Source organism: Equus caballus, unplaced genomic scaffold (genome assembly GCF_041296265.1).
Source record: "Equus caballus isolate H_3958 breed thoroughbred unplaced genomic scaffold, TB-T2T haplotype2-0000562, whole genome shotgun sequence".
Classification (NCBI taxonomy): domain Eukaryota; kingdom Metazoa; phylum Chordata; class Mammalia; order Perissodactyla; family Equidae; genus Equus; species Equus caballus.
Window position 1 is genome coordinate 10,713 of NW_027221925.1, and position 71,477 is coordinate 82,189.

A 71,477-nucleotide genomic window follows, 5' to 3' on the forward strand; every position below is an offset into this window, starting at 1 on the left:
CTTGCTGAGTTCTCCATAATACCCTATGGGAACTTATAATTTGGGGGAAAACTACATCCTCATAACATCAAAGCTTCATGTCAGGGCTCGCCCCGTGGCTGAGTGGTTAAGTTCACGTGCTGCACTTCAGCAGCCCAGGGTTTGCCACTTCAGATCCTGGGCGTGGACCTACACACTGCTCATCAGGCTGTGCTGTGGCAGCATCCCATATAGAAGAACTAGAATGACCTACAACTAGCATATACAACTATGTACTGGGGCTTTGGGAGGAAAAGAAAGACAAACATTGTCAACGGATGTTAGCTCAGGGCCAATCTTCCTCACCAAAAAACTTTTAAAAAAGCTTCATGTCATGAATATGGTCATTTCTTTATTTATATGTTTCCTTTAATGTTACTCAATGAGTTTTAAATAATTTCCTCTCTAAAATTCTTGCACATCTTTGTAAGATACATTTCGAGGTATCCTAAGTACCTGATAGATTTGTTGTTATTCTGAGTGGGTCACGATCTATTTTAGATTTTAACTTTTAAAAATAGAAAATTTTAGGTTTATGCGGAGGGAGACAGACTGGAATAATGAACACGCGTGTCTATTACTCAGCTTCTACAAGTTCCAGCTCCCAGCCATTCTTGTTTTATCTGTGGAATTGTATCTTTTTTAAAAGTTCTAGTTGGTGTTATCTTTTCAGTAATAAATGAGTGCTATTGATTTCTGTATTTTGATTTTGACTGCAGCAACCTTGCTCCATTTTTGTTAGTTCTAACAGTTTGAGGATTGGCTTCATAGAGCTTCTAAGAGAACAATCACCTGAAAATGACAGTGAATCTTGTTTTTCCCTTTACAGTTCTTATGCGTTCTACTTCTTCTATTTTTCTTCGTTTGTTGGCTAGCACCTCCACTACAATGATGAGCAAAAGTGGTGATTCCAAGTGTCCTTGGGGCTTCTTTTAACTTTAAGGAGAATAACTTTTGCTTTCACCACTGATCAAGAAGTTTACGGCAACATTTTGTTTGATGCGTTTTATCATTTTACCATTTCCCTGTACTGCAAGTTTGGTAAAATGTTTGCTGGTTAAGTTTTCGCACTTTTCCTCCCCATCTGTAGGTGTGAGCACTTGTTCATTTGGTGCTGATTCCCTACCCGCCCGGGTTCCTAGTGTAATGCGCTTATGTTAGTGGATTTCATGTCGTTAAGCCATCCTGAATAGTTAAGGTAAATCCTCCATGACTTGGATGCTTTGTTAAAATACAATGTTGGATCCCATTTACTAAGATTTCGTTTCAGATTTTAGCCCAATTATAGGGCCATGTTCATAACAACGTTGGTCTCTAATTTTCCGTTCTCCAACTGTCTTTGTTTAGTTTTCATTTCAAAGCTATACTGTTAGCCTCATAAAGTGAGTTAGGGAGGTTCCTTCTTGGTCTGTTCCTAGGACAGCTTATGGATAAGAGGTGATTGTTTTCCCAACAGTGGTTGGAACTTGTCTAACTATCATTGGAGTGTGGTGCTCTTTCATCAGAAACCTGACACTTGATTCACTCTCCTCCATGGTTACAGTGCTATTCATATTTTCTCTTTCTTTATGAAAGAATTTTGTTGCATTTTTCTTTTGTAGATCTCTTTTATCTTTGTTTTCTATGTCATTAAGTGTGTCCCTTTTTTCTGCTTTCCTAGAGCTTATACTATTGTTCTGTTTCCAGTTCTCCTTTCTTCTTTTGAAAGGTTATCTCTGTCATTTTCAATCATCCTTCTCTTCTGTTATATCCACACAGGGGGACATTTTCCCTCCAATTCCTGCTGTCACTGGTGCACACATTTTGTTTTCAGTTTTGTGTTATCCATTCCAAAATAGTCTATAAACTGTATATGATTTTATGATATAAAATTATTTAGACACGTTTTGGTTTTGTTCTGTTTTGTTTTTCAGACTGGCACCTGGGCTAACAACTGTTGCCAATCTTTTTTTTTTTTTCTGCTTTATCTCCCCAACCCCGCCCCCCTGTACACAGTTGTAGATCTTAGTTGCAGGTCGTTCTAGTTGTGGGATGTGGGACGCCGCCTCAACGTGGCCTGACGAGCGGTGCCATGTCCGCAACCAGGATCCGAACCCTGGGCCGCCGCAGCAGAGCGCGTGAACTTAACCTCTCAGCCACGGAGCCGGCCCCTAGACACGTTTTGATTGGTGTATATGTATGTGTTTCACTTTCCAAATACTTGGAATAAGGTCAATTATCTTTGTTATTGATCTCTGGTTTTGGTGCACTGCTGTCAAAGAAAGTGATCTGTGTCCTATTGACTCTCGTATGTTTGAAGTTTTCTTTATGAGCTAATGCATGGTTAATTTTTGTAGAAATTACATGTGTGTTTGAAAATAATGTATATGCACTAAGTATTGAGTCTAGAGTTCTACATATGTCAATTAGATTAAGCTTGTTACCTGATGTCAAATCTTCTATCATGATGAATATTTTTCATTCAATATTTCTGTTTCTAAGAGAGGCTTTAAAAATCTAATGTAATCATGGATTTTCCATTTCTCCTTGTAATCTGTCTGCTTTTTCATTATACATTTTGAGGCTGGCTTGTTGACTCCATTCAACTATATACAGCTTCAGATTTGCCTAAGACAAATATTGCTGTGTCGCTTTTATTTGATTAGTACTTCTCTGGTCTATCTTTTCCTATATCTTTACTTCCAAATTTTCCATGGTGTTATATTTCACATGTGTCTGTTATAAACAAAATAGGCCTGGAGTTTTTAATCTTTATAATTACTGCCTTTTAACTAACTAGTTTTATCCATTCACATTTATTGTGACCTTTAATATTTTTGAATTCTTCTTCCATTTTATTCTCTATTTACCATTGCTCTTTTTAAATAACTTTTCTTTTTTCTATCTCCTATTATATTACTGAAGGACTACTTATGCCTACTTCTCTCCGGCTGTATTAGCTTAGAGGTTAACTATTCTGTCTCCACATTTTCAGTAGCACTGTTAAAGTTTTAACATTTGCACTTCAGGTAACAGATCTAAAGGTAATCAATAATTCTGGCCTCCCCCCAAACCATTCTACAGGCTGAGCATGCTGGAGTGCCTTTATTGCTCCTGCCATTTATCATTATTGTTGGCTACCATTTTAGTTCTACCATTTTGAAACGTATCTCATCAAAAACCACACTGGACTGGTGGTGCTCTCTGTTTTTGTTTCTCATGGTCCAGGCCTGTTTTGATTTATCCCGTGTAGCAAGCTCCTCTTCTCCACCATGGCTTCTGGGAAACCTCTTCTGCCTTCTGGATTCAGTTTGCCTCTCACCTAAGTAGTGTTGCATTGAGGTCTATGAGTAGCAAATTCTGTGTATTTGTCTGCTGGGAGAATGTTTGTTCGCTCTTTCTCGTGAGTGTATACAGAACTCCAGGGGACGGTTATGTTCCTTTGGCGGATATGACCTGCGGGATCCCGGGCTCTGCTGTGACTGCTGAGAAGACTTTAGTTTAAGGATGGTTCTTTCACACTAAACCTGCTTTATTCGCTGATTGCTTTTAAGGTTGTTCTTTGTTTTTTTGTGGTTGTGTAGTTTTATTGTTATTTGATGTGGATGAATTTTTAATTTATGTATATCTGGCTTTGTGGGGCTTCTTAAATACAACCAATTATGGAAAGTTCTTAGCCATTATCTCTTCAATTGCTGTCTTGTGCTTATTTTCTCTCAGCCTCCTTTGGACTTTTATTATACAAAATTGGACCTTATCATTTAGTCATCCTGTTTTTAACGTCTCTTTGTCTCTTTATCACGTTGCTCTATATTCCAGGTGATGTGTCCAAGTCTAAATGCCATTTCACAGTTCTTTCTTGAGCTGTGACTAAATTGCTGTTTAAACTCTGTATAGACTTACTTTGCATTTTTGAATACCTTTAATTTTTCATTTATAGAATTTTTATTTTTTCTTTTTCAATTTTGCTAGATATTTTAAAAATAACATCTTTTCATGATCTTCCTTTATGGTTTCTATGTATTCTTCTTGGTCTTTAAAACTTTGGACATACATGATGGGAAGAGAAAATCTATGATAATACAGAAACAATGACCAACCCATCACTAGTGAAAGCTTCTAGTGACGAGACTGTGGACTCCAAGCACCATTTCTCATTAACTGCAACCAGGGCTCCTTGGAGAAATGGATGACTCTAGGTCTGGGACAAGCAATGTAGCAGGTGAGCCTGAAAATCTTGTCGTATCCAAAGATAGGAAGCCATCAACCATAACTCGAGTCTTGTGAAAAGGTCTTAGGATCTAACCTGACTAGGCTCCCATTAGTCAAAGATGGAGCAATTTGAGCATCAAAAGTAATAACAGTGACTTGAAAGACACCAAAATATTTGTACAGTCATGCATCACTTAACGACGGGATACGTTCTGAGAAATCCATCCTTAGCCAGTGTTGCCCTTGTGTGAACATCACTGAGTGTACTTACACTAACTTAGGTGGGATAGCCTCCTTCACACCTAGGCTCTACGGTACGAATCTTTTGGGACCACTGATGTATATGTGGTCTGTCATTGATCCAAACGTCATTATGCCAGGTGTGACTGTATTCAGGAATTGACTAGCATGGATTCAAAAAGGCAAACAGAAAACATCCCTTTGGTGGCTCAGGATGCCAGAGAACCAACATCGTCTGTGGAAAATGGGTTAATGAAAAGAGAGATTCAAGCATTTATCCTGACTTCTGTAAGAACCCTACCTTAGGGTATTCAAACAGTTGACGAGAGAAAGTCTCCTTATAGAAATGGGCCAGGTAATGAATGAAGAAGGATCCAATTCTTTCTACTCCTCTGTTTTTTAATACTCAGCCTTTCCATAATAAGATGGATTTTAAAAGAGTCTAATTCAGACAAATAATGTGCCAAATATAACAAAATGTTAATTATTAAATAGGTTGATGGATGTATTAGGGTAGTTATTGCCCTTTTCTCTCTACTTCTCCATGTGCTTGAAAATGTTTCTACTTAAAACTAAAAAGACTTTCACTGGGAAAAACTGAAGTAGGTGCTCACGCTTCAAAACATGGGAGTCACTGTAGAAAAGACTGACGTACTTGCTGTAACAATTATTGATGAAAGTGTATGTGCAGACACAATATTAGACAAATTCAGATGTAATTACCTTGTTGTTAACACCAGTGTTAATCAGCAGGAAGTGAGGTCCAGGGAGCTGTCGCCCAGAGTCACAGGCTGTGCCTGCGGTCAGTCCCAAGCCGATCTCTACCTGTCCTGTGATCTTCCTGGTTCTGGAACATTTATATTTCAGAATCACATCATTTTTCCGGTTTATTGTTGATCATTCCTATGACTTGGGGATGCTTTCTGTGTTCTAGGATATCAAGTGATAACGTTCTGTGCTGTGTGTTTGTTACTTGATTTTTGACTTTAAAATGTGTCATTGGGTTATAACATACATTCAGAGAATTGCGTGAATATGAAGTATGCAGCTGCACAAGTGTCACTTATGTCTTGTGGACAGGTTTCTGGACCCCTTCTCCCTGGCCCAGTGGGTGAATCTCGCCCGCAAACTGCATAGGCGTTAAGTCAGTCCGATAACACCCACGCTGTGCTGCGCAGGAGCCGTGCAGGCCGTCTTCAGCCTGTGTCACACGACCTTGCGTCCCCACGTCTCATGACTGAAGACGCCTGTTGAACCTCTGCAGAGCAGGAAGAGGTGAAGGGCAGCTCGCTCTCACCCTCCCCCGCTGCATTGCTTAGAGATTGTGGGAATAGTTAACGACCCTGGTCCTCGTCTCCCTCCACACGCAGATAACGTCAGCATCTCTGAACTTGTTTGATGTGTGACTGAAGATGCTTGTTTATGTCACCCAGATGCACCGTATCCTTTTTTGACATAGATGAAACTTGGTCACAAATTTTTTCCCTCTTCTCCTCTTCCCTGCACAGTACACTGACTGCTCACACCCTCGGAGCAGTCCCCTCAGAGCACCCTGTGGAACTGGTTCTCGGGGTCCCACTCCTCACCCCGAGTATTGAATGAACTCCATCACTAATGTCACCAGGACCTTTCACTCAGTCAGCAGCATACAACCTGTGTACCACCGCCCAGGGCAGGATGTAGAATATTTCCCATGCCTCCACCCCTTGTGCCCCTCCCTTGTCACAACCCTTCTCCTGGGAAATGGCTATGCTGAGGTCTACCACCAGAGATAGAAGTAGGATCCTAGTGGGTGGTCTTTTCTGTCCTGCTCTTTCACTCATCATGATGTCTGGGAGAGTCACACTGTTGCTGCAGGTGGCAGGAGCTTATTGCTTTTTGTTGCTGTGTAGTATTCCATTGTGTAAATATACTCAAGTTACCTATCTATCCTATTTGATGGAAAGTTGAGGTTGTTTCCATTTCTCCACTATGGTGAGTAGAATGGTGATGAACATTCCCAGGATCTAGAAAGGTACAGGGAGTGTGATGCTGGGGTAAGAATGTGCCAGGAGATAAATGGAAAAGAATACAGAGTCCACAGATAGACTCACAAACATGGGCAACTGATCTTTGTCAAAAGATCAGAGGCAATTTGATGGAGAAAAGTTAGTCTTTTAAACAAATGGTGATGGCACAATCGGGTGACCATATGGAAAAAACTTAGCAAAGATGCCAACTTTTCACATGACACAAATATTCAGAAAAATTGTTCATGGATGTAAACATAAACTGCGAAACTATCAAAATTCTAGAACTAGCAAAGGAGAAGATACGACCTGAGTTTTCATAATGACCTTTTATCTTCAACATTGAAAGAACGAGTCTTCAAAGAAAAATCCAGTTAAGGTGGACTTTGTTATAATTAAAATTTTCTACTCTGTGACAATCACTGTTAAGAGAAGAAAAAGACCAACCCTAGACTGTGCGAAATCTTTGGAAGAAGCCTATCTAAGAAAGGGCTTGTATTAAAATGTACAAAGCATCATAAATTCAACAATAAGAAAACAAACATTCCAATGAAAAATGGGTCAAGATCTGAACAGACACCTCGCTAATGAAGGTATAAGCATACAATAAGCATGCAAGAAGATGCTCAAAATCACTTATCATTAGAGAGAAGCAAGTTGAAACAAAGTGAGACGCCTCGACACACAAATAGACGAGATCAATTCATGGCTGGGGGGTAGGACGGCACAGACTCTCTGTCGTCACTGCTGCCCATGCCGAGTGGTGCAGCCACTGTGGAAGACACTTGGGCACTTTCTTACAGAGCTAAACATCATCTTAACACGTGATCCCTCAACCATCTTCCTAGGTATTTACACAATGTTTTCAAATAGAACGTCAACAAAAAAGCCAGCACACATATATAGACTGCACCTCATTTATACAGGCAGGGAACTTGAATGAACAAAGATAACCTTCCATAAATGAAAGGACACCCAAATGAGGTACATCCATGCAATGTAATGCTATCAGGTGCCAACACTGAAAGAGCTATCAAGATGAAAACACATGGAGGAATCTCAAATTCACCTTTCTAACAGAAAGAAGCATCTGCGAAGGCTGGGTAGAGTACGCTCTCATTGATATGGCATTCTGCAAACACAAAGCTATCAATTTGATACACAGATCAGCTTCCCAGAGCTGTGCAGGGCTGGGGTCGGGGGAGAGGGATGAAGAGTTCAGGAAATCCGTGTGATGCTTTAATGGCGGATACTTGCCTCTCTGCCTTTGACGAAATCCCCAGATTTTTACAGTGGAAAGAGCAAATCTTGACTTACACAAATTAGTAAAATGATTTAGGTGGGTGGATCCTTGGATGGAATGCAGATGAGACTAGAGAGTCTAACCGTATTGAGAATGGAAGAAACAAACTCACTGCAAGTGGTGGGGGAAGTGGTGCTGACCTAAGGACCTTTGGAAATGACTGGAATCTGTACAACTACAGGAAAAGACACCGAGCAAGCAGAAAGCCCCAATTGATAAAGTTCTTTCTCAACAGTTACTGGTTAATAACTGTGAGGCCCCTATGCATCTAGACCGGGATTGGAGAAAGGACTGAGTGGTCGTCAGATGGCAGGAGCCAGGGTTCCACTACTGCAGGGGCAGGCTTCGGGGAGGGCAGGGCGCGGGCTGGAGGGCTCCATGTGGCCATGCGTTCGACTGGGAAGCCGTGCTCTGAACTGACGTTGACCTTAATCTAAACATGGCTGTTTCCATATAGACACATATACAGCAGACAGTGTACACACGGTAAGGATCAGCACACCAGCCTAACTTAAGCATCCTGCCACCGAGAGGGCCAAGAAGCAAGGACACCCCGGAGCAACCAGCACACTGAGCTCACAGATGCACGTTTTTAATGCCATGGTCTCATACAAGGAGCCAGTGCTCCTTGAGGAAAAGGCTGATTCCAGGCTGAGGCTGAGAAGGCGCAAGACAATGCTGCAGAATCCTGTAGAAAAGTAAGGAGGCGTTATATCCCCAACTAAAATACACAGGCGCCATAGTTTTCCATCACATTGATGTCGTAAGAATATTTAAGCATTAAAACCTACCCGGCGGTGTAGTGGCTGAGTCAAATGTTTCATTTCGGCTGCCCAGGATTCACAGGTTCAAATCCTAGGCGCAGACTTATGCCCTGTTCATCAAGCCATGCTGTGGTAGGTGTCCCACAGACAAAAGAGAGGAAGATTGCCACACATGTGAGGGACGCTGGAGGCAGAAAGAGGCAGCGGAGCTCCGTCGGGACAAGGAGCGGTCTCATGCCCGCCAGCGTGGCTCTGAGAGTTTGAGAAAGAGGCCCCTTCAGAATCAGTGGGGGCATCAGTTGGACATTTGTTTAGTTAAGAAAATGGTCTGTTCAGCTGAAACACTTCAAAATCAGAGCGATGTGCATGGAGCAAAGGTAGTTGGTGTTGGTTTCTGGCCCGTGTGCGCTCACGCCCCCATCCATTCGCTGAGTGACTGAGCTTCTCCACATGAGCCACAGCGGCTCCTGGGCCCTTTGCACTTCAGGTTCCCCATACAATGCACAGGTTAGCATGGGATCTCTGTGCCTCCTTCCAGCTCCGTCTGCCTCATTGCTACATTCACATGAGGACACATTCCACTAGGGAACTATTGTTGCCGTCGTTAGGACACGAAAAACGCATCCTGGGCCCTCCTGAGAGGTGCTGCCGGGCCTCACATGCCTCCTGGATGCAGGGTTCAGTGTGGTTGGCATGCCCTCTGTGGGCCATGGTCACACCAAGCCCGTGCTCAGCAGCTTTTCTCACATCCCAGTCCCAGGCCACAGGGCGAGGAAGGGGCAGCAGGCCAGCAGGCCCTGGGGCCTGAACCACTCAGCAGGTCAGCACTCCCGTTTGAATCCACGCTTGGGTTGGACACCAGGGAACAAGCACCCTAGGCTCCCCTGGGCTCCTGAGGTGTTTCGGGTGCCCCTTCCCTGCCCCCTTGCTCCATACCCCATGCCCTGGGAGCCCTTCCTCCCAGGACATCAGGAGGCTTAGCCCCTCCAGCCTGGCTATGGGACCCCCGAAGCCTCGTGGTCGTGTCCTCCTGGCAGGGAGCCTCTCTATTTTCTGGAAATGAACTCCAGTCGTGCTGGCTGAGGGCTCCAGCCCTGTTTGTCTGAGGCTCCATCCGTCGCCCAGGCTGCATGCCTGCTGCTCTCTGAGATGGGGCCCCGTTTTCCTTAACGTGCCCTGTTGTTCACCACAAGCTCTCTGGGCCTCCAACTCCTGCCCGCTCCAAGCTGTGTACTGTCTGCTCCCACCCCTCACACCCCTGTTACTGGGCTCTACCTTCTGCTGGGAAGCCCACCAGTTGGCTTTGACTGGTCTGTGGACACTCAGCACTGCCCTGGCCTCTGTTCACCTCTGTTTCCATCACGGTGGACACCCAGCTCTGTGTGACAACCTCACATCCTTCCAGCCATCCTCAGCTCCCCACGAGTCCTGGTCCAGCTCCTTCTTTCACACCTCCTACCATCCAGGATGCTTTTAAACAGCCTCTGAGTACCACAGACAAGCTGCCGCTCCCCCAGGCCACCTGCTCTGATGCTAGCCTAGGTCCCTGCATCTCGGCTGCTTCCAGGAGGAGGTGCCTCCTGGGCAAGGCCCTGAGTGACCACCTTAGTGTAGTCATGCTCAGAAACTCAAAACCAGGTCCTGCTTCCTGTGAGCTCATGAAGATTCTGGAGACATGGTCGGAGAGCTGACGCTGACTTCCCAAATCTGCTTCCAGGCCATTCCAAAATGTCTGCCCGAGAGAAGGCCCGACTACCCAGCAGTTGTCCCCTGCAATGGGGTGGGATGGCACTCATGGCACGAGAACTGCGGGGAGCAGGGATGTCTCCCTTGGTCTGTTTCACTCTCTTGGCAAGAAGACCACAGACCAGTGAAGAGTTCTGATGATGAAACTTTGCCCAGTTCTGACTCCCACTCTCTGTGGTCAGGAGCAGCCTTGGGGGGATGCTTGTTAAGAAACAGCTAGTGAGACTACACGGCAGAACTTTGTGTCACTGAAGAACGTCGTAAAGTCTCACACCAGGACCCTTTAACTGTGTGACGCTATTCTTCTCTGGCACAAAATGTGCCCCCAATCCAACAAGATTCCAGTTGCTCCTTCGTTTCTGGGCCTGATGGTGGGTGGGATAGAAGGAAATTCATGACTTCAGCCTCTAATCTGGTAGGACAATCAGGCACACACTGAGCTCTCTCTGTCTCTCACGGCCAAGGGAGGGGGACCAACTCAGAACTGACCTGGGCCCTGGTCGCATCGAGGACAACAGGTTCCCTGCGTCAAGATGGAGTCCCTGGCTAAGCCATCTGTCTGAGGGGGCAGAGATGCGGTGGGCAGGCATTCTAGGTGCGGGCAAGAAGAGCGGAGGTGAGGGAGCAAGAGAGCCCAGGCATGTTTGAGGAGGACAGGCCAGATGGTGTGGGTTACAACGGCCAATTACTCCTCCTTTCTGTGCTTCCTCTACGTTATTAAAAACCTGGGATATTACCCACAACACTCCAAATTATTCTGAGGGCAAAATGAGTGGATACGCACAAAGACTCTTAACCTAGACCTCTTGCCTTCCCCGGCCCTGCTCAGCCCTGGGTCCTGGCGCTTCTCTTGCTCTTGGAGGTAAAGGATGGTCTGCCGTGTAGCCAGTCACGTTCTTGGATGGCTGTGCCCTGTCAGGGAGGCCGTGGGCAACCAGGATGTGTGCTCCGTCCTTGCCGCAGCCTGAAGGCCACGCTGGCAGAGGCCAGGCCCCCTGTGTGTCTGAGGGCCACTGGCAGCCTCCATCCAGAGGGGAGAGCTCTGAACCGCTAAACAAGTCATCTGGGTCTTGCTGTGACTGGGTGTTTCCGTGGGAGCACGTTCACAATACTCGGCGGTGACCCCTGAGCTCCTGATCACCGGGTGGGGACTCTGGGTGAACTCAGCGCAGTGGCTCTTGTCCACCCATACTGCCAGCCCTTCAGGATTTAAACAGGCAAGGCTTGTCCATGGATGCCCAGAGATCATAGTTGGGTGGCATTCCCCTGGAGGACATCCCTACACCTGCCCCTCTCAGCCTCAGCTTTCAAAGCCCCCAACAGAAATGGCTCACACAGCCCAGGAGGTAACCACAGCACAAGACTGCGGATGAGAGCACAGCCATGCCAGGGGCAAAGGTCTATGGGCTCGGGCCCAGCCAGAACGTAGGACAAGTCAGGAATAACATGACTCAGGGTGTGACGGACGGATCTCCTAGACCAAGGACGTCAGCACCACACAGACCCGGAAGTCACCTTGGTCAGCAAGGGACCGAGTGGGGGTTTCGTCTGGCCAGGTACATGGACCCTTATCCCGCCTGTCAGAACCCATCCTGGTCCATCAGGCCAGCCAGGGAGGAGTGGCTGTGAGGCACCTGAGGGAGGGTGGGGCCTTGAGGGGACTTCTGACTTGACAAGAGTGAAGAAGGAAGTGCAGGGGCTGGGGTCCTGGGTCACAGGGAGCAGGAGGGTGTCGGGAACGGGGCCCAGCTGGAGCCTGGACGGCTGCACCACAAGTGTTCCCCTGGAGAGGAGACGAGCAGGGAGAGGACTTCGGAGCTGGGGACAAGTTCCCAGCAGGATTCCAGCCCAGGGAAAGGGTGAGCATGGAGCCCCAGGGGGACACTGAGGATGGGAGGTCCTGCCTGCTCAAAGTCCCTGCACAAATGACCTTCCCCTGGCCTTGTCCTCTCCACACGCACGGTTTGATCTCCTTACGTGTTTTCCCCACTTAGAGCTGATGCGTTTCCAGTGGCTGAACTAGAAAACTACAAGTTCCCAACATGGGGTCCAGAGACACGTCCACAAGAGACGCAGGAAATGTTTCCTCTCCCTCCAGAGTGTGGACGGGCAGCCCCTCTCCTGGGGCACAGAGTGGGCCTGGCAAGTGGTGGCTTTAGGGCCCCCCACATTTCCGTGGTGGATGCTCGGCCTGAGAAAACACCTCGTCCTCCCATCTCAGGGGTCTGAGGGGCTGTCTCTGCTCCTGGCCCAGCTTCACGATGCTGACACGGACCTGTCCTCTGAGGAGGGGCACTTGGGGGTCTCCTTCAGCAGCCAGGGAGGGGCTGCACCTTCCCCCCTCTCCCACACACAATAATCGGATGACTGCAAAATTTCTTACTCCAGTGAGGGATCTGAGAGTCTGGACAGCGTTTAAATTAGCACAGAATGTGAAAGAACCACCACTCCCAGGCTCTAAGAGAAACAGGACTTTAATACAACAGTCTGCAAATCTGGCATGAACTATTTACAAGCAGTGATTCTCACCCCTACAGAGATGGAAATTGGCCTCAGGAAGGGGTGGCAGGCCGTGGGGCCCTTGCACCCTGAGTGCCCCAGCTGGGCCCCTGCTGCTAAGGAAGAGGTCATACGACAACGGGACACTCACTCTCTCCTCAGCTTCATGATGGCCATGCTCTCTGGGCCTGGAGTGATTTGCTGGCCAACTAGCACCGGGGCTCCAGCTGGCAGGACAGGCTGTAGCTACAGGACAGAGTGGCACCTGTCAGCCTCCCACAATCCACAACCCTGGTGTCCTTCCCGGCATCTGCCCAGCAGCTGGAGCCCAACTTCCCCAGCCATCGCCATGCGACAGGTCAGGGCTGACAAGGGAGTCATGGACTCAGGCTCTCCGGACTGGCCAGCAGGGAGAGTGCACCTGTTCCTCCCCATGTCCTGTCCAGCCTCACCTCTCGTCCTCACTGAGCTGCTCCATGTCCCAGAACCAGGCCCTGAATCGCTCCTGGGGCTCTAGGTTGTAATTCTCTGCAGCCTCCTGGAGCTGCACGATCTCCATCATCACTTTGTGCTCCTGGCACCAGAGGGAGGAGAGGATGCAGACAGAGCCTGCTGGGGATGCTGCAGGGTCTTCAGGGGGTGAGGAGTGGGGCAAGGGGCTGGTCCTGGGTCCTTGCTCACATGGGACCCTCCTTCCCTCCAATTCCACGCAGGACCTACCTGTTCTCAGAGATGGGTAGAAGCCCCTCCCGCAGGAAGTTTTGCTTGATGCCCACCGCTGCCCCCACCCCCCCCACTGGATGGGTCTCCTGATTCTCTGTCATCCAACACTCTCAATAAATGTAAGATGCAGCGGGTGGTGCCCAGGAGAGTTCCGCCCAGGGGCGTCTCTGGTTTCCACGCCCCTCTCCTCCCTGACATGGAAGGCCACAGCTGCTCACCTTTTTCTTTTTCTCGTGGTTGATCTCATTGCCCTGGAAGGCAGACAGCAAAAGTCCATCAGAACGAGCCCCCTAGCTATGACCAGCCCCCGTGCACACCCCTTCTCATGGTGCCCAGCTCCAGGTCTAGGAGGGGGCTGAGCCTGACAGAAAACAGGACTTGGACCCAGGCCAGGCTCTGGGCTCCAGAGAAGGGAGGACATGGGGGCCGACACTCAAAGACCCTGTAGCCCAAGCCCCTCTGATGACGGACAGGGAGGCTGAGTCCTCAGGCAGGCAGGGACAGCTCCATCAGTGTGCTGCCTGACTTGGAGGCTGACTTCTCTCTCGCCTCCAACAAAGCCCATGCGGCTCTGCAGGCGGGCAGCTCTGCTGCTTCGCCAGCCTGGGGACCCGGGACGGGCTCCAGGTGGAGCCTTCGTTCCCTCATCCCTAAGAGGGGCACACTGTCCCAGCCCACAGGGGAGCCTGGGAGGCTGTCATGACAGGAAGTTACCACATTCTGACCACTCAGGTCTTGGTACTGGGACTGTGTCTTCCCAAGTCCCAACCTGGTCATCCCCTTCTGGCCCCCGGCCTCACTCACATTTACGTAATCCTCCCTGGCAGTGTCCAACATGATCAGGTCAGTTAGCATGGTGCCCAGGAAGGGGACGATGCCCTGTGCCATTGGGATTAGATGGGATGAGGCCCTGGTCTCAGGTGTCCCCATGACCCTCCCCTGAAAACTCCTCATGCTCAGCCTCCTGGCCCAGCCCAGGGTCCCCACACGGAGCAGCCTCAAATCCTTTATAGCCGGCCCTCAATCCCCACCCCTCACCCTCCAAGAACACCAGACTCCTCCTGGTCACCTCCCAGGGCCTGCTTTTGGCTGGTCACAGGGCCTTTAATCCTTGGCCCCGCCACTCTCCCGACCCACCCTGCTGCAGCTCCCCAGGCCCTCCTCCTGGTCACTTCTAAGGGCGGGTGTCAGGCTCTGCGGCAACAGGAGGAGGGCTGCAGGAGGAAGGCCCCCTCTCTGGATTGGAGCCCCCAGCTGGGAGGGCAGAGTCCCCTCCTCTGACCTTGGAGCCCCTCCCCACAGGCGCACTCACCTTCTGCTGCTGCCTCTTCCGGCCTCTCTGCAGGGTCCTCAGCAGGGTGGCAAACTTGGAGGGCTGCTTCTGCCAGGACTGAGGACAGGGTCAAGGAGGCCATCCTCCCCTCACCCCACTTCTCCTCAGCCCCTCTGACCTCAGCCCTGGACGTCTGAACCAAGTCAGCTGGTACCCATGCTACTCCATCCTCCAGCACACTCTGATTCTAGAACAGTCCTAGCTCCAACACTCTCGCTGTGTGACCTTGGGCCGAAGGCCTGTCCTCCTTGAGTCAGCCTCCTCATCTGGAAAGTGTGACAACTCCCCCTACCTCGCAGGGTCTCCTGAGGACTCAGCGTCAGTGACGGTCTACATGGTTCTGGCTCTCACCCCACCCGGCGTGAAAGGGTGGGGCGGGGCTGAGAGGACACTTCGGTTTCTCTTTCATGTGAAGCCTATGAGGTCCACTCAGGAAAGATCCACCGAGCACCACCAGTTTCCTGGACACTTCCCATAAGCCACCTGGGCACCAGTTACTGCTGACTAGGACCCAGGTGAGTGTTCCTGACAGGGACAGACTAGCAGGGACCGTGGTAGGGCCAGTGGGGAGTCACACATGCACAAACATCTGTCATGCTCCAGCCATTCAGACTCAAGGCTGGGCAGCCCATTTGTCCACCTGGCCTGGGGGAATGCCTGGCAGTGCCCATCCCGAGGGCAGGCAGGGTGCCCTCCTCGTGGAGAAGTGGTGAAGACAGAAGGAGCAGTGGGGGCCTGGCTTCCTAAGGACACACTGAGCTGGTTCAGGGAAGAAACATACGCCCGTCCACCCCATGCACGCAACAGCCTGGAAGAATCTAAGTGCTGACAGCGTGGACCAAAATGGAAGGCAGCCCCTGCTCCACCGGCCAGCTCAGCATCCCCTCCGGGATCAGTCCAGACACCCCCACTTCCTGCCATGACCGGGGCTTCCCACCCCACAAACACCTCCCCCACCTGCCCATGGACCAAACATACCCCATCTTCCTGTTCATCCAGGGAAGACTGGAATTGTACACAGAAACTCCAAGTGAGAAATGACCGTCCACATCCTGCCCCGTCCCCCTTCCACACACCCCGCCTCTGCCTCCACTCTACCTTGATGAGCAGCTCCCAGCTAAGGGAGTTGTCCTCATCACAGAGCTTTTTAAATTTTCGGCAGCTCTTCCTGAGGGGGGAAAGGAGGAAGGAGAAACTCAGGAACAATGGGGCAGGGGGCATAAGTGCAAGTCCCTTCTCTATGAGAATCTGGAAAATCCAAACTGCCCGAATGAGGATTTTCGTGGGGGTCCTCTGAGCACTGACGTCACCATGGGACTGCAGAGGGGGCTCTCATGTTGGTCACCTGGGGCTGCCACTCCCTTTTCTATGCAGCAGCTGTATTTTGACCAGTTTGGTTTTCCACTGGGCACAGAGTTCTGTTGCTGTATGGCAAACACTTGAAAATCTCCACTTGGGTTCAACCTACTATGTGACATCGAGGGAACCTGATTCCTGAAGCAGAACTGGGGGCCTAAGTTGCCAGTGAGGATCAGGGACACTGCACACCCACCCAGGCCCTGTGCCAAGGGCTTACTGCCACCCAGGAAGCTCCAGCCGACGAGAGGGCAATGGCAGACACGTGGGAGCTCCCTCCTCCCCCTGGTCCTCCTGCGGAGAGGCCTCCCCACCTGGACACCTTCCCCCAGGTCTTCTTCAGTCTGTGTATGGGCACGCTCTGCAGAGCCGAGAGGACTGCGTGCAGGGAGGAGATGTTCCTCAAGGCTCGGCACTCCTGAGGAGGGAGAGGAGGAGCTGGGAGGGGGAGCAGGAGCCCTGTCTGCTCTGGCTTCAGTCCCCCTCCCTTCCACTCTCCCCTCCTGAGTGGGACAGATGGCCAGGGTGCCAGGGTGGGCACAGGTGGACCAAAGAGTAACACTTCCAGGAGGAGGAATTTCGTTCAAAGTAGGAAGGAGCCAGGGAGGAAGTGAGCATCCCACCACTGGGACATGCGAGTCAAGGTCACTGTGCCCTTGACAGGAAGGACCTAGCGACTGTGCAGGGGCTTAGAGTGCAGCCTTCAGTCCTGAGAGCTGATCAAGGAGAAGGGGCAGTTCCACGGCTCTGGAGAGGGTCTCCCCCCGCATACCCTGGCCACCTCGATCCACCGCTCCAGAACCTTGGCCCTGCCCCGGGCCGTCACGTTTGGGTCCCCAAGGCAGGACGTCATGACGCACTTTACTACTCTGTTGAACTGCACCACTGTGGCCCAGACGGTGGGTGCCACGTTCTCATGTCCGGGCCGGTTTCTTTTGCCCCAGGTGGAGCCCAGACACTCAGAGGGCTCGACGTTCTTGAACACTTCCTGGGGAGGAGGGGGAGTGTCACTCAGCCCTGCCACGGCCCAGCTGAGTGTCCAAGCAGGAGTCACCGGTCTAAGGAGGGGCTCAGGAAGCTGAGGATGTGTTCTCAGCGTGGTGGGAGCCCCTCGCTTTCATTGTTCTTCCACTGAGAGCACCCAGCACAGGAGGACCCGGGACTCCAGACTGGTGGGGAAAGGACAGGAGCATTTACACACAGCCCACCCCCACAAACTGCAAGCTCCAGAGGGCTGCTCCGCTTGGCTCCTCCCAAGGGGGCATCTCCCTGCATCCTGAGCATCCTTGGTCCCAGGCCCCATTCCGCTGCACATTCCCCTGTGCCAGCTACACCCACGGGCTTTGTCAGGTTGTCTCCCTTTTAGTGAAGTACACGACTGGTGCATCACAAATGCTGAGGCTGCTGAGCATCCCGAGCAGATGGCTGGGCCGCCTGAGTTCCTGGCTGCACACAGTGAGTTCTCCTCCCCGACCTCTAGGGCCAAGCCCCACCAGGCTTCCTCTGTGTTCTACTTCACTCCATGTGCTCAGCCCCTCTGTCCAGCAGGGCCTCTTGGTCCCCATCTCTACAGTGTGAGGGTGGAACACGAAGGCTGGGGAGTTGCCCAGATCCCATGGTTGGGAAGTGGTGGAGCTGGGATTGGGACCCAGGTCACAGAAGCAGCCACAGGGAAAAGCAGGTCTGGGCCAGCTGATGGCATAGGGGTGGCCTGCCCCACCCCACCCTGAGAGCCCGAATGCTCACCGCGTCAATGGCTGTCAGCTGTTCTGCCACGTCCCTTGGGGAGAAGGCCATGAGGCTAGGCTTCCCATCGGGCTGCTTCTTCCCGGTCACTCGACAGGGGTGGGAAGCCTCTGGAACCGGAGCTGAGTCTGCGGCTGTTACTGGAGCCTGAGGTGGAAATCCCAGCAGACCCCTTGGTCCCGTTGAGTCCAGTTCAGGACCTGGCACTTGGGCTGGGGCTGCTGATGGCACTCGCTCGGGGTCTGGAGCAGCTGAGGGCGCTGCTGCCGGTTCCAGCGCTAGAAGTGATGGCAGAAATAGAACTGGAGTTCCGTCCAGCTCCAGATGTGGCCCCTTTTCTGCCTCTGCACCTGGCAGAAGTGCTGGAGCTGGGGCAGGAGCTGGAGAAAGAGAAAGGGTCAGCTACATAAGTTGCTTTCCATGTGCCTTTCCCCAAACAGGAAAGATCCCACTGTCTTTAAATGAATCCCCAGTCGTGACCCACCCACTGGGGTAGTCTTCCAAGCCTACGGTCTCCCTTACCCTCTGTCTCCAACTCAGTGGCCTGGAAAAGGTCCACCTGGATGAGAAGAGGGGTGGCCTGGTGCTTCAGGACCGAGCCAGGCAAGAGGTCCTGGAGATACGCCAACGTCAGGTTGATCCTGGAGTGGCGCAGCATCTGCCACATATCCTGGGAGTTCTCCTGAGGCCGGGGGCCCCAGATGGGAGAGAGGGCACTGGGGAGAGGCATGTGTGAAGAGAGTCACAGGCCTGGCCTGCTGTTCCACACTGTGTTCCCACAGCACCTTCTCTGTGCCTGAGCCCCAGAGGGTGGACCAGCCACTCCAATCCCTGGGTGGCTGTCCTTGCACTGGAAGGCCTGGTCATCAGCCAATCTAACAGAGAGCCTGTGTGAGTCTGGTCTTCCACCTGACACTCTTTTCCCAAAGGGCCTGGACATAGCCTGCCCCATCCTCCACGCTCGAGCATCAGGACTGAGGTTGGAGGCAGATTTGTGACCAGGCTGCTCACCACCTACTGTTCTGGGCCCCAGTGGTGGTGCTTAGGAGAGGTGCATGTGCAGAGGGCAGGGAGAGGGAGAGGGAACTGTGGAAGCGAGGAGTCTCTCAGTGGCCGACTCAGCCCAGCCTCTCCTCTGCTTCCCATGGCGGGACTGGGACCCCATGAACAGGTCTCTTTGATTCATTTCCTCCTGTAGGGAAGACCGCAGACCTCAGGCCTCCCACAGAAACCCCAAGAGGTGTGAGATCCAGGGTCTGCCAGTCCATCCATAGCCACAGTCCCCATGGTCTCCTAGCCCCTTCTGTGGACACAGGAGGCCCTCCCTCTGGACCCAACACCACTCATGGTCTTAGTTGGTCCTTGAAGTCTGTCATCGTGGTCTCACTAGGAGAGCATGCGTCCATATCTAGAGGAGGCCAAGAGGGTGTGACATCTAACGTCCTCTGGGCATGAATACTCACGATGCCCAGAAGTGAGCTTCTAGCTCTCAGGCTAGAATTGAGCCCCAGGGATAGTGTCTGCTTCCTTCATTGGACATCCTTAGTGTGTAGGAAAGGGTATGAATGTAGTAGGAGCTTAACATATAGTATTGAATGAATGAACCCCATCCAGAGCCTTCCCAGAATTCTGAGTGGGCCTGCGTCTCCTCTGCTGCCCACAGAGACCACTGCTCTGGCCGCACCGAAGACAAGGACCAGGATCAGCTAGATGGACTCGCTAAATTGTCTTGCCAATAGGAAAACAGTTTGCTTTCATGTACTTTTCCACACTCAGGAAGGCCACAGGCCAGCGAGGGGAGAGGCAGGGAGTCTCCTCACTGGGGACGGAAGCTGTAAGCGTGAGGACACGCAGCATGAGCAGCAGCCCCTTCTGTGGAGTCCGGCACCAGGCAAGCGTCTGCCGTGCTTTCTCCCGTGATTTCCTTCAGTGACCCTGTGAGGTTCATCCTCTTACCACCCCACTATTTGGATGAGCAAGGTGACGCTCAGAGAGGTGTGGGGACGTTCCCAAGGCACACGTTTATTAGGTAGGAGACTCCCTGCTGTGCTGTGGAGGGGTGGGCACTCACCTCTGGAGCAGCTGGTCCAGGACCTGTGGGGTCGGGTAGAAGGCCTGGTACACACACGGGAAGGTGGTGACGGAGATGGATCTGCCGTGGAAAGACGGTTGCAGGCAGCCTACCACCTTCTGCACTGCGCCTGCCTTGAGGGTCAGCATCGTGCGGGCCTCAGCCACGGACAGGGTGGGTTCCTTGGCATACCACGTGGACAAGGAGGGACACAGAGTCAGTGGAATCACCATGAACCACCAGGAGCATCAGGGTCTGGAGCTCAGACCAGAACCTCCCAGCACCTCAGGAAGTTGTGCAAGAGGGACGAGAGCCCGCCTTGAAAATGGTTTTGGACTTAAAAGTACAATTTGATTTTTAGGGGAATGACAAACACTCAGTACCTTCAAGGCATTCTGTGACCTGAGGAACAATTGTACCTCTGTGCATTAAGAGCCTGAGGTAAGAGCATTATCCCAGGGAGTCATCAATGAACATCCCCACCACAGACAGGAGCAAAGAGATGATTAGTGACCTTCCGCCAATCTGCGGATCTATGTCATGGCAGACCTGGAAAACTTAGAGTCTATTCGGACACGCTTAAAATGTGCCCTGCAGTGCTGGCTCAAATGGCAACAGAATTGGGTCATGTCAAGGTCCAACAGCATCGAAAGGCTGAATCACTGTGCAAAATGTCCTCCTCTGTGGAATATGATGAAGTCACTTAAGGCCTCAGCTCCTGACCTGAGCGGCCTACAATGAGTTGCCGTGTTCTGTGCAATGACAAGTAGCAGAGAAATGTATAGGATCCTGTAATCCCACCGCCATCCTCTTTATGTGTAAATCAGCCTAGCAAGTGTGATGATTCGTGAGGCTTGGAGCAGGTGTGCAAGGACAGTGGCGCTGAGTGCTACAGCTTCCCAGCCGGGAAGTTACAGCAATCAAAACAGGAGCAAAATGCTAAGGTCCTCATGGCCTCGTGAAAAGTGATAACAACATTAAACATTTCCTCTATGATTCCAAGAAACGTGAAGAGTGTCTTTCCACCCTACCCCACAGCTGGCTCAGGAGGAGAGGAGGCCCAGACTCCTTCAGGAGCAAGGCCGTAGGACACTCCGTTGGGAAAGCCCTGTGAGGGCCCCAGGGGTGTGCTCAGATTCAGACCTGGGTTCCAGGCCGACGCTGAACATCTTGGGGGGGTGGGGGTAAAGACATTCTGCTCCTGCTCTCACCTCAGACCGGCACAGGATGCTGCTGGTGGCCTGCTGCTCCTGCTCCTTGACTAGGGAGGGAGAGAAGTCGAACCCAACACATAACTCTTCAAACATCTCCTGAGTGGAGTTCTGGAAAGACAATGCCCGGCAGACGGGCCAGGAGGCATCAGGAGCCTGCTGGACATCGCCATAGGGGGACACCCCCATGAGAATTTCTGTTCCCTAGTTCAGGCACACAGGGACATCTGCACAGACATCTGACCAGGGAGGGAACTAGATGAAACTTCTAAGGCTCGGGATTAACACAAGGGCAGAGGAGCTTGATCCCCAGCACCCACCTGCTCAGGTTGCCAGCCTGGGGTATGAATATCACAGACTCACCAGTTTTACAGCACGTAACAAACTGCTCTGATTCGAAGTGTTTTGTGAGATGACAAGGTGCAGAGAAATGTATAGAATCCTGTAATCCACGCCCATGCTCTTTGTGTGTAATCAGCCTAGCAAGTGTGATGATTTGTGAGGCTTGGAGCAGGTCTGCAAGGACAGTGGCGCTGAGTGCTACAGCTTCCCAGCCGGGAAGTTACATCAATCAAAACAGGAGCAAAATGCTAAGGTCCTCATGGCCTCGTGAGAAGTGACAACAACAGTAAACCTTTCCTCTACGATTCCAAGAAACATGTGGAGAGTGTCTTTCCACCCGAGCCCTCAGCTGGCTGGGGAGGAGAGGAGGCCCAGACTCCTTTGGGAGTAAGGCCGTAGGACACTCAGTGGGAAAGCCCTGTGAGGGCACCAGGGGTGTGCTCAGATTCGGACCTGGGTTCCAGGCCCAACCTGAACATCTTGGGGTGGTGGGCGGGGAGACCCTCTGCTCCTGCTCTCACCTCAGACCGGCACAGGATGCTGCTGGCGGCCTGCTGCTCCTGCCCCTTGACTAGGGAGGGAGAGAAGTCGAACCCATCATGTAGCTCTTCAAAGATCTCCTGCGTGGAGTTCTGGAAAGACAGTGCCCGGCAGATGGGCCAGGAGGCATCAGGGGCCTGCCTGCACATCGCCACAGGGGGACACCCCCATGAGGAATTCTGTTCCCTAATTCAGGCACAGAGGGACGTCTGCACAGACATCTGACCAGGGAGGGAACTAGATGAAACTTCTACGGCTCAGGATTAACACAAGGGCAGAGCAGCTTGATCCCAGCACCCAGCTGCTCAGGCTGCCAGCCAAGCCCCGGGGTATCAATATGACAGACTCACCTGGCTGACAGCACATAACACTCTCCTCCTGCCCAGGAGGGACCCACTCCTCACCTGCTGCCTTCCCGCACAGCGCCCACGCGTACACACACACACCGACACTCACACACAAACCCTCACACAAGGTGCAAGGGCTATGGGGCTGCTCAGGTGGGATCCGAGTTGTGTCCTGCCCTACAGTGGGCTGCCCTGGGCTGCCCCACATTACCTTTGGGTACCTCCTGCCAAATTGGCCATGAGGCTTGATCCGATGTCCACAACAACACAACAATCTCACACTCTGGGTTTTCCTGAGCCTAGAGCCTCTGAAAACTGGTACACAACAAGTAAACATGTTTTACTCCGAAGTGTCTCCAGTCAGATGAACTGGCTAGGGGTCTGTCTCTAGAATTAACTGCCTGGTTACCAGAGTTCTAAATCTGTTGGGGTCTATCGCCAAGGAAGTGAGGTCACTTTTTCAAGATTCCATTACCTGGGCTGCTTCCTGTAATCGGACCTACCCAAACCACCCCCATGTCTTCTTCTTAACTCTACATGAGGAGCTTCCACAGCCCCAGCCACAGCTCCCTGGGAATGTGATGAGGGTCCCAGCTTTGAGGAGGCAGAGCAGAATTCAGACCTCCTTTATCTTACCAGTTCTCTGTCCTGGAAAACTCATTGTGCCTCTCAGGGCCTCCCCAGTCTCCAAACCTGCCCAAGGGGAATCCGCCTAGAATCTACTTGCTAGGGACATCATCAGGTGTATATGAAATAATATCCATACCACCTGTGAGGTGGTGTCAAGTGCAAGGAATGCACAAACAAAGAGATGGAAGAATTACGAGAAGGGATGTAGCATGAACACCACTCAAACCAGGCCTGGGTTCAGCAATGCGCTATTGCAACAGGCACTTCCTCTCTTGGCCTCATTTCAATGTCAGCACAAGGAGAGGGTTGATGAATGAAATCCAGACACTGTCATCCTCTGGATTCAAACCTCTCCATTGTTTCCTCTTCTGTTTAGAAAGAGACCCAAGAGCCTCATCTTGATCTGTGAGGTGGGCAGCCTTCACCGTGGCTCCCAGAGATCCCCACCCGTGGTACACACATCCCTCACAGATTCCTGTGTGACCACTGAGTGCTTAGTGACTGGCTCTCGCCAATAGAACACAGCCAATGTGGACGAGTGTCATGTCTAAATTTTAAACATAGAAAGTCTCTGACTTGTTTCTTATTCCCTCTCTTAAGTTCCGTCTCTCTCTCTTTCCCGTGTCTCTCTCTCTCTCCTGTCCCTGAGCTGTGGAATCAAGCACACACGTTTTGAGCTGCCATACACAGAGGCCCACATGGGAGAGAACCGAGGCAGCGCCCAGGCCAACAGACAGAAAGGAACCCATGCTCTGAGTCCAAAGTGCACCTCGACTCCTTTGAGTGAACCTGAGAGGAAATCCTCTGCCAGTCGAGCATCACTTGAGGCCGCGGCCGCGGCCTTGAGGCATCTCGAGCAGAAGAACCAAGCTAATCTCTGTCTGATTCCTCAACCACAAAAATTGTGAGATATGAGGCATTTGCCGTTTACAGATGCAAGGCACTGGAACCGTGATTTCAGGCCCCAGGATCTGGCCCTGCCCTCCGCCGCCTCCTCTCTCCCCCCAGGCTCCCTCCAGCCACACTGGCCACCTTTCTCACATCCTCTGGCCAAACCCCCTTCTGCCCATGAGCGTCTACAGCAGGGGTGCCTTCTCCCTGACACGCCGCTCCCAGACTTGTGCAGGGCTGGCTCCCTCTTGTCATTCTGGTCCCAGGAAATGTCGCCCCAGTGAGGCCTTTCAGACCCCTACCCGGTGACCCCTGGCCCTCCCTCACAGGCCCCTGAATGTCCCCTCAGCGCTGGCTCTTTCCCCTCTCATGTCTTTGCTTTCATGCTTTTGTCCTTGTCCCCTCCAGAGTGTGAGCTCCTGACCGGCAGGGACCACTCAGTCACTGTCAGCCCTGCACTTACACCCACCTGAGCACCTGGCACAGGGTGAGTGCTCGGTGCACAGTCGCTGAGTGAAGAATTGTGAAACTCGTGTCCCCTCCTCCTGCTCTTCACCAAGTCAGACTGTGGAGAGGAGCGCTAGTACCAGGAGGAGTGAGTTCTCTCTGAGGCGGGGCACAGCCGGAAAGGCCTCTGCACAGCTATTCGCTGCTCCAGCAGCTGAGGCAGGCTGAGTGGGCGCCGTGTAAGTTTAAGAAGTCAGCACAGGGACTGGATGCACACAGCCTGCGCAATGACACCACCAGTTCACTTAACATCCGTCACCGAAAACAGAAAAGTAAGTGTTTGCTTGTGATGAGAAGTTTAGCTTCTTGGTTCTTAGCAATTTTGAAATGTACCACACAACAGTGTTAACTTAGGCAGTGCTGTGTGGCAATTACATCCCAATAGAAGTGACAACAGTGAAAACGCAACCTCATTGGGCACCACTGACGCTGGAGGCTGCCTGCCCCCTGGTGGCCAGCACCAGCACTGCAGCCCTGGCAGAAGCCACCAAACAGGAAGTCTCTTTGGGTGTCCTCAAGGCAGAGGCTCCCCACTGTCCCAGGGGTAAAGGAGCAGGACCTGCAGGCTTCCAGGCCGTGGGAGGAACCTCAGGAGCCTCCCTCTCCCTCATTCTTTCTGTCCCTCCACTTGGGTGTCCTTTTTTCTCAGGAGGCATCCTGACCTCAACCAAGGCAATGATTCTCCTCTCCAGCCAATTGAGGGCCTCGGGAGTCCAACAAGGACTGGTCTTGTCCCTGGACTCTGGCCTTAGTTCACAGTGCTCTGGCATGTTCTTCCTTATCCCAAGTTCTCATCCACCCGAACCCCCAAACCTCTCTCAGTTCTAAAGGATCTCCAGCAGGTGGGAAAGCATTTTCTCAGGTGCTCAGAGCACAGGGCGTCATCGATGGAGAACCAAGGGCCACAGACCCTTCGTGAGCATCATACGGAACCCAGGGAGTCACCCGCTGGACGCACTCCACTTGAAACAGGAGGACACCAAGGTCTTCTCTCCTCTACCCAATGTCTACACAAGAGGAGAACGGCTCATCAGAGTAGCAGGTGCCCACAGAAGTGGACTCCAGCTCCCCAGTCCTGTGCCCTCCAGGCTGGGCCAGGGATGTCCTTGGAACAGGTACACACCTAGAAACCTTAGGGATTCTTCGGTCTGTCTCGGGCCTTCTGGGCATGTAGGCAGGAGGACGGATGCTACTGTTCATGGCAGAGCTGCCTCCGACCGCCTTCTCCTCGGCCTCTTGTCACTTCCCTGGTGTCTGCTCTTTCCTGGGGTCCCTGCATGGTCCACACAGGAGAAATCGGTGTGAGTGTGCCTGTGCATGATTGGATGCGAACAGGAAGATGACCGCCCCCATGGACGGGGTGGGCAGGGCTCCCCTAGGACCATGAGGTCCCTGTTTCCAAAGAAAACCCGAAGGGAAGGGGTTGAGCCCTGGCTAAGGAAGCCAGAGCCCTGCCTGATCTTCTGGATTCTGACCCCCTCCTGAGGTCTGGGCCAGTCCCTCCAACTTTCTGGGCTTCAGATTCCCAAATGGGCAAAGAACACGTTTTGTAAGAGCAAGGTCAAAATGGACCCTCAGCAAATGAAACAAATTCCATGCTTTGACCTCCCCCCACTGCTTATCCTCCAAGGAGACTTCGAACCTACACGGTGTCTATTACTGGGTAAAATCACCCTCAGCACACAAAACTGATAATGGTTAAAATGGCACACGGTGAACTTTATCAGTGACTAAATATCGATGGAAGAAGAAATACATCCGAATATATTTTGATATGACTGATAAGATTCAGGAAAGTTTACTTGCTAGAAAGAATAACACCTAAACAAAACTTAAAATGTCAGAACCTGTACTCAGTACATTATGATGTAGATTAAAAGAAATTCAGTCATTTGCATAACAATTAATTGATTCTGAGAAAAAACAGATTCAGTGAATTAATAACAAAATGGATACACTGGAATTGTTTTATGGTGCGTATTTTATAGCAGTCAAGGAATTAATATTACTATATTGCATTCTGAAAGTTGCTAATAGCGTAAATCTTAGAAGTTCTCATCACGAGAAACACATTTGTAACTCTTGATGATAGACGTCAACCAGACTTCTTATAGTGATCATTTCACAATATACACACATATTGAATCATTCTGATGTAGACCTGAAAGTAATATAAAACAAACAAATTTAATATTAAAAATGTCGTCTTATTATTTTTTCTCTGAAAAATACATTGTAACAAAAATTTTGAAGAGATTTGTTTAATTCTGATTTCAAGGTTCTCTTAGGCCCAGAATGAAAGCATTTGTCTGATCAAAGTTGTCTCAGGTACAAGGGCTGAGACAAACACCAGGGTCAGAATGGAAGAGCACGAATGGCAACACTAAATCATACTCTGCTCATTTCTTTGTATTTGCACTTTTAACAGAAAATCTATTTTTATTCGCTTAAAATACACACAATGTAAAACTTACCGTCTTGACCATTTTTCTGTGTGCACGCCATCAAGCACATTAATTTCATTAAGCGCATCTTCAGTGTGTTGACCAAAGTCATATGGTGGTGCAGCCATCAGCACAATGCATCTTCACAACTCTTGTCACCCCACAGAACTGAAGCCTTGTCCCCACTCATCGGTCACTCCCATTCCTCTGCTCCCACCCCTGACCACTGCATCTGCTGTCCGTCTCTCTGAATCTGGCCATTTCAGGAATTTCATATAAGTGGAGTCACACAAGGCCTGTATTTTTGGGACTGGTTGATTGTCCTAAACGTTCATCCATGTTGTATCATATCTCAGATTATTCTTAGTTTTTAAGGATGAATAATATGCAGTTGTGTGTCGATATGCCCATGTTGCTTCTCCATTCACCCCTGGATGGATCCTTGGGTTGTTCCACATTTCAGCGATCATGAACAATGATGCCATGAACATGGGTGTTCAAATATGTCTTTGAGACCAAGCTTTCAGCTGTGCTGTGTATATATCCCAAAGTACAATTGAGGGGACATTTAGTGATTCTATTTTTTAATTGTTTTATGGAACTGCCATGCTGATTTCCACAGCAACTATACCATTTTACTTTCCAGCCACAGTGTACCTGCGTCCAATTTCTCCACATCTTTGCCAACATTTGTTTGAGTCCTTTCTTCACTGTCTATTTTTTGGAGTGCCGTCACATGGATGTGAGGTGGTGTCTCATTGAGATTTTGACTTACATTTCCCCAGTGATTAGTCACGTTAAGCATCTTTTTATATGCTTGTTGACCATTTGCGTATCTTCTTGGAGGAAAAGTCTATTCAAGTACCTGGCTCGTTTTTGATTTGGGTTGTTTGTTTTGTTGTTGTTAATTTTAGAAGTTCTAGATCTATTCTGGATATTCAGCCCTTGTCAGATAGATCATTTGCAAATATGGCCTCCCATGCTGCATGGGTTGTGTTTTTACTCTGTTGATATTGTCTTCAGAGGCCGAAAAGTTTTAATATTCATGAATTTTGGCATGTGTACTCTTTTTTTTTATTGCCCATGCCTTGAGTGTCATATCCATGAAATCATTGCCAAATCCTATTGTGGAAAGTTTTCTCCTATGTTTTCTTCAAAGAGTTTCAGCTCTTACATTTGGATCATGATCCATTGAGAATTAAGTTTTATATCTGGTGTGAGGCAAGAATCCAAGTTTACTTTTTGCATGAAGATATCCACTTTTTCAGGAACTACTTGTTGAAAAGACTGTTTTCCCGCTGTTGAATAACCTTGGCAATCTTATTTCTGGGCTCTCTATTCTGTTCCGATTGTCTATGTGTCTGTCTTTACGCCATTACAATGCTGTTTTGATACTGTAGGTTTGTAGCAAGTTTTAAATCAGTAAAAAGAGAGTCCTCCAAATTAGTACTTCCTTTCAAGACCAGTTTAGACATCTGGGCATACTTGAGATTCCATACGAGTTTTAGGATGGGTGTTTTTCAGCACAAAATGTCATTGGGATTTTGATAAGGACTGCATTTAATTGGCTCATTTCTTTGAAGAAGTTGACATCTTAACAACATGGAGGCTTCCAATCCACGATCACAGGACACCTCTCATTTCTGGTAGTGCCGGGTGGTGTTCAGGTGGAGGGGACAGCACTCTTCCAAGTAGTCACGCAGGGTCCCAGAATTCCTCCACACTGTGCCTTTGCCATTTCCTCAGAACTTATCGACATCTGCATCCAGTCAAAGGAGAGAAAAATGCGTGTCAAATGCATGTGGGAAGTTTTCAAGGACCGGGTGTGGATATGGCACAAGTCTGTGCCACCCTCTCCCCTGGCCAGAACTACGCACGGAACCAGCAGACCCTAACACTCGGGACTGCAGGAAGAACCAGCGGACCCCACCAAATTTGGGACTGTGGACTAACCAAGGGCTAGAGACTCAGCGTCCCAGGGAACCATCTGCCAGCTCCAGCTGCCTGCTAAGACTCTGACTGGCACTGTGGACGAACCCAGGGCTGAGACAGATGCTCTGCTAGAGCATCCTGTCAGACTACACTGGCCCGTTAACCTGCGCCTGGAAAGTCACTTAGCCCAGGAGCTCAATGCAAGGAGAGTGGAGCTGAGATGCACGAGACACTTACCCACAGCCCTCAGAGACAGCAAAAAAGATGGAGAATCCAAAGGCTTCATGGGTACCAACGCTCGTGTTTCTCATCCCCGAAGCCATGAGAAGTCTCCTTCCAATCCCACTGCTGCCACCAAGCCGTTAAGAAACAAAATGCAACTGTGTAAGTCTAAAGAACTTCATTGCTTTATTCACCAATTCCTGCACCCAGAGGCATCCAATCTAGCAGATAGAAAGCAGCTCCAAGGAGCTGTACAGAATGAAAGACTTTGAAAGGCAGAAGGGAGAAGGAAAAGAAGTCACAGCAGGCGGGAGGGTGGCTGGCTTATTGCAAGGTTACTTTCCTCAGGGGACAGCAGCAGTCTATGACGTGGAATACCTACCTAGTACTGATTGGGGGATTCCTGATCCACTGGTTTAAGATTCTGTTTCCGGGAGAGTCGAAAATCTAATGAAGTCAAGACTCAGTTTGGTGACGTGGGGCTTAGCGTAAGAGGCTCCTCTTGGGGCCCGCCGTCTGGTTTTGACACATGACTCTGCTGGCCCCCTGCTGGCCCCAGGTACACCCGGGTTTCCCTTCCTGACCATTGTTGGTCACACATCCACCGCACCTGCCTCCAGTTCTCCCCCTTCCACACCGCAATCCCCGCCATGACTCCCTCTGACACTATCACGACTTCTCCCACCACACTGCCCTGCTTTCCACAAGGCCAGCAAGAGGCTTCGTAAGCACCACTTCATCAGTCCAGTGGGCTGAGCGGGCTGCCCAGCATCGGGACTCAGAAACTGGTGGGCCTGTCACATGGCCTCCAATCACCGGTACCCCAGCTGAAGTGCCTGCCCTGATGAGAAACTCAATTTTAGCCAGCTCCATCAAACAGCATCTTTGCCCCAAGCTTCCCTTCAAAATACTCCACACATTTTCTGCCCCAGCTGTTTTTTGAGGAGTCATTTTGGGGGAGCCTTTGAGGCCACCTTGGTGATTCTGTGCCCGGGCACAAGCAGCTCTTGGCCCACACACGCTTTGATTGTATCACCTGGAATCGTAGAGCACAGGGAGCCACTGGATGGGCACCAATCGCTGGTTTGACCCCCAAGAGCCGGTGACTATTTCATAGCAGGAACATCTACTTTCGGGTCTTCCTGTGGGCGCACGTCACAAGGCGCTCCCTGGTACCCCGCTCTCCCCCACATCCTCTGACCAGCTTTCCCCAGGCGATGTTCTGCAGTACATCATTGTCTCCACGGACCTGCCCCTAGAGGTGCACCCCACAGACCAAGAGTCCCTGAGTTTCCTGCCCTGACAGGCTACCACCGACCCAAAGAGATATGTCTGTTCTACTAGGATGACTGGACTGGCATAGGGTAGTGGCCGTAGCCACAGAAAAGCAGGTAATTGAGGCCACCCAGAAGTGTGGACAAACAACCCAACACGGACAGCAGCTCCATGAGACTCTATTCTACTCCTTGTAGGACAGTCGCCTAAGTCTCTGCCAAATGGTTTTAGGAAACCACCTGGCCTCAGACTATCTCTACTGGCCAAGGAAGGAGGGGTCGGGGCCCTCCCATGGTCTACCACCTGCATGTACATCAACAACTGACAAGTTCAAACCTACCTACACCAGAGGGTCCAAGAGGTGAGAATACTGCCCAGTATAACCGAGATCTCTGAACAGATTCCCAGGGCCCCCAAGACCACTGACCTATTTTCTCGACTGGTCTTTTCAAGGTGGAGACCATGACTATGGACTGGATGTCAGACTGTTGCTTGTGTGATTTTCGTACTCGCCTCTAGACCCTAATCAGCTGTTTACTCTCAGGGCTACACCGTGCCTTACCCCTAATAGCTGCATGAATTACCCTAATTTCAAATTTTCACTGAAGAAAATCTGCTCAACATAAAATACACCATTTTAAGTATTTGAAAGTACACAAGTCAGTGACGTTTAGGACAATGAGAATGTTGTGTGGCTCTCACTACTATCTAATTGCAGAACAGTTTTAATACCTTGCAAAGAAACCCAGCCTCGCTGTCTCTGTGCTTTGCCCTAACCCAAGTCCACAGAAAGACCTTATCTGTTTCCTCTCCCTGCAGATTTGCTATTCTGGGCATTTCATTCAAATGGAATCATAGAATCTGTGGCTTTGTGTACCACTTCAATTAGCACACTTTTTTTAAGGATCATCCAGGGCCTAGCACGTCGCAGTGCTTTCTTCCTTTTTAGGGCTGTGTTATATCCCATAGTATCAATATGCCACATTTGCTTTATGTGTTCATAATTTGGTGGAAAATTGGGTTTATTTCATTTTTGGGCTACTGTGAATAATGCTGCTTTGAATGTCCATGGACAGGTTTTCCTGCAAACATATGTTTTCCATGTTCTTTTGGAGATGCCTCACAATGGACTGTCCAACTCAAAGGCAATGATTGCTTGAAGATGTTAAGAAATGCAAAGCTGTGCTCTACAGTGGCTGCATCATTTTACGTTCCCACCAGTGATGTATGAGGGCTCCCCTTCTTCCTCATCTTTACCAACACTTGTGATTTTCCTTTATGTTGAATACAGCCTACACATTGAGTTTGAAACAGTAGCACATTGTGGTTTGAATTTCCCTTTCCCTAATCATGAATGACATGTAGCATCTCTCTTGTGCTTATTGGCCATCCGCATATCTTCTGGAGAAATGTCTATTTCAACCATTTGCCTATTTTAATTGTTTTATTTGTCTCTTGTTATTGAGTTCTAAGAGATATTTATGTATTCTGAACACTAGATTATACAAGTTGAAAGTCGGCGAATTCAAGACCCAACTTTCAACAATGGATAGAACATCCAGACGGAAAATAAGGACACGGTAGAAATAAATGACATTAAATACTAAGAACATTTTATTGAAGAGCAGCAGAATACTCCTTCTTCTCAAGAGCACACAGAGTATTTTCCAGAAGGGATCACGTTTGAGGTCACAAAACAAATCTTAACAAAATTAAGACGATTGAAATCATACCAAGCATCTGTCCTGAACACAATGGAGTGAGACTAGAAATCAATATCGGGAAGAAACCTGCATCATTCCTGAGAGATGGAAATTAAACAGCAGCCTCTTACACAGACATTAGGTCAAAGAGGAAATCAAGAGAGAAATTAAAAAATAGCTCAAGACAAACAAAAAGAATTAAAAACACACCAAAATTATGGGATGCAGCAAAAATAATACTGAGGGAAGTTTGCAGTGATCAACTTGTAATGTCTTAAAGAAGAAGGACCTCAAATTGACAACCTAAGTGAGAACACACAGAACTAGGAAAAGGGAAAACTGAATCCAAAGCTAACAGAAGGATGGAAGTCACAAAGGTGAGAACAGAAGAAAGGAAATAGAGGAGAAAGACAAAAGATCAAAAGGATGAGTCAATGTTTTGAAAAAATAAAATTGACCAACCCTTAGAAGACAGAACGCCTGACAGAAGAAAAGAGAGAACAATCAAGTAAAGTAAATGAGAAGTGAAAGAGGAGGCCTCACAATCGATGCTTCAGAAATAAGATCATAGAGACCCTCCATCCTCTTGCTCACTAACACACTGAGTGACCCAGCAGACTAAGTTCCTAGCAACAACCTACCCAATCTCACTCAGGAGGAAACAGACGACGGAACAGACCAGTGACAGATACGGAGGCTAAGTCAGTGATCACAAATCTATCATTTAAAGAAAAAGACCTTTCTAATTTCCACTAGACACACTTAAAACCGGTTACACGCCAAGCCAATCTTTATTTGAGTTATTTATTTAATGTTAAAATACAGCTGATAAAAATATTCATAATGCTCTTTTATGTAGAGAGTTTGAAGGTAAAGTTTCTTGAGAAAACTACAGGTTTTTGTACTTGGTACACAAGGAATGAAATTCTAAAGCACGGAGAATGCGCATTTCTTCACATGGTTAGCGCCCCAGTTTTAGTGAATACCTCTGAGAGATGAGCAAATACAATAAAGTGTATGACTAAAGCATCACACTTCACTCAAGACTCATTGTATATAGCCACCCTATCTGCAAATATTTAGTATGTTATTTCTAATACTTCACAGTATCACTGCCATCGATGATAGTAATACTAAATTTCCCTTTGAAAGCATCCTAACTTGCCAATTTCTTTGACTTTCTAATACTAGAACACTTATACAGGTAAACTGAATATGTTAAAAATGAAATGGAAAACAAGGTAAAATTAAGCTAGCATAAGAAAATTATTTGACGTACTTGAATATTTGAAGAAGATAAAGTTAGATAAAATTTATTTGAAAAAGTAAAATATCAACAACTTTAAAAGTAAATAAGCTGTTTGAAAAATGGTTATATGCATTTAAATATAATGTATTTAATATTTATAATTAATTTTATATTTGTATGATTTAGAGATGCTGCAAGTATACGTTTTTACCAAATGAAATGGGTGTATATTAAAATTAATTCCGCGTCCAAGCCTAGATCAATGGCAAACATTGCTAAAAAGAATAAGCTTCTGAGATTAAGAATTAAATCTAAAAGCGGAAAATTTTTATTATCAAATATAAATTACAAAAGGTGTTTTGAGTCAGATTTTTTAAAGGAAAATTATTTCTCAGCATTGCCGGATCTCATAGCACGCACAAGATGGCAACATTCTACATAATACCCACTTTCTCCAGAGGGGTGTGGAGAACCACATTAGATTTTGGTCAGCTCTGAAGTGGCTGCCACCAGGTTGTTTGTCCTAATTCTCTAATAGTAAATGAACTTGACAAAGATTTCTCTTTTTTTCCACACTTGGACTTGAAAGATTTCATTGTTTGTGGTCAAGTAGATTGATTCAAATAATCTCACAAAGTAAAAGGGCTCATAGCTCAGGGAAGATGCTTTCCGAACATTTCCTGAATTGAGTTTGGATTGTTATCCTCATTAGATCTTTTACTTCTAGTGTTTCTCATACGCCTGCTGCCTGATTAAAACTCATCCTTACAATATGAATCAAGAAATGTGGCCAAAGAAGGATGCGGTTCGTTTTCAAAATAGACAGATAATCTCTGAATTTTTAACTACGAAGACATGCCTTTTATTTTACACACATGGAATAATGCACCTTTCCTGATATAAAATGTTAAGGGCTCTTTAGAGCAAGCAGCAGATTAGAATCCCCTTGACTGTCAACGAGTGGGTCCAGCAACATATCGATTATGACTGGTTGTAAAATAAAATTTGTCCCTAGTTTGTGTTATTATTTACAAAGTACAGTATTTGTTTTTTTGTGTGTGAGTAGAAATTCAAACTTACTTTTTGGATATTGTTGAAATCCTCTCTCTCTTTTTCTCTGTATCTCTTTTATTTATTTTAAATCACTTGTAATTCACGTATAGATTCCATGACACTTCATGCCTGGATAGTATATTTATGCTCTGAGTTTTTCCAACAATGACTTCATAAATATTTTTAGATATATGATACAATTTAATTTCACTCGTTGAATTTGGTTGTTATATCTTCTTAGTCACTTTTCGACTCTCAACTTGCTTCAACTTTTTTATTTTGTGACAGCAATTTCTTATGAACTAATGACAGTTGTCTTATAGCTTGTCCTGCTTCTGGATTTACTTAATGATTTCTTCTTAATTCCATTTATTTCCTATAATTTAGAAACAAGGTTGAAGGAATTAATTATATTTAGATTAAATATTTTAGCAAATATACTTCATGATGTATCATATCAGAAACACCATAAGTAGCTGCTTTTTCATTTTCTTTCAACATCATGTACAAGTTTGTGACAAGGCAAAAATTTTTTTCAGCTTTATTGAGATACAATTGCTAAGGTACATCTTAAAAGGTCTCATCCCCAGAAAAAAAATTGTAACTACATGAAAATGTGCTTTTACTATCATTTTTAACTAGTGTCTTGTCTTTGAGGAAAGATAATGAAAATGGGCTTCTTTCTTCCCCACATTCAGTAATTCTGTAACATTAGGCTATGTGATAGTCACAAATAAAGGCTTAAAAAAGTATTAAATTTTTGCAATTCCTACCTCACTCATGGACTTCATCATGCTTGTTTCATGAGCTTTAACATTTGTGTGACTCAAATATTTCACCAATATCTGAAAGTCAATATACAGCTATTAGCAATAATTTTATCAACAAGCTTTGCTCATGGTATTGGTGTTTTATTCTAATTTGAAATGAAGGTAACCTAAAGATTTCACAGTTATTAGTCAAGAATATGCTCGATCAGCAATAGCAGTGTGAAAATCAATAAACAGAAACCTCACTGAAAATAGAGTTGAGAGGCCAGAAAGGAGAGCTCTCATATGTATTAACCATTGCAGAGCCCAACAGGAAGAAGACTTCCTCTTCCTGCCCAGTAATAGCCAAGGAGAGACTGTCACAACACAGCCAATGAAAAGCCGCCACGCTTTGATCTCCCAGTCTCCTCCAATGGGCTTTTTGCTTACAATAGCTCTCCCAACTTTCTTTGCCCCTCTATAAGAGGGTTTCTCCTCCCCTTGTTGCTCAGGACTTGCATGTGGCTTGCCATAGTTGCAGACTCCAAATTGCAGTTCTTTGCTGATCCCAGGTGAAGCCATTTTGGCTGGAGAAATAATTGGCTGTCTGTTTCTTTAAGGTCAAGACCAGAAACAATGTTGAAGTCACCATGTAATAGAGCCTTCTAAATACTGACACTGAAATCAAATTGTAAATTAAAGCTCTTGTTTAGTTTATCCCTAACATGTGAATGCGTATACAAATGCAAAAATGAACAGTTTCTTATAGAAAAATGAAATCCAAAATAAAAGTCTCTCTATATCTTGAATCTAACTTACAATTCCCACTGTGTCATTCTATATCGGTCAAATGTTGCCAAAATAATATTGTGAAACAAACTACCCCAAAATTCTGGATCCTGAAATGGGAATCATTCATTTTCATCTGTGCGCTTGTACGTAAGTTTATTTAGGGTGGGCTCATCTGGGCTTAGCTCCAAGCTGGAGATTGCCAGTTTCTTTCATCTGTCTCCCATCCTCTATGTATCAGCAGGCCAGCAGAGGCATCTTCTTCTTCTTCTTCTTTTTTTTTTTTTTTGAGGAAGATTAGCCCTGAGCTAACATCTACCGCCAAACCTCCTCTTTTTGCTAGGAAGATTGGCCCTGAACTAACACCTTTGCCCATCTTCCTCTACTTTATATGTGGGATGCCTGCCACAGCATGATTTGATAAGTGTGTGTAGGTCCACACCCAGGATCTGAACAGGCAAACCGTGGGCCTCTGAAGCGGAGCATGCGAAGTTAACTGCTACGCCACTGGATGGGCCCCAGAGACATCTTACTGTGGCAATACAAGAACCACATGAAGGAAAGTCCAACTGTGCAAGTCCATTTTAAGCCTCAATTTGCACAATGTCTGCTAGCATCCTTTGAATCAGGGAACCACATGCCCCAGTCCAAAGACAAAGGTTAGAGAAATAACCTCTGCCTCTAAAGGGAGAAAATGCAGGGTTATGTGACCAACTGCCTGGATACAGAAAGGAAAGAAGCATTTGTTCCAATTACTCAATTTAGTACACTTCCGATGTATTGTCCACTCTGGACTCATCAAATGTAAGAAGTATTTCCTGAACTTTCTATAAGCTTTCATGCTTTGGGCATTTAATTTCACTTGCCAATGACTTTTCCTAAATTTGTACTCTTTCCCTCTGTATCTGTCTCTCCCTCTTTCTTAGCCTATGAAAACAACATGAAGTGTATATTCTCAGTGAGTTATTTTTCAAAACATCTAAATTTTTTTGTCTGTGACAGAGAGCAAAGAGAACAGAAAAAATGTGAAAGTCGGTGAGATATTTCGGGGGTAACCTAAACTAACGAAGAGGAAGAGTACACAAAACAACCTTGGTTACCTGTCCCCCTTAGCGAACAAGTGTGAGGAATGTGCCCGTGCAGGCTTTCCTATTGACCGGGTCCCGGCTTCCTTTGCACATGTAGCGCTGTACAGATATCTGCGCTCATGCTCTCCATCAATACTGTGAATACAAAGTACACTGTAATTACAATGCAATCCACTGCCGGGAACTGCTGAGAGGCTAATTAAGTAATTTCTACAAATTACTTTTAGATGCTTCAAGGAAAGTAGTTTATGGATGTCAATTATAGTATCGAAGTATTTGCTGCTAGTTATTGTCTGAAAAAGATGACTACTCCCATCTTTGTTTAATGTGTTGAATATTGTCCTTAGTTATATAACATGTTGACAATTTTCCCTATTTTCCTTCCTAGAGAAGTAAATAAAGTTTTGTTCAAATTAACTGTGAACATAGAATTTTTCAAACAAATAAATGGAAAATTACCTTAATAGAAATTAATAAAAATAATTAAATAGAAAACAAATCACACGTGATTCTATAGCATCAGAATAATTGTAAAATATCAAAATACTTTATTGAGATGTTAAGGAAACTTCGAGCAGAACTTTGTGTGTCATTAATCATGAAAGACTCTGTTCTTCAAAAGTCGAAGTAATTTTTATTATAATCTTGCTAAGAGAATTCTTTCTGTAAAAACATTTCAACGATGCAATAAATAGACAAAGAATAAATCTATAGAGCTATGCACAGCTAGATACGTGGATAATCCACAGCTTCCTGGATGTGGGAGTAGTTCTGCAACTTCATCATTCAGCATTAAAAAAGGAGTATTTTTTAAATATATTTTACAAAACAAAGATATGTGTATGCATCATTTAAAGCGATTAGAAATCTACCAATCTTTTGATTATAGTGGGGGATTCTGTAAACATTTCATAATACTGTAATGAAACGGAAAATGAAAATGACTATGAAAAGTAAGCCAGACGAATTATCACAAAAGGAGGAAAGTCCGCACTATTTCTAAAATAACATTACCCCTTTTCATTTAGAAAATAGTAGGGAATGTCTTCATTTAAACAATTAGTAACTTTGAATTTGGGCACGTTTAAAGAAAATTTCCAAGTATCTCAATATTAAGGAATATAATGTATGCAGAATATTCATGTGTGAATTGTGAACAGAAAAAAATCAGCATATATAAAAAGGACATTTTGTCCTAGACTTATAGTCTCTTTTATTGTATGATATTTATATATTTCTGCTTGTATTTTTCTATTGGCACTTCTGCCTACACTTATTTAGACTTACTTTTAACAGTTTCAAGCTGAATATACCTACACTTATAAGTATGATAAAAATGATGTGATAATGTTTCTCATACACTTTAATGCAAAAAGCTTAATTATATTTCACATTATATCTTAAATATATTGACAGGCCAAAAATACCAAAAAAATGTGTTTTCATGACATATTTTGCATCTCATATCTTAAAACATTTTAACTTACATGGATGAATATGAATAAACATCAATTGAAATATTAATTTTATGTACCAAATTCAACTAATTATCACTCTCAGAAGAAGGCGATCTTTCTTTTGCTTTCTTTTTATTGAGGAAGATTCACTCTGAGTTAACATCTGTGCCAATCTTCCTGTATTTTGCGTGTGGTTTGCTGCCACCGCATGGCTGCTGATGAGTGGTGTAGGTCTGTGCCCGGGAATAGAACCCAGGCCACTGAAGCGGAGTGTGCCAAACTCAACCTCCAGGCGGTGGGGCCAGCCCCTAACACTTTTTTAAGATTGTAAAAATTGTAAGGGAAAACAAACTTTAGAATACACATACACACACACACACATATTCACAAAATAGTTCATTTAATAAACATTTACTAATTATTAATTAATAAATGAATGGAATAGTTAATAGATTAAAAATTCTCAGAGTTCTCGAATTATAGCCATTTAAATCAGCATAGCCATAGATGTATTTGGAAAAATTAGCTATACCGTTTTTATGATTATACAAATTTAATTAGCACAACTTGCTCATTAAAAAGGTTATCCATAGCATCAGACTTCAGATGCCCCTAAATTGCTATTGTTATTGGCAAATGAAATTAATAACATAATATAGGGCAAATAAGAAACCTAGATGTTGTTTCTCTCACTGAATTTAATAGACACTGGCAAGTGACCCTAACCTCCTGGCAAATCCCTTACCCTCTCTGCACCTCAGTTCCCGCCACTGTAAAATGAGTGGCTGCGCTGAATGAACACCACATTCACTTCGTTCTCTGAGATTTCCTGCACCTCTGAAAAAGACTTCTGAATAGTAGGATGTAAAAACTCTGATGACCTGCTAAACCTTACATTTCTATTTTGTAATATGTTCATTTCCTAAAAATTTGAAACTTTATTTGTACATTTCCATTATGTTTATTTATGGACTTTTCACTAACAGAATTTTGAGCATATATATCTTCCTAGAGCTTAAAACATTTCTCTCAACTTCACCTTCATCTGACTCACTTTTGCAAATAATTAAATGTCTCAAGGTGTCAAAACTAATTTGTTCACAGTAAGATGTAGCTTGGTTGTTCAGGGTTCTGAAAAGGGAAAGGCTAAAAGGGTTGGCAAATGGATTGCACTGTGAAAAAGGAAGAAACTATGCCCTTAAATTGTATATCTTTAAAACTTTCTTGAAAAAAATAGATCACCTCATTTGTACTTTCCTATGCTGTGTTATAGCTACGAGAATACACAAGTTGTAAGAGCGCTATCCTAGGAAAATAACATGTACTCTTTTTATGTTTTCTGTTACAGTTTTGATCCTTTAGCTTATAGTTGATTAAAAACAAAGTAAGAGAGAATATTTTAACTAAGAATTTGCTCCATTAAATTTCTTAGTCTTGGAATTACACAATTGTCATTATATTAAATGCTGAGAAGTAAATAATATATAGTATATGCAAAAACAAAAGCAAACAACACTTATAGACATACCTGAATGTGGATATAGGTCCCTAACCATTAAAAAAAAATCACTGGCTTTGGCTTACAAGAGGTGAAGTAAGTAAATCTTGAAAATTGGAAACTAATTCCACTTTACTTTTCTGAAGTTTTCATATCTTAAATCCATGTTTCTAAAATCTATTTCACATGTATTAATTAACTGAAGTTCAGTGTTTATTTTATTTCTTAGCTATACATAATATCACTTTCTTATTTTATTTATATACTAAAATAGTACATTTTTGCTCCAGATTATTGAATGAATTGGACTTTATTAAACCAATTTAATTCTGATGTTTCCTTCTAATCATATTAATATGGACATCCTATTGCTTTTCACTAGTCAAAGTAGAATATCATTACTTTGATCCTTAGACTCAATACACCTATATACAATTAATCTTATGAAGACAGAATTTTTAAGGAGTACTATTTACTTTTTTTTTCTGCTTTATCTCTCCAAACCCCCCCGTACATAGTTGTATATCTTAGTGGTAGGTCCTTCTAGTTGTGGGATGTGGGACGCCGCCTCAAAGTGGCCTGACGAGTGGAGCCATGTCCGCACCCAGGATCCGAACCCTGGGCCGCTGCAGCGGAGCGCACAAACTTAACCACTCGGCGACGGAGCTGGCCCAGTATGATTTACTTTTGACCGATCTGAGCGTAGAAGTTTGGTACATTAGAGTCAGAGGTTTCTATCCCTTTCAAGTTTCAAAACATAGGATCCCAACACTCAGAGCTACATTAATATTACAAATAGATTGATGATAATAAATTAAGCTACACAATGAGAAGTAGGATTCTAAATATGTCTACTTATTGAGTATTTTAAACAAGCCAGGCACTGTGTTAATTATGTTATAGATATAATTTTTAATTCTCACAAGCCTTCAAGTTAGGTATTTTTCTTCTCTTCATTTTTCAGTGAAAGTAATTAATTCACCCAAAATCACACAACTGAAGGTTGACCCAGTATTAGAAGTCATGATTTCTCCAACTCCAAGGCATTTTTTGACTTCTTGATTCTACACACTAATACGTGACAACTATAAATAAAAGAATCGTGTCTCCTGCTTTGCTCAAGTGAGCCCGTCTTTCCTCCTGTTGTCTTAGAAAAATAAATATAGAGCTTTCTTCATTATCGGAAAAATCCTGGCTTGGATGAAAATTATATGGTGTCCCTAAATATAGAAATTATATAAGGGATTTTTACTTTAATATCTAATCAACAAGGCATTTGGGAAAATCATTAATTAGCTCAGTATAATCTGTATTCCAGTAAAGTCTAGCTCCTTTTCTGCGGTTCCTCAGCTGCTGTTTTCTCATTACGACTGTGCAAAGTGCCAGTCTGTTGTGTCAGGAAACTTATTACTGAAATTGTGATTGTTTATTACGTTGTTCAGTGCATAGTTCTTTAAGCGGCAAATTGTCCATTGATTTCTGAAGAAGGCTTTGCCAATTCCAGTCTGCCTGTTCTTGGAATTGAAGAGTCGGGGTAAAATTTAGTTCTGTTTAATCAAGCAACGAGTTCTATGGTTGAGCCTATATGGGTTTTTGTTTGTTTGGATTCTCTATGTAGAGACACCCGGGTCAAAGTTCAACATGTTGGCAGGGTAGGAGGTGTATTTTAAATTTTTCCTGGCAATGTCAGTTGAAAAATGGATCTCTCCTCTAGTAGTGCCATAAGATCCTGAAAAACGCCACTAACCCTCACCTGGCCACAGCAGTTAGGGAGCAATTCTGATTAATGACGTGGTCACCTGCTTAGAGCAGGTTATTACACATAAACATCCGTTTCTCGAAGAAGCATCGTGGACCTCTGGCCTTCAATAAAATTTGTAACTCCACATTTCTTTTTAAACTACTTAAGATCTACAATTTCTCTAACTAATGGAAAAAGCAGAATGTAGAGTATGAAGAATAGGTTGTGAGTCATATAGATGCAATTGTTAATCCATGTCCTGCCACTTATTAGGGTGTGACCTCAGATAAATCTCTGAAACACCTTCAGCCTCCAGGTTCTTATCATCATATAAAGATCTGAGTGCATAATACCCTATGCTGTCCAAGGAAGAGGTGATTTATAGCTCAGACAAAGCGTTTATCTCAGGGCCTGGAGCCTAGTACTCGCTCAGTAAAATAGAGCTACTATGGTATGATTGTTACATTGCACACTCAGTTTTAAACATCAAGTTTGCAACTACCCAGAGACACAAAATTGTGAAAATCACAACGTAACTTCCACAGTCTCGATAGATGGACTGTAATGCAGAGTGAAAATACAAACTCAACTATTTTAATTGTAGATGTGAGAACATTTTATAACATTTGAATTCATCATTAGTATTTATTATCTTCTACTGGTTTCCATACAAAACTATTTTCCTCATTTTCTTAAAAATAGACTCAAATAAATTTTAGGTAAATTAATGCCTTAAACAAAAATCAAGGTATCTGCCTTCTAGTTCCTAGACTGACAATGTGTTCTTTGGGGAAAAAATATGAAATTGATTAATTCTTATTCATAAGAAGGAAATGTGTAAAATAATCTGTCCACAACGATAAAGATAAGATTTCTGTTAACTCTTGGAGGAGATGGATTCATGGCTGCTGAGTTTAATACCTTATGGGGAAAATATCTGTTAATATTCAGCAACTCTTAGGAATACGCGTTTGTTCCCTAAAATGAAATAAATATGATGGAATATTTACAACAGATAAAAATCAATAACATTTCACCCATGTTATTTCAGAACTAATATGACTCTATGGAAGATCTTCATTCCATAATTTCTTATGTTATAGAAACTTTTTAAAGACTCCTTCACTATATTTTTTTCTCAGTGGTATATTATTTCATGGTGAATACCGTTCTAATAATAGTAGTTAAAATTTATGATCCCCATATCAATAATATGATTATGTTTCCAAAGACACAGAGTTTCTTACATGTTTGACAAATAAGTTTTAAAATTTTACTTAATAATTTTGATCTGAGTAAATCATTTTGAGACTTAATACTCATTTTGTAATCTTCACCGTGTCCATGGTGACTTCACAACAGTCCAAGCCCTTTTTATAAATGCAGTTAAGCTTGTAGCCTTAGCAGATCAAGTACAAATACTTCCACTCTGTTCTCTTAACTTTTAACCCACTATTTTTCAACTCCAACTTAAAATTCTCATTTTTCCCTCCTATTTTTTCCAGATAAAAGTGGCCTTCTATATCTAATAGAACAAAGGTTTATCTCAGTTCAGGGAAAATAGTTATTCTAATTGCAAGTGCCGTAGAATATGTTTTCTGTAAAAGATGAGATTTTGCTAAATACACTCACAAATTAGTTCATCATACTTTTTTGGTCTCTCTAATTTATACCAGGTAGTTCACCTTCTGATTGCTTGCTAATATTCAGGGACACTGAGCATTAATAAGAAACCATATCCTTTAATTTGCATGAAAACATAGATTCCTATAGAAAGAACAGGAACCTGATTTACATTGCTATTCAGGAAGTTTTGGAAATTATCACGTGTGAAGATGTGTTGAAGAGTTAGGCGTGCACTAAAAGAAAAACCTAAACATTACTGTGGGACTTTGCCTTTCCAGCCTCAAACCTTGAACTCCATATCATTGTTTGTGTTCTCTGATGAAGCAAGAATGTGTTTGAAATCAAGAACCACTTTCCTGAGGGCAGCAGAGCTACTTCAGGACCCATGACCGCCTGTGCAAGTAGATTATTAGAAGAGGAAGAAATTCAGATAGACAAAGAGAAATATCAGACAGCATTGGTTAAGAGACAATTAGCAGCAGCATCAGCAGCAATCCATGAAGAGAAAAATAATAGTAATGTAAAAGAGTAGTATGAGTCCCCTCCACGTTCCTCCATAAAGATCCTTGTTTTCTGAGAGTAATAGAAATGATACTATGGTGGAAGATATTGGATTTGCATGGTAAAGAAACAAGACTACTTCTTTGGGAAAATGTCTGTGTGTACCCTCTGCCCATTTTTGATCAGTTTGTTTATTTGTCATTGAGTGGTATGAGTTCTTTGTATATTTTGGAAATCAACCCCTTGATTTGCAAATATATTCTCCTGGTTTGTGGGCTGTCTTTTCATTTTGTTCATGGTTTCTTTTGCTTGCAGAAGGTTTTTAGTCTGACATAGTCCCATTTGTTTATTTTCTCTTGTATTTCCCAGGCCTGAGTAGACACGGTATTCAAAAAGATGCTGCTAAGACTGATGTCAAACAGTGTACTGCCTATATTTTCTTCTAGGAGTTTTATGGTTTCAGATCTTACATTGAAGTCTTTAATCCATTTTGAGTTAATTTTTGTGTATGGTGTAAGATAATGGTCTACTTTCATTCTTTTGCATGTGACTGTCCAGTTTTCCCAACACCATTTATTGAAGAGACTTTCCTTTCTCTATTGTATGTTCTCAGCTCCTTTGTCAAAGATTAGCTGCCCATAGATGTGTGGTTTTATTTCTGGGCTTTCACATCTATTCTATTGATCTATGTGTCTGTTTTTTTGCCAGCACCATGCTGTTTTGATTACTATAGCTTTGCAGTATTCTTTGAAGTCAGGGATTGTGATGCCTCCACTTTTGTTCCTTTTTCTCAGTATTGCTTTGGCTATTTGGGGTCTTTTATTGTTCCATATAAATTTTAGGATTCTTTGTTCTATTTCTGTGAAGAATGTCATTGGGATTCTGACTGTGATTGCATTGAATCTGTAGATTGCTTTCACTAATATGGACTTTTTTTTTTGGAGTAAGATTAGCTCTGGGCTAATGTCTGCTGCCAATCCTCCTCTTTTTGCTGAGGAAGACCAGCCCTGAGCTAAGATCCGTGCCCACCTTCCTCGACTTTATATGTGAGATGCCTAACACAGTATGGCCAAGTAGTGCCATGTCCATACCCGGGATCCCAACCGGCAAACCCTGGGCCGCCAAAGCAGAACATGTGCACTTAACCACTGCACCCCCTGGCCAGCCCCTGAGCATTGAAACTATGTGTATTCTTCCAATCCATAACATTGAATATCTTTCCATTTCTTTATTTCTGCTCCAAAGGATATGAACAGACATTTTTCCAAAGAAGATATCCAGATGACCAACAGACACATGAAAAAATGTTGAACATCACTAATTATTGGGGAAATGAAAATCAAAACTATGAGATATCACCTTACGCTGATCAGAACGGCTATAATTACCAGGACAAAATGTAAAAAATCTTGGAGAGGATGCGGAGCAAAAGGAATACTCATACACTCCTGGTCGGAATGCAAACTGGTGTAGCCACTATGGAAAACAGTATGAAGAATTCTCAAAAAGTTAAAAATAGAATGCCAAACAACCTACCTATCCCGCTACAGGATGTTTATCCAAAGAACTTGAAGTCAACAATTCAAAGAGGTTTATAAATCCCTATGTTCACTGCAGCATTATTCACAATAGCCAAGACATGGAAGCAAGCCAGACAGAGAAAAACCAATACTGCATGATTTCACTCGCATGTGGAAGACAAACAAACATATGGACAAAGAGAACACATCAGTGGTTACCAGAGGAGAAGGGTTGGAGGGCTGGAAAAAACGGGTAAACAGGCACATATGTATAGTGACAGATAAAAACTAGACTATTAGTGGTGAGCATGATGCAGTCTATACAGAAACTGATAAGCAATAATGTACCATGAAATTACACAATGTTATAACCCCCACTATGACCTCAATAAAATAATTGAAAAGAAACAAGAGTGCTGATGTTCAGAGAAGTGTCTTTATGTGTATCTACTCACCAGCAAGTGAAGTATTCCTTCACTTCCAAGTTTTAATTCTAACTTAATTTAAAGTACTAACAATTTCTATTAGCAAACAAAGGGTTCTTCCATTTATTAAATTCTGAATATGTGCTATGAATTCTTTGGTGAATTTATGGCTAAATTTTTATTTTTATCGTTATACCAATCTAAAGGCAATTAAAATTGCTATCACTCCCTCAGAGGAGGAACTAACTCTTTTCTTGTGTCACACAATCCTTGAGATGTAGAGCCAGGATTAATTGTTGCGGATGAGATACTAAAGCACAGGTTTCCACGATCCCATGGAAGAAATATTCCCGTGATATTCCTTTTGTTGTTAAAAAAAACTATATCAAATGTAAAAATGTAAATAGGCTTACATAATTTAAATATCATATTAAAATGTACAATTTGTCTCTAAATAGAAAATATTTTTCTGGGGCAATTTAAACCAGAAAAGGAGAAGAGGAGGAAATAAAGGCAATGGTGAAAGATAGCTCCCACCGGCTTTTAACGTTCATTTTTATTAATTTAATCCTGAATGTGTACATAGGGTATTCTAGATAAGAGACAGATTTCTCATGAAATGCCTCCCAGTAAGTAATATGTCTGTTGGTGCCCGTTGCCCTAGTCCTTACCCCTAGAGCAGCCTGATGAGAGCCAGGTCAGTTGTCCTAATGAGTGGCTGGACACTTCATAGGCAAGATATGGGGGAAAATGACACACTTCTGCTTATAAAGGGGAAGGGGGCAGTTGTTCCCTCCTGAAATATAATGGGCCTGAATCCTAACTGAACCCTTTGGCATGTAAATAATCTCTCTGGGAGTCAGACAGCCTCATGGTTTTGGCTTTTACCAACTAGAGGTGTCTCCAACCCTTGGGTCTTATTTCTCCTTGAAACGACAGTCCCTAGGGAGATGTCTTAGTGGTCCACCCTGACTAACTTAGGTGCCCATCTTAGATTGTAACCATTTGGCTTTGGGAGATAAGAGAACTTTTAAACAAATGGATATGGATTTAATCCTTATAGTACATGGATGTTTCTTAGAGAAGTGAAAGCAAATGTTCTCCCATTTTACAGCGCGTGTTTCTGTGGCTCAGGAGACTAGGCCTTTTACAGGAGCACAGAGAATTTGCCAGCAGCAGCAGAACTGTTTTTGGAAATGAGCAAGTGGCAAAGTGTTGAGAAGGGAAAAGATCTTTTGAAAACCTGTGGTAAAGCATTGTTGGCTATATGATTTGGGGAAACTTTATAACTGGCACGACATTCTCCTCTACTCTTAACAATTGTTGGAAAATTTTCTCTTGTAAACTAAGCAAGATCAGGCTTAGGTTAATTTACTCAGGTGGAGAAGCATGCTTTCTCTTGTTCACTGTACGATGTGTGAGGAAGTAGAGCAGCCCTCTCCTCTTTTCGCCTTAGTGGGCCAATGAAAATGCCCCAGTGCATCCCCAGTTTACGAGTACTCAAGGCTACTAATTCTCAGTCTGGCAAACATTCATCACATATCTAAAATGCATGAAGTGTGTGAGGTTCCAATTTTTGAACATATCTGAATAATTAAAGTTTCATTATTCCAAAGGTCATATAGTGAAATGTGTTGATAGGTTAACAGATTACTTAGGAATAAAGTGCCAAAGGCACTGTCACGATGTTCTCTTCTGAAGGCCATGCCCACAGCCAGCTCTCTGCCACAACACCGTCTAAATCGCTATACTGGGATGGGTTTAGGTACCTACCACATCATAGGTCAAGAGTGCTAACCACTGACTCGTGGATCTGAAACTTCTTATTACAAAGCTAATGCATTGTACAGATTGCATCATGCCGCATGGGTCTAAGAAAAAGCACAGTGCTTATTGTTTTGCTCAAGATTTTGTGGAAAATTGTAATGCTGGATTTTGTCCAAACTTTAATTCTTTGTGAATCTTCTTTCCGTAAAATTGTCCACTTTGTAAAATGAATCTAGAATCTGAAATACAGGGCCTTAATATCATTGTCTTTGAACTTCCTTTTCTCAGCATTATCCTTGGAATTAGAGAAAAAAATGATTATTTTATTGACAACCTCTAATAAAGCTTCTTTTATTGCCCCTTTTTTTTCTGCGCAAAAAACTGCCTGCATTTTATCTGCCCCAGCACTATAAAGTATTCTGCAGGATCATTTCTCATTCTTCATAAACCGGCAGCATGCCCCAAATCAACAGTGACTGGAGTTGCTTGTCTCTAGGTCAGTTTGCTCAAACAGTTAGAACTTGTTTGTCATAAATCAGTTGAGTCCACACGCAGAGATTGATATTAATGCTTTGTTAAGAGATTTTCAGTATGGTTATTTTATACATTGCTGGTTTTGTTTGCAAAATTTAACCAGTGAAAATTGCTCCTCAAGACTCAGAAGCAGGCAACGCCACAAAGTTTACTGTCCTAAGTGGAAGTAATTGCACTCAAATTGACCCAACCTGGAATAGGAAAACATTTAGTTACAGTAATGTTCCTTTCCCTTCCCCTCCCACATGATGATCAAGGCCTTGATGCTTACCACGTCAGAAATATTAAGGAAAGGCCTGTGATCTTTTCTATTGGCGTCATCCATTTTCCTTGTGCCAAGCTCAGAGCTTAGTCATGCAGATATTTGTCATATCTTCCAAGGTCAACTCACATTGTGTTCTGTCTCCAGGTCTCATGCAGCCTGTAAGAGATTTTCCATTTCTCATGGTCCTTGTTTGAACTTCTCAGTGACATTCCACACTGGCATCTCTACATTGGTTTGTTCCGAGGGCTTACGTATTCATTTTGTAGAGAAGTGTCCCCTCAGCTTGAGCACAATATTAAGAAAATATTGTGAAAGTTTCTCACAATATTTTCTTAATATTTCAACACGCGTAATGGTAAAAATACAACATTCAAAATGGTTTAAATCCAGATACAGTAGTGTTTACAAGGTAAAATAAAGCCATATATGATAATATTGGAGAAGACAAATGTCATAAAATCAATGGTCTGACATTCCTGGTTAAAATACTTTAAAAAGGGGGGGAAATTATACAAAAGGTAAACAAATAAAAGAAACTAATAAAGAACAGGAATCAATGGAATAGAAAATAGAAAAACAATGAAGAAAATTAATAAAATGAAAAACTGATTATTTAAAAATATCAATAAGAGGGATGAACTTCTAATTAGGCTAATACAAATAACAGCAAAGGCAAAAATTAATAGTATGGAGAATGGAGGGGGGAACTTCCATAGTTATTAAGACATTAAAAAGATAATAAAGAGATGGTATTAAATTTTATGCCAGAAAATTTGACTACTTGGATGAAATATGCAAACTATTTGAAAGATACAAATGACCCATGAAGAAATAGAAAATCTGAATATCTCTATATGCATGAAAAATAATAAAAAATTTTTTGTTGAGTAAGCAACTTCCCACAAAGAAACTTCTAACGTCTGAAGAAAGACAAATATAATTCTTAAACAGACTCAGAAAATAAACTTGCCTTGTTAGAAACGTTAAGAAGTTCTTCAGAAAGAAGGAAAATGCTGTGAGTCAGAAAATGGGTCTTTCAATAGACGAACGGATGAAAAAACTGTGGTACATGCACACACTGGGATATTTTCATAGAAAAAAATAAATGAGCTATCAAGCCACAAAAAAAACCATGGAGGAACTTTAAATTTATATTTCCCAGGGTAAGCAGTCGGACTGAAAAGTCTACATATTATATCACTCCACTTAAATGGCATTTTGGAAAAGGCAAAACTACAGAGACATTAAAAAGATCCGTGGTTGCCAGTGGTTTTGGGGAGAGGGGAGGAGGGATGAATATGTGGAAAACAAGGACTTTTAGGGCAGAAAAATTACTCTGCACACTATTGTAATCGTGGATACACAATATTATGCATTTGTCAAAATCCATACAACCGTACAGCACAAAGCATGAATCCTAACAAAATTAATTTTAGTTGCTGATAAAGTGTCAATATTGGTTGTTCTTCACTTGTCACAAATGCACCATACTGAAAGAAAATGTTAATCACACGGGAAACTGTGAGTTTGGGAAGGAAGTACACAGGGACTCTCTGCACCATCCACTCTCATTTTAAATCTTTACAAAAGTAACTGACCAAGTTAATATGGAAGAAAAGAACTGTCTTGACCTCCTTTACGCAATATCAGGTCAAATCAGTCGTTGATAAACTTTGTTTTAGCCTGGTTAAAACAGAGTAGTACAGCTTGAAAAAATTGTGTGTTATTACAGGAACGCAAGGTTTGTTTAATATATGAAAATTAATGCACTTCACTATATTAAAATAATACATAAGAAAAGACATGATCATTTTAATAGAGGCAAAGAAACCATGTGAAAAAACTTTTAAAAATTCATGGAAAACCTCTCAGCAAACTAAGAATAGAAAGACAAATGCTCAGTGTTGAAAAAATAAAAATAATGATTTCTACCTAAAATCTTAAACAATGCAAGTATATACTTGTCACCATTCCTTTTCAACTTTGACCAGATATCAGTGTAAAAAGATGAGAAAGAAGAAACGGAACATAAAATTCGAAAGGAACAAGTAGAACTCTATTTTCTAGAGATGATGTGATCATCTATGTAGATAATTCAAAGGAACCCAAAAAAAATGAATACTAGAAACAATAAGTAATTTTATTAAGTAGCAAGACACAAACTTAATACACAAAAGTCAAATTTACTGCTATACCTCTCAATGGGCAGGTACAAAATAAAATAAAAAGTAACATCATTTACAAAAGCATAAAATTAAAATTCTAGGAGTAATTTAATTGGCAATTTATAAGATGTGTCCACTGGAAGTTAAAAGTAAAAGACTCAGAGAAATTAAAGATAGAGTAAAGAAATAAATATACAATTCTATCAACTGGAATGCTTGACATAAAGATGGCAATTCTTCCCTGAGTTCATCTATAGATTAAATGTAAGCCTAATTGAAATGGAAATTCTAGCAGGATTTTTAAAATATATAAGAAACTGAATCTAAAACATATTTGCTAAGTCAGAGGTCCTAGAATATACAAAATGATTTGATTAAAGGAAAATACTTGAGGACATATATTTCCCGTGTTTAATATTTACTATTAAGCTATATGGAACAAAACAGTGTGCTGCTGGCATATGGATTCGTGGATAAAGGAGTTGAACAAGCTAGAAAGTCTGGAAATACATCCCCTCTTACGTGATAAATTGGCATTCTACAAAGATACTAAGATTTGTATGATAAAATGAAAATGACTGTTAATATCAAATATCTGGCAGTTTTTATAATGTTAAACAAACACCAGATGACCCCACAATCCCACTCTAGGTATTTAACCTAGTGAAATGAAAACCTACGTCCACACAAAATCTGTTCGCAAATGTTTATACCAGTGTTTTCTCACAGTTGCCCCAAACTGGAAACAACCCAAATGTCCTTCAACCAGTAAGTAGATAAAGAAACGATGGTGCAGTCGTACCATTGGATACCATGCAACATTAAGAAGGAACCAACTGTTAATGCTCACAAATACTTGGATGAATCTCAAAGGTAATAAGCAAAGTGAAAGAAGCCAGACTCAGAAAGCTGCACACCATGTGAATCCGTTTATGTGGAAACAGAGAAGGCAAAACTACAGGATGGAGAAGAGACTAACTTCAGGGTTAGAGATGGGGAAGGCATTTGACTATAAAGAGCAGCTCAGTGATATTCTGGAAGACGACAAACTGTTCTGTATCTTGAGTGTGGTGGTAGTTTACACAATCATATGCATTTGTCAATTCTCACAGGGCTGTGCCTCTCAAGAGAGTGAATTTCACTTTAGGTAAATTACAGATAATTTTTTACAAGCAAAGAATAATGCACATTTCTGCCTATTTTCTTTCTTGGTGTGTCTTCTTTGCACCTTCCTCCCCAGTTTCTGTTGTCAAGAGAAGGCAAAGGTAATATATACGATTGTAACCTGTGGTGTCTTGCCATGAGAAAACATGTCATAGACAAACTGGAACTAGGGAGCATTAAGGTTCTTTCCAAAATGATGGGCAGGGTTTAGGTCAAACAAGATTTAGCAATGAAGAGATCCATTACTGCCTCTAGGCCTGAAAGAACAAAGGAGGGAGCAGTCTCCGGACTTGGAGAGAAAGTCATCTGGTGAGGGCTGCCTGGGGCCCTCAGTCCAGGGAAGCACCCTATCTGCAGTGCCCAGCCCAGGGACCAGAGGGAATAAATATCCTGAGGGCCCTCTTCTTCCTGCAGGTGGCTGACGCTTGCAAAACTTAACCAGAAACTGTGAAGCAAGAGTTCCCACCAGTGCAGTCCAAGCAGGTCAGCCTCACTGGGCACAGAGCCAGGCAGAAAATGGGGACATATATCTGGATGGGCAAATGGAGGCCATCCAGCAAAACCATAGCATTTCCAATAAGGAACTGAAGGAATAGAATCCATATTATTGAAAAAAAAAAAAAAAAAGCTGAAACACCTAATGTTAGTTATCCCATCTTTTGTAGCTCCTAAGAAGCTCCTGTTATTTCAGGATTACATATTCACACTAGCCTTTGTATTACTAGGAAATCGTGTGTAACGATGCATACTACAACATTATTTTTCAAATAAAAGTGAAATTTTGTAAATATATACTAAAATGATCAAATATAGATAAATTATCTAACTTTTTTTTTGCTGAAAGCTATTCAAGGAAATTCCTTGTACTTTTTACAAAACAGACTATTCTTTTAGATATTTTTTCAGACATAAATTTGTATCTAACAATAGATATTGGGTTTCGCATTGTCTTTTCTCTGTTTAGTCTGTCACTTTTTATCCTATATCCAGAAACTCTGAACATCTCATCAAATCCCATAGCTTCAACCGTAATCTGTGAGTGTGTAATGAACACACCTTCCCCACTCGCCTTCACCTCCTTCCATTCTCCAGTCATAATGTCCTTCATTGGATGACATTTCCACCTAATGTACTGAAGTCACATTCTCATCAAAACAGTTCAATACAAAGCTCATCACACCCTCTTCTCCATGAAGAGACATTCTTTTTCCTTCATCCCATGAAGAGACAACCTTCTTTCTAGCTTCTCTTTTCATTAATATTCCATAAATAGGGCATGGGGTATTTATCTATGGTACCTTTTCAGAAAGATTGTTGTGAAGAATAAAAAGATAAAGAATGTGAAATATTCTGCTAAAACGTTAAATAAAAATGTTTTGAGATTTTATATTCCATATTTTCAATGTATAATAAAGATTGGCGTGGATTAGGAAAACTAGATTTATTTTTCAGACACACTCAGTGTCTTCAGTGATCTATTTTTACGTTATTCATGTTTAAGACGTTTCAGAATTTAAATTTCCAACATTTGGCGTTTACTTGAAAACATATGTACTGTCTATAGTAATTTGCTCACTAATAGGTTGGGTACCTTTTTATACATATGTCACATTTCTAAAATTTATTTGGCCACTTCCTATATTAGAGGCTTGCTAAATTTATCTCAACATTTTTAATAAGCACATGCTTATTTGCAGAATATCAGCATCCATATAAATTGCTTACAAAATATGGCTCTGTAAGTATTTTATATTAAAACATAAATATAGGTGATACCTTTGTTAATGATTAAAATAATATCCAGTGATATTATAAATTTGATATTTTCACATTTAATTGATTTTTTTTACATTTTAAGATTACGTGCTGTAAAAATGTCACATTCTATTTATTCAAGTGACTTTTGATTTCTCCATCTTGATTCAATGACAGATGCTGTCAATGTTTTCTACATTTGGTCACTAAAAAATATGTTTTGTTTGAATTACCAATGCTTCTACTTTTAACGTGACTATCCTAATTTAGCAGCTAGCAGAATAGTTTCCACATTTTCAATTTATTGTGCCCAGTGCACTAGATTCATTTATGAATACCTTTGTTAATGTCAGCTCCAGCTGAAAATTCTCAGAGGCTCAGTATAGTTTTAAGATTAAAATTGAAGCTCCTTCCATTAGTTCTTTTTTTATGGCTGAAAATATCTTCTTTTTTTTCATTTTCCATTCTTTTAATTTCAACTTGTATCTTTTTTTATTGTGGTAACACTGTTTTATAAAATTATATACATTTCAGGTGTACATCACTGTCTTCTGATTTCTGTGTAGATCGCATCATGCTCATCACCCAAAGACTAATTACAATCCATCACCACACACATGTGCAAATCACTACTTTCACCTCCTCCCTGTCCCCCTGCCCTCTGCTGACCACCAATCCAATCTCTGTCTCTATGCGTTTGTTGGTTTTTTATTTTGTTTTGTTTTCCCAGTAATCTTACTGAGATCACAATGGTTTATAACATTGTGTAATTTAGGGTGTACAATATTATTTATCAATTTCTGAATACACTTCATCGTGCTCATTCTCAGCGGTCTAATTTTTATCCATCGCCATACATATGTACCCCTCTGTCCCTTTCGCCCACCCAGCAACCTCCTTCCCCTCTGGTAACCACTAATCTGTTCTCTTTATCCACGTGTTTGTTATCTTCCACATATGAGTCAAATTATTCAGTATTTGTCTTTCTCTGTCTGGCTTATTCCACTTAACATCATACCCTCAAGGTCCATCCCTGTTGTTGGAAATGGGACAATTTTGCCTTTTTTATGGCTGCATAGTATACTATTGTGTGTGTGTATATATATATATATATATATATATATATATATATATATATACACTACATCCTCTTCATCCATTCATCTGTAGAAGGGCACTTGGGTTGCTTCCACATCTTGGCTACTGTTAACAAACTTGCAATGAACATAGGGGTTCATAAATCTCTTTGGATCACTGACTTCAGATTCTTTGGATAAATACCCCGTAGTGGGATAGCTGGATGGTATTGTATTTCTATTTTTAATTTTTTTAGAAATCTCCATACAGTTTTCCATAGTGGCTGCACCAGTTTACATTCCCACCAGCAGTGTAGGAGAATTCCCTTTTCTCCACAACCTCTTCAACATTTGTTGTTTTTTGTCTTGGTAACTATAGGCATTCTGACTGATGTAAGGTGATGTCTCATAGTTTTGATTTGCATTTCCCTAGTAATTAGAGATGTTGAACATTGTTTCACGTGTCTGTGGGCCATCTGTATATCTTCTCGTATTTTCAACCTAAATGTCCATTCTGGCTTTTTCTGCCCCTTCTGTCTAATAATAAGAAGGAGGAGGAGGAGGAGGAGGGGGAGGAGGGGGAGGGGAGGGGGAGGGGGAGGGTAGGGGAGGGGGAGGGGAGGAAAAGAAGAAAGAGCGTCAGTTCACTTGAACTGCACATTGATCACCAAGTGCATTATTTCATGGCCTCAGCTTTGTGGTTTTTTGAATTGCTGTTTCTTCGAATACATACTTCCACACTTTCTATACCTATGAAAACCCATTTTATACTACAAGGTCAAATGATACCATGTCCCCTAATAAATTCAATTTTCCTTCTTCGAAAAACCGGGATCATTTTCTACTGTGCATCTCATCATATAAAACCAACTCTGGAAGAGCCTACATAACAGCTTATTGCTTAATAAAGCTTAAATTCCTTCAATGCAAAGTCTTTTCTATTTACATATTAAGACAAACCTAAATACACCCACACGTAGCTATTTAACACACCTTGATTTGATTTGACGATACATCACCATCTAGACTATCATTTAAATGTGTATTTGTTAGGATCCTACACTCTCATATTGCTTCTTCTTGAAAAATACTGCTCTTTCAGATGACTGAGCTACACAGTGATGGTAATGACTCATACATTCTCCTGAAAGTCTTAATCACGGAATCATCTTGATTCTCAATGCTTTTCACATTCAGCTTTAAATGAAATTTAAGAATTACACCTTTCTTTTTTGTAAGAATCCGTTTTATTTTTAGTCCACTCCGCCAGAGTGGGAAAGAGTGGCAGCCCGCCGCGCTGCTCAGCCCTGGGGGCCCTTCCTCCACTCAGACGGCCGACCGCCAGAGTGGGTCAAAGTGGCAACCCGCCGTGCAGCTCAGCCCTGGGGGCCCCAACCTGACTCAGGTGGCAGACCGCCAGAGTGGGTCGAAGTGTCAGCCCGCCTTGCTGCTCAGCCCTGGGGTCCCTCACCCCACTCAGGCGCCCGACCGACAGAGTGTGTCAAAGTGGCAGCACGACACGCTGCTCAGTCCTGGGGGCCCCAGCCCCACTCAGGCGGCCGACCGACAGAGTGGGTCAAAGTGTCGGCCCGCCGCGCTGCTCAGCCCTGGGGGCCCCACCCCCACTCAGGCGACAGACCGCCAGAGTGGGAAAAAGGGGCAGCCCGCTGCGCTTCTCAGCCCTGGAGTACCCCCCCCACCACCACCACTCAGGCGACCGACCGCCAGATGGGTCAAAGTGTCAGCCCGCCCTGCTGCTCAGCCCTGGGGACCCCACCCCCACTCAGGCGGCCGACGCCCAGAGTGGGAAAAAGTCGAAGCCCACTGCGCTGCTCAGCCCTGTCGGCCACCCCTGACTCAGGCGGGCGACCGCCAGAGTGGGTCAAAGTGGCAGCCCGCCTTGCTGTCCAGCCCTGGGGTCACTCACCCGACTCAGGCGCCCGACCGCCAGTGTGTGTCAAAGTGGCAGCACGCCACGCTGCTCAGTCCTGGGGGCCCCAGCCCCACTCAGGCGGCCGACCGCCAGAGTGGGTCAAAGTGGCAGCCCGGCGCAGCTCAGCCCTTGGGGCCGCACCCTGACTCTGACGGCAGATCGCCTGAGTGGGTCAAAGTGGCAGCCCGCCTCGCTGCTCAGCCCTGGGAGAACTCCCCACCCACTCAGGCAACGGACGGCCAGAGTGGGTCAAAGAGGAAGTCCGCCGCGCTGCTCAGCCCGGGCGGCCCTACCCCGACTCAGGCGGCCGACCGCCAGAGTGGGTCAAAGTGGCAGCCCGCCGCGCTGCTCAGCCCTGGGTGCCCTTCCACCACTCAGAGGGCCGACCGCCAGAGTGGTTCAAAGTGTCAGCCCGCCACGCTGCTCAGTCCTGGGGGCCCCAGCCCCACTCAGGCGGCCGACAGCCAGAGTGTGTCAAAGTGGCAACCCGGCGCAGCTCAGCCGTGGGGGCCGCACCCTGACTCAGACGGCAGACCGCCTGAGTGGGTCAACGTGGCAGCCCTCCGAGGTGCTGAGCATGGGCGGGCCCCGCTCCACTCAGGAGGCCAACAGCCAGACTGGCTGAAAGTGGCAGCCCGCCGCGCTGCTCAGCCCGGGCGGGCCCCCCTCTACTCAGGCGGACGACCGCCAGAGTAGGTCAAAGTGGGAGTCCGCCACGCTTGTCAGCCCTGGCGGCCATCCCCCACTCAGGCAGCCCACAACCTGTGTGGGTCAAACTGGCAGCCCGCCGCGCTGCTCAGCCCTGGGGTCCCTCAGCCCACTCAGGCGGCAGACAGCCAGAGTGGGTCAAAGTGGCAGCCCGCCGCGCTGCTCAGTCCTGGCGCTCCCACCCCCACTCAGGCGGCCGACCGCCAGAGTGGGTCAAAGTGGCAGCCCTCCGAGGTGCTGAGCATGGGCGGGCCCCCCACCCCCCCACTCAGGAGGCCGACAGCCACACCGGTTCAAAGTCGTAGCCCGCCGCGCTGCTCAGCCCTGGGGGCCCCGCCCCCCACCCAGGCGGGCTACCGCCACAGTGGCTAAAAGTGGCAGCCCGCCACGCTGCTCAGCCCTGGGGGCCTCCCACCACTCACAGGGCCGACCGACAGAGTGGGTCAACGTGGCAGCCCGCCGCCGTGCTCAGCCCTGGGGGCCCAACCCACACTTAGGCGGCCCACCGACAGAGTGGGAAAAAGTGGCAGCCCGCGGCGCTGCTCAGCCCTGGGGGCCCTTTCCCCACTCAGGCGGCCGACCGCCAGAGTGGGTCAAAGTGGCAACACGCTGCACTGCTCAGCCCTGGGGGCCCTTTCCCCACTCAGGCGGCCGACCACCAGAGTGGGTCAAAGTGGCAGCCCGCCGCGCAGCTCAGCCCTGGGAGCCCCACCCCAACTCAGGCGGCCCACCGCCAGAGTGGGAAAAAGTCGAAGCCCACTGCGCTGCTCAGCCCTGTCGGCCACCCCCGACTCAGGCGGGCGACCGCCAGAGTGAGTCATAGTGGCAGCCCGCCGCGCTGCTCAGCCCTGGGGGCCCTCCCTCCACTCAGGTGGCTGACCACCAGTGTGGGTCAAAGTGGCAGCCCGCCACGCTGCTCAGCCCTGGCGGCCACACCCCACTCAGGTGGCCGACCGCCAGTGTGGGTCAAAGTGGCAGCACGCCGCGCTGCTCAGCCCTGGCAGCCCCAGCCCACTCAGGCGGGGGACCACCAGGCTGGGTCAAAGTGGCAGCCCGCCGCGCTGCTCAGCCCTGGGGGTCTCGCCACCCACTCAGGCGACGGACGGCCAGAGTGGGTCAAAGTGGCAGCCCGCCGCGCTGCTCAGCCCTGGGGGCCCTCCCCAAGCACTCAGACGGCCGACCGCCAGAGTGGGTGAAAGTGGCAGCCCGCGGCGCAGCTCTGCACTGTGTGCCCCATGCCGACTCAGGCGCCGGACAGCCAGAGTGGGTCAAAGTGGCAGCCCGCCGCGCTGCTCAGCCCTGGGGGCCCTCAGCCCACTCAGGCGGCAGACAGCCAGAGTGGGTCAAAGTGGCAACCCGCCGCGCAGCTCAGCCCTGGCGGCCACCCCCACACTCAGGGGGCCCACCGCCAGAGTGGGTCAAAGTGGCAGCCCGCCGCGCTGCTCAGTCCTGGCGCTCCCACCCCCACTCAGGCGGCCGACCGCCAGAGTGGGTCAAAGTGGCAGCCCTCCGAGGTGCTGAGCATGGGTGGGCCCCCCACCCCCCGACTCAGGAGGCCGACAGCCACACCGGTTCAAAGTCGTAGCCCACCGCGCTGCTCAGCCCTGGGGGCCTCACACCACTCAGTTGCCCGACCGCCAGAGAATGTCCAAGTGGCAGCACGCCACGCTGCTCAGTCCTGGGGGCCCCAGCCCCACTCAGGCAGCCGACCGCCAGAGTGGGTCAAAGTGTCAGCCCCCCACACTGCTCAGTCCTGGGGGCCCCAGCCCCACTCAGGCGGCCGAGAGCCAGAGTGGGTCAAAGTGGCAACTCGCACTGCAGCTCAGCCCTGGGGGCCCCACTACGACTCAGGCGGCAGACTGCCAGAGTGGGTCAAAGTGGCAGCCCTCCGCGCTGATCAGCCCTGGCAGCCCTACCCCACTCAGGCGGCCGACCACCAGGCTGGGTCAAAGTGGCAGCCCGCCACGCTGCTCAGCCCTGGGTGACCTCCCCACCCACTCAGGCAACGGACGGCCAGAGTGGGTCAAAGTGGAAGTCCGCCGCGCTGCTCAGCCCGGGCGGCCCTACCCCGACTCAGGCGGCCGACCGCCAGAGTGGGTCAAAGTGGCAGCCCGCCGCGCTGCTCAGCCCTGGGTGCCCTTCCACCACTCAGAGGGCCGACCGCCAGAGTGGTTCAAAGTGGCAGCCCGCCGCGCTGCTCAGCCCTGGGGGCCCTTTCCCCACTCAGGCGGCCGACCGCCAGAGTGGGTCAAAGTGGGAGTCCGCCGGGCTGCTCAGCCCTGGGGGCCCTCCCCACCCACTCAGGCGGCCGACCCCCAGAGTGGGTCAAAGTCCCAACCCGCAGTGCAGCTCAGCACTTGGGGCCCCACCCCGACTCAGGCGGCACACTGCCAGAGTGGGTCAAATTGGCAGCACTCCGCGCTGCTCAGCCCGGGAGGGCCCACCCCCAATCAGGCGGCTGACAGCCAGATTGGGTCAAAGTGGCAGCCAGCCGTGCTGCTCAGCCGTGGGGTCCCCTGCCCCACTCAGGCGGCAGACCGCCAGAGTGGGAAAAAGTGGCAGCCCGCCTCACTGCTCAGCCCTGGCGGCCACCCCCCACTCAGGCGGCCGACCGCCAGTGTGGGTCAAAGTGGCAGCCCGCCACGCTGCTCAGCCCTGCGGGCCCTTCCTCCACTCAGACGGCCGACCGCCAGAGTGGGTCAAAGTGGCAACTCGCCGTGCAGCTCAGCCCTGGGGGCCCCAACCTGACTCAGGTGGCAGACCGCCAGAGTGGGTCGAAGTGTCAGCCCGCCTTGCTGCTCAGCCCTGGGGTCCCTCACCCCACTCAGGCGCCCGACCGCCAGAGTGTGTCAAAGTGGCAGCACGCCACGCTGCTCAGTCCTGGGGGCCCCAGCCCCACTCAGGCGGCCGACCGCCAGAGTGGGTCAAAGTGGCAGCCCGCCACGCTGCTCAGCCCTGGGGGCCCTACCCCGACTCAGGCTGCTGACCCCCAGAGAGGGTCAAAGTGGCAACTCGCACTGCAGCTCAGCCCTGGGGGCCCCACCACGACTCAGGCGGCAGACTGCCAGAGTGGGTCAAAGTGGCAGTCCGCCACGCTGCTCAGCCCTGGGGGCCCCACCCCCACTCAGGCGGCCCACTGCCAGAGTGGGAAAAAGTGGCAGCCTGCCGCGCTGCTCATCCCTGGAGGCCCACCCCCCACTCAGGCGACCGACCACCAGATTGGTTCAAAGTGTCGGCCCGCCGCGCTGCTCAGCCCTGGGGGCCCCACCCCCACTCAGGCGACAGACCGCCAGAGTGGGAAAAAGTGGCAGCCCGCTGCGCTTCTCAGCCCTGGAGGCCCCCCCCCCCCACCACTCAGGCGACCGACCGCCAGATGGGTCAAAGTGTCAGCCCGCCCTGCTGCTCAGCCCTGAGGACCCCAGCCCCACTCAGGCGGCCGACCCCCAGAGTGGGTCAAAGTGTCAGACCACTGCCCTGCTTAGCCCTGTGGGCCCTCCCCCCACTCAGGTGGCCGACCGCCAGTGTGGGTCAAAGTGGCAGCCCGCAGTGCTGCTCAGCCCTGGGGGCCCTCCCCCCACTCAGCCGGCCGACCGCCAGAGTGGGTCAAAGTGGCAGCCCGCCACGCTGCTCAGCCCGGGGGCCCTCCCCCCACTCAGCCGGCCGACCCCCAGAGTGGGTCCAAGTGGCAGCGCGCCGCACTGCTGAGCTCAGGGGCCCTCCCCCCACTAAGGCGGCCGACCGCCAGAGTGGGTCAAATTGGCAGCGCGCTGCACTGCTGAGCCCTGGGGGCCCTCCCCACCCACTCAGGAGGCCGACCGCCAGAGTGGGTCAAAGTGGCAGCCGCCGCGCTGCTCAGCCCTGGGGGCCCTCCCCACCCACTCTGATGGCCCACCGCGAGAGTGGGAAAAAGTGGCAGCCCGCCCGCTGCTCAGCCCTGGAGCGCCCCCCAGCCCCCACCGACCTCTTTGTCTACAGATCATCCTCTCAAATGCCAATTTATCCAGAATCCTTCTCCAGGGCTTCTAGTTTTCCAAGATAGTTTGTGCCTACAGGGGGTCCACCCACCCACCATCTGCCATGTCAAGTTTTCTCTATTCATTACTAATGAAAAACAACTTGTACAATTAAAAACAAAGTGTTCTGTTCAAATTAGGATATCTTGACACATGGTGTTTGCTTGGATTTACAAATATGAGATCCTATGGTACCCATATTCTAGAATTTGAATAAAAATTAAAATTCAAAGTAAATTATCTTAAAACCACATAAATCAAATGTACAAAAATTTAAGAAAAATAGTGAGGAGAAAACATAAGTCCATATAAGGCATGATCAAGTGGAGATTTGAAATGTTCTTGAAAAATAAATATAATGTATGAGCTTTTTTTAAATCGAGGAACACACTTCTTGACCATTTTGACAAGTGCGATCTAGATTTTTACACAGCAATTCAAGTAAAGTTTTATTTTAGACACCACACATAGAGACATTTAAAAAATTCAAAACATTAGAAACACAAGTATAAAAATAACACACTGAGCTGCCACATGAGGCATTTTTATTTGAGAACATATATCAAAGTAGCAATGCCTCTGTAGATAGAAAATCATAAGTATTCTTGAGCTGGGCTCAATTAACTGGTTTGTACAGATTTTAAGGTATTTGACCCAGCAAAACACTTTGACATTGGAAGGCCACAGTTTCTTGGTTTCTCAGATTGAGAAGAAAACTCTTGGTATCATTTAAACATTAGAATCTAAGAATATTTGACTCCAGACCAGAACCCAAGAACAGTTGGCTACCGAATACAAAGGCATATAAGAACCCTCCTTGAATGTTCACTCTCAAAGCTGGAATGAGACTGATATTCCACATGTCAGATTCTTGCTTAGTAGCAATTTTGAGCAAGACTGCTGCTGGAGTGATGCCCAAGGAAATATAAACAAAACAGAATCCCCGCCCTCTAGTGTATCAAACGTACATGCCTGCAACCCTAATCAGGCCATGAGGGTCATGCTGCTCAGTGGAGAAACAAAATATGATGAGATTAGGGAGTTCAAGATACTGATTCTAGTGGAGAATATGTGGTTATCTTTAATTGATGATGTCTTATTTTAATTGGGATTTTATGAATAAATGAATTTATAATGGACCAAGGGAGGCAGAAAGGGAAAGGAAGCATGTGCCCCAAGGAAAGAACAACAGGATTGTAGGGACAGAGTAAGATTTCAGAATCCATTGAAAGACTAGCCAGTTGACCAATGTGGCACATATGAGGGAAGGTGGAAGAAACATAACTTGAAAAGGATTTTAAAGGATATAATATTAAATGAGAAAATGAGGAAGCTATTTTAGCATAAGTTGATGTTGACTTTGCTCATCTGCTGAGGGGAAGAAGCCATGGAAAGGAAAACATTGACATCGATAGGAAGAGGAGAGATGATTGATGGTACAACATCACTGAAAAAGAAGTAATAGTGTTGAAAAGAAATCACTCCGGCTGCTGGTGAAAACCACAGATAAAGAATCTGGATTTTATAACACCTCCAAAATTTGAAAATGAGATGCATTTATTGACCTAAATTAATTAATTATATCTACAATATAATTATTAAATGGTTCCCAGTGGAGAAACATTTGAGAACTTTTAAAACATTTGTTTGATAAATTATAATTAGAACAGGTTTTAAAACCTAGCTTTATGCTTAATTAAGAAACACATTTCCAGACATCAAGGAGATTCTTATATTTGACAACTTATCTAGGGAAAATGTGCTTTCCCCCCAAAAGAGCAGTCCAGTATTCTTTCTTGGTGATCTCTTCTTATATAGCACAACACTTATTTTAGGGAGCTATCTTGATAAAGACATGCATTTATTATCAGAATGCACGTTATAAAAGTAAGAACTGGCAATGAGTTAATTGATAGAGGCAGGACAAGTCATTCTCTACATGCTTGTTTTGAGAGTCAACTAAAATAATGTATAAGCAAATGATCTGTAATATGCAACAGAAAATTATTAGGTATATCACTGCTTTTTTTCCACCATACTGTTACCTGTTTGCCACAGGAGTACTTCCTCCTTTTTAGACCAGTTAGATAAATTTACCCTCTACAAAGACCACTCTTATAAACAAAAGAGTATTTATGTTTATATAATACATCAGAGATAGACACCAGATAGTTTCTATCTTCGTGGTCTGGAAGGAGTCTCTCCCTCTCCCCAGTGAGTGTTGCCATCCTGACTAGGGGAATCTGTACACAAAGAATGCAATCTTCCTCTTCCGTTCGGGCATGGTTACCAGGGACACATCACTGTAGAAATCACATCTTTCTTCACCCTGTCCCCACACACTCCAGCTTGCTTGAAAAATGGTTTATTCATTGGACATTGTCACATCTATAACGATGCTATAATTTTTGTTTGAAAATTTAGGTATTCCAATCTCTCAAAGCCAACCTCTATTTTATTGAAACAGAAACACATCTCTCATTTGACTTTCTGTGAAATAATAAGGCATATAATTTTAGCTCTTGACTAATTTCCTAGACTAGAAGCATAATCTGTTTGGTTTATCTTGCTTCAATGCAAAAATAGTGTTAAAATAATTATTCTGACATTTTAATGTCTCCTAAAGATGTTAGGGATGGTAAAATTAGTAAGAAAACTGCTCTTCAGTAATAGCTGAGATTGATGAAATAGGAAGCATTTTTAAATTTGTTTTTCTTACATATATTTCAGAACTTGTAAATTCCTATGCCATAGTTTTTCTGGAGTAATAAGGCAAGAATTATCTTCTCCCAGCTTTAAAAAAGAATTCTGTGTTTTAGATACTTGTTCACACAATTTTAAAAAATTAATCATGGCCTTCAAAATGTTGCTGTTCTGACTGCTCCCTGGCCCTCCTGTCTCGTCTTGTACCATCTCCCCCCTCACTCTATGAACTCAAGACATGCTGACCTCCTTTCAGCGCTGCATACGCTCGTGCTGCCAGAGAGCTTTGCAACCCTGTATCCTCTGTTTGGAGATCTTTTTAATCCCGGCTTTATTCATTTTACTTTTCTATGACCAATTTCTATTTCTTTAGGGAGTCCTTTCAGAAATTCCCTCAGTCCTATCTCCTAAAACATGGTTTCATGATATTGTGTGCTTATATTTCAGGGTGTTTGTCCCAGTTAAGATTTTGCATTTACTTGTGAGGTTTTTTAATTAATATCTGTGTCCTCACATGTTACTCACCCCTACAACTACCTGAATCCAAACAGTTGAGTTAATGAATGGGGAGCACCATGTTTTTGTTCCTATCAGTTTCGGGACGTATCAGGTACTGTGTAATTACAAATGTATATCGAAATTGGGAAACAAAAATTTTCAGTTATAAGCTTTGGTAAAGCACAGCTGTTTTAATTTGAAAATAAAAATCACGATTAAATTAATTAGTAGGTCTCCTTTAAGATATTCAGGACAAGTCCTCTAATATTTCAACAGAATGCTTGCAGCTGGCCAATAGTTCTGAGCACTCATAACGTGCAGAATATTGAGGCATTTTCAAAAAGGCAAGGCAAGTTAATAAACAATTTTTTAATGATTTTTCTAAGTACCTCTCATTACAACATAGATGCTGTTTACAAAATTAAAAACACAAATTATACAAAGCTTTTTAAACAAAACAATTTAATGCTACAAAGAAAATACCAACGACTAAATTCCTGTGATGAAAATCAGGGATTACACCACAGTACATAGCTATACTTACCAGTTTTCATTTATTTCCATGCAGTGATTCTCAGCCAAGTTTTAAAAGCCATCATGAAATTATGTAATCTGAAATAAAATTCTAAATATATTTGATTAGTGTTGTATCATTAAAATGTCAACCATTTTAAGATCAATTTTTCATCCTGATTTGAAGAGTGGTTTAAAAATATTTGTTGAAACCATTATGCATGCTGCATCTACATATGCAAATATAGTCTAAAGATTCTGTTCATTTTCCTAAACACACTGTAGCTATAATCTGAGTGGTCACTGGAGTAAACACAGGCTTTGACATTACATAAAACCTACCGTTTTCAAGACTTCTAGAATCAACGAATACTTGACACTCTAGAAATATCTCTTTCATCAGCTGCATGCTGGAAGGGACAGCGTTACAATCTAGAGTGTGGATTCCTTTATGTGAAGACACGATTAGAACCTGTTAATAAAGGGCTGCTAGGGTCTTTTAATATGAAGGAGTCAACATTTAAATTCAAGGTTATACTCTGGTTTTATTGTTCCTCCCAGACCAGCAGGTTCTGGAGCCTCTACTTCAGGTTAATTACAGAAATATTTGTCCTGCCCCATTGTAAGTAGGAGAGAAACAGCCGAGGACAGGACTACAGGGCTCAGGGAGTTGAAAAAACGAGGTGAGCCGCCGATGGCAAGGTAGACATACTCTTTACTTACTTTGGCCTACATACGGTGGGAGTGCAGCTGTTTTCCTTGTGGCCGTTTTTATATGACCCTAGACAAAAGTGGCATACAGCCAGCAGATGTTGACATTATGAAGGTTACATAAGGTGTTCATATACATGGTGGCGCATACGCTGCCTGCAGTAACATGCTGAGTCACATCTGCCCGGAAGCTGCTCCCATCTAATTGTCCACAGCGCCTCCATATTTTTCTTTCACTCTACACCCATTAGAGTGCAGCAGTCGCGGGCTTGTAGGAGGTGTGTGCACGTGCACACAGCACGACGTCTTAAAGCTACATTTTACAACAACAATACAATGATCAGTAAGTAGCCACCAAGAGACAAGCTACACCCACCAGCGTGGCGAGAACCCACTGCCGCAGGGAGGACAGCTTAGGGCCACCCTCAAGTATATTGTCCTATCAAGTTAGTCAGGAGATAAGGCCATTCATGACTACCATAGACCCAGAAGCTGCCCAAGGGTACTATATCTGTGGGGGCCACCCCCACACAGGGAGGGACGTTTCACCAATATTTGGGCCAGGTCATTCGTGTAACCTTTTGACAGAGCCCCTGGGGTATCCACCTTGTTGTCGTATTCTCCCTTTTGTTGTCCTATGTACAAGGGCACAGGTGTGTGGAGCACAACAGCCTCCCCGGGTAAGCACCCATAGCCGTCTCAGAGGCTTGGGGTTGGCCAGGGCTGCTTATGTCCACATTGTCAGCGTATCTGTTGAGCCACCTGGCACCTCTGAGCATGAGATGGTCTCTAGGAATACAGCCAGGTCTCGTTTCTTTCCGAAGCGGGGTGGATGCGCCATGGCAAGCCTTCTACTGCTCCGGTGGGCAGTTCCGTGTACACCCAACAGTTAGACACATTGGCAAGCTTAGTACAGGTGTATGCCCCTTCTACAATACTGTTCGCTGTACTTTATCTATGGGCAAAAGGACAAGGTAGTGATAGGAGCCAACAAAGATAAATCACGTTCTTTAAGCGAAATGCATGCTAGTCCCTTATCTTGGGGCAAGAGGGTGGCGACCAACAGGGGCCTTCCCGGCCATTGATATTACACTTTTCGTGTCCATAGAGATGCCGCAAGCGTGGGCTCCACATGGAGGAGTAGAGGGGAACTCATTATCGGCCACAAAGAAATCACATGCATTTCCTTTAGGATAGAACCAGCACTGGTCTGTGGCAGCCTGACAGTTACCCAAGGGGGCCAACTGCTAGTCACCCACGGGGTGATATGTAAGTCTCGCTGCTTTTCAAGTCCCCATGGAGCTAAAAGCACCAACCATCTACAGTGGGGGCTTTCATATTTTATGACCATTTTTATTCTTGTACTTGTCTCATGTTGAGGCACATTGGGGCCGGCCCACTGTTGGACTTCTTGTCCTGTAAAATGTGTCCCCTTGTCGTTTTTTACAACCAAGGGTCAACCAAAAAGACCATAAAGAGTACCTGTAGGGCCTGAATTGTCTGTCTCTGATCTGTGGCCGTACAGGGCCATGTAAAGAGTAAAGCAGTGGCCGTATCAACAGCCATAAAGGCGTACACAGTGCCTTTGGTCTTTGGTAATGGTCCGATGTAGTCCACTTGCCATCGGACCAAGGGCGCATGCCCTCTACTAGTACCTTCAGTATACCAAGCATTCTCTAGGACAGGGACTTTTCTTTAGCATAGGGTGTGGGCTCTATTTCTAGAGGAGACTTTGGGGCCTTTTCTTCCACAGCGAGGAACTCAGCTGGCCCCAACACTTGTTATAACTCTATATTCAGGGGGCTGGAGCTCACTGAACTCCTTTGTTTGAGCCATCCCTGTACAGGGTATGTAGTTCTGAGCTTTACAGGGGCCATTCGTGTGATGGCCTCACATGCTACCAGGGCAGCATAGGCAGCTGTCAACTGTTTCTTTAGTAGAGAATATCACATTTTTGCCCTTTTCTAAAGTTGGGACCAAAACCCAGCAGGAGCTCATATCCTGTCCTGTCACTACCATAAGCCTCAGCCAAAACCCTCTTGGGTAACACAGACACCCACTTTATATGGCCGTCCTGGATCAGCCACTTGCAGAGCCTGTACCTGCTGCACTGCATGCTTGGTGACCTTAAATGCTTGGTTCGCAGTGCGTGTCCAGTCTCAAGGGGCCCGCTTTTTCTCCATAGCATACCGGGGTCTCACCACCTGGACTAAAAGAGAGATAAACACTTGCTAATATCCCAACAAGTCCTGGTCTCTGGACTTTGGCGTCATTCACAGCCCAACCACATGTTGCCAGATGTCTCTGCAGGGAGTTGGTAGCCTGTTTGAGATCTGTAAGACAGTCAGAGTTTAACACAACATCAATGTAGTGAAATACAAGCACTGTATCACTATGAACTCAGGCAGCCAAGTCCTGGGTGATAAATCTATGACAAATAGTGGGGCTGTGCAAGTATCCTTGTGGAAAAACATGAAAAGTCCACTGCCTGCCATCCCAGGTGAAGGCAAACTGATTTTGACTCTCAGTGGCAACATCAATGGAAAAGAAGGCATTAGTAAGGTCTACAGCATAGTGGTACTGTCCCAATCGGACTGTCAGCTGATCCATGAGGTCATGCATTGAGGGCACAGCAGCATGTAATGGAGGAGTCACTTTATTTAATTCCCAGTAGTCCACAGTGATACTCCATGTGCCATCAGGCTTCTTCATGGGCCAAACCAGGGCATTATAAGGACCGTGGGTGGATTGTACCATCCCAACCTCTTTTAACTTTGCAGTAGTCTGTGTGATCTCCTCATGTCCACCAGGACAACGGTCTCAACCACACGCACCTGTAGGTGGAATTCACCCATGGTCATCTGTAGACGCAGTCTTTTCAAGACGTCCACCCCCAGAACATACTCAAGCATGGGAGACATACACTGTGTACACTCGGGGTGGTAAATGGCCAATGCCAAAGGACAGAGACACTGGCTTTACTTTCACCTACTGTCTCTATTGCCATCAACATATGCCAGCTTCTCTGGAAACTTAACCGGGTTGCCGTAAATCAGACTGTAATCAGCTCCAATATCTACCAATACCAGCACAGACTGTACATTGCTCGGGGACCAGTAAATCCCAAGTTCCACGGGAGTCCTATGGTCCTTTGGGGATCCCCTAAGCCGAGCACCTCAGCCTTCCCCCTAGTCAAAGAGGTACATGAGCTCCTCACCTGAGGGCTTCAGAAATCCTGAAGGCTTGCCTGGTGACTCTTGCCAGGATTTTTCCCCACTCCTGCTGTCTTCTAGAACTGTTTCTCAGGGTTTAACCAGTGCCTCAGTGCCATCAGGACAGTGTTTGGTTGCCTGTCTATTTTCGTCTGATCAATGCCTGCAGCTAACAGGTCAATCTACATCTGCATGCAGTCACTTGCTTGGGCCTATTCTCTGCCGAGTCTGCTCTAGGCTTGGGGGCCTCCCCCGCAGTGAGACATGCACGGTTTTCTCCTTCCTTGGGCATTCTACGTTCCCCAAAGTGGCCATTGTAGTGGCTACTTCATGTATCTGGCCCAAAAGAATCAGACGGGATCTCGTTCCCAGCACGCGGATAACTTGGACCAGTTCCACATAGGTCTGCCATGGGCTTACAGTCTCCGGGAGCTCCCCGGCATTCTCTCACACTGTCCCAGGCGGCAGCCGTCACCCACTCCGTCATGGAGTAATTTCCCTGCCCTTGGGTTAGCCAGCGGCTGTAGCAGCTGCCGAAGGGATCTGCCCCCTCATCCCATAGCGGCAGGAGCCAGGCTGGTATGGGCTCCCCCAGCCGCTGCCTGCACAAGTCCCGCAGTTCCTTTGGCGTATAGGTGGTATCGCAGTTCCTTTGGCGTATAGGTGGTATACGCCATGAACTCTGTCACCATCAGGGCTCCTTGGGCAACATCGCCTGGACCCAAGGGCTGCTCATGCTTTACCTTTGGCTGGATTACTGGCGAAGCGTGGAGAGGGCGTGCTTCCTCTACGTCCCAGTCCTCAGCGTCCTCTGCCGGTTGCTGCGAGGCGGCATTTCTAGCTCCTGTTCCAACTGCCGCACCCGTGCCTCCAGGGTGTCCTCCTCGGCTAGGAGTTCCCCGATGCCGGCTGCATCCCACAAGGCAGAATCCATGTTCCGGCTTAAGGCTGTCAAAAACAGCCGGCCCGCCAGCCCCATGGCAGGCCAGGCGTTCTCTGGCACCTGCTCCCCTGGGCATGCAGAGCCATCTCAGTGCTGACCAGGGTACCCTCCACGGACTCCCATCCTTCCACAGGGGTGGCCACATGTCTGTCCCGGCAGCCTCAGGAGCCATAGGTCCATACACCTCAGAATCCTTTTGACTATGCCAAGTGTATGCAGGAGAGAAACAGCAGATGAAGGGACCATGGGGCTCGGTGCTGGAGGAGTTGAAAAAAAGGTCTGAGCACCCGAGGGCAAGGTAGACATACATTTTATTCACTTTGGCCAAGAGACAGTGGGAGCGCAGCAGTTCCCCTTGTGGCTGCTTTTATATGACCCTAGACAAAAGTGGCGTACAGCCAGCAGATGTTTACATTATGTAGGTTCCATAAGGTGTTCATATACATGGTGGCGCATGCGCTGCCTGCAGCAACATGCTGAGTCACATCTGCCCGGAGCCTGCTCCGGTCTAATTGTCCACAGTGCCTCCATATTTTTTCTTCACCCATAGAATTTGCCACTATGAGATGGATTTCAGTTCACGGACAGAAGGATACGAGGTGAGAAAAAGATTGTCTCTATTCTCCACTCTCTCCAAAAATGTGTGCCTCTTCCTTTGAACCTTATCTAGAGACTGTCAGTTATGCCAAAATGTAGGAATTTTTCACAATGCCTCACGCCCAATGTTTTGCTAAAGAAAATGCCTTTTTTAATTGTACAGGTACGTTGGCTCTGCATTTGGTTTTGGTGTTCTCTTCTCCAGGCTACTCAATCACTGAGGGACAGTATAGACCTCCAAAATATATTGTCTGTTCTACTGCAACAATCTTTTTCTTTTTCTTTTCTTTTCTTTTTTTTTTTTTTTTGAGGAAGATTAGCCCTGAGCTAACTACTGCCAGTCCTCCTCTTTTTGCTGAGGAAGACTGGCCCTGAGCTAACATCCGTGCCCATTTTCCTCTACTTTATATGTGGGACGCCTACCACAGCATAGCATGCCAAGTGGTGCCATGTCTGCACCTGAGATCTGAACCATGAACCCGGGCCGTGGAGAAGCAGAACATGCAAACTTGACCGCTGCACCACCAGGCTGGTCCCTGAAACAATCTTTTAGGCAGAGGCCCTGTTTTATGTTTTGCTACAATCTCTACCACCTCATTTTCACACTAAGTCAAATGATTTCTAAACATAATTTTACTCATTTCTGCTTCCTATTTCCACCTCTTCAGTTCTTCCCCCTCTGCTTTCTTTATAAAAGCAACTTCTGGAACATGATAGTCCTCCAGATACACAGCGTCTATCACAATTATTTTCCTTTCTCTCTTGTTTTATCCTAAATACCCAATTAATACTAAAGTTCAATTAATAATCAATATCAAAAAATATCTCCTTGCCATATTTGCATGCACATTATATTTAAAATAATTAAAGATAGCACTCCAAGAATTAATGTAAGTATCAAAAATCACTGTATAAATGTCTACTTAAAACTATCTACTTGGGGGCCTGCCCCGTGGCCGAGTGGTGAAGTCTGTGCGCTCCACTTCCACAGCACAGGGTTTCCCAGTTCGGATCCTGAACGCAGACCTACACACCACTCACCACGCCATGCAGTGGCGGAATCCCACATAGAAGAACTAGAATGACCTACAACTAGCACATACAGCTAGGTACTGGGGCTCCGGGGGAACCAAACAAAGAAGACTGGCAATGGATGTTAGCTCAGGGCCAATCTTCCTCAC

The 71,477-nt window shown here is 45.8% G+C and overlaps 1 protein-coding gene, 2 long non-coding RNA genes and 1 other non-coding gene across 8 annotated transcripts in view; 3 read left to right on the forward strand and 1 right to left on the reverse strand.

Moving 5' to 3' along the window:
- Positions 1-6,383, forward strand: part of LOC138922166 (uncharacterized) — a 15,570-nt gene extending 9,187 nt beyond the window's left edge. The window contains exons 3-5 of one of the 3 annotated variants that reach the window (XR_011435245.1): positions 1,109-1,216; positions 2,014-4,219; positions 5,530-6,383. This is a non-coding gene — a long non-coding RNA (uncharacterized lncRNA). Of the gene's footprint in view, positions 1-1,108; positions 1,217-1,931; positions 4,220-5,529 lie in introns of those variants that run through there. The other 2 variants (XR_011435246.1, XR_011435247.1) reach the window with 2 other exon arrangements.
- Positions 6,384-12,727: 6,344 nt separating this feature from the next.
- On the reverse strand, positions 12,728-56,548 carry LOC138922165 (ral guanine nucleotide dissociation stimulator-like). 3 transcript variants are annotated; one of them, XM_070258993.1, is made up of 18 exons: positions 56,393-56,548; positions 29,081-29,191; positions 26,942-28,670; positions 25,591-25,740; positions 22,074-22,184; positions 21,211-21,321; positions 20,000-20,181; positions 18,451-18,644; positions 17,929-18,308; positions 16,955-17,170; positions 16,497-16,600; positions 15,925-15,994; positions 15,805-15,831; positions 14,806-14,883; positions 14,298-14,372; positions 13,712-13,744; positions 13,223-13,344; positions 12,728-13,016 (listed from the first exon to the last, which is right to left on the reverse strand). In XM_070258993.1, exons 6-18 carry the CDS (start codon positions 21,304-21,306, stop codon positions 12,980-12,982), a joined length of 1,614 nt encoding a protein of 537 aa, XP_070115094.1. In that variant the 5' UTR covers positions 21,307-21,321; positions 22,074-22,184; positions 25,591-25,740; positions 26,942-28,670; positions 29,081-29,191; positions 56,393-56,548; the 3' UTR covers positions 12,728-12,979. The 3 variants fall into 3 exon arrangements, with proteins under 3 accessions (XP_070115094.1, XP_070115092.1, XP_070115093.1); XM_070258991.1 differs by lacking the exons at positions 26,942-28,670; positions 29,081-29,191; positions 56,393-56,548 and having other exon boundaries at positions 22,651-26,284; XM_070258992.1 differs by lacking the exons at positions 26,942-28,670; positions 29,081-29,191; positions 56,393-56,548 and having other exon boundaries at positions 24,430-25,740.
- MIR8923-3 (microRNA mir-8923-3) lies at positions 18,124-18,248 on the forward strand. The gene has a single exon (NR_127931.1). It is a non-coding gene; the product is annotated as a microRNA 8923-3 (primary transcript).
- Positions 25,447-45,727, forward strand: LOC138922167 (uncharacterized). The gene is made up of 2 exons (XR_011435248.1): positions 25,447-25,582; positions 45,040-45,727. It is a non-coding gene; the product is annotated as an uncharacterized lncRNA (long non-coding RNA).
- Positions 56,549-71,477: the final 14,929 nt, after the last annotated feature.

Coding starts and splice junctions, on each gene's coding strand:
- LOC138922165 (XM_070258991.1), bottom strand. CDS start 22,776: ATGTTTACTTGTTGTGTACCAGTTTTCAGAGGCTCTAGGCTCAGGAAA. Junction 16,601..16,954: donor GGTGGATCGAGGTGGCCAGG/GTATGCGGGGGG, acceptor CTCCCTCCTCAG/GAGTGCCGAGCCTTGAGGAA. Junction 13,345..13,711: donor ACCACGAGAAAAAGAAAAAG/GTGAGCAGCTGT, acceptor CTCTGGTGCCAG/GAGCACAAAGTGATGATGGA.